This window comes from Pholcus phalangioides, unplaced genomic scaffold (assembly GCF_987345545.1).
Source record: "Pholcus phalangioides strain wild (caught in Gottingen) unplaced genomic scaffold, Ppha-v1.0 ptg000019l_1, whole genome shotgun sequence".
Taxonomy (NCBI): Eukaryota; Metazoa; Arthropoda; class Arachnida; order Araneae; family Pholcidae; genus Pholcus; species Pholcus phalangioides.
In genome coordinates, this window is record NW_028301612.1 from 3,589,773 (window position 1) to 3,661,861 (window position 72,089).

The 72,089-nt window shown below is 35.5% G+C and overlaps 1 long non-coding RNA gene across 1 annotated transcript; it reads left to right on the forward strand.

The window, feature by feature from the left end:
• The first annotated feature begins 9,170 nt into the window (after window positions 1-9,170).
• LOC149071127 (uncharacterized) lies at window positions 9,171-59,254 on the forward strand. Its single transcript, XR_016194693.1, has 3 exons — window positions 9,171-9,247; window positions 44,115-44,264; window positions 59,009-59,254. It is a non-coding gene; the product is annotated as an uncharacterized LOC149071127 (long non-coding RNA).
• The last annotated feature ends 12,835 nt before the right edge of the window (window positions 59,255-72,089 follow it).

Below are 72,089 nucleotides of genomic sequence, written 5' to 3' on the forward strand. Positions count from 1 at the left end.
GACTTGGATGGCTTCTCGATTGACAACAAACCACCGGGCAAATTAAAATGTGTGTTAATAAATGCCAGGAGCTTGGGTAACAAGAAAGATTTTTTAGAAACTATGATAGTTGTGGAGGACTTGGATCTTATAGCCATTACAGAATCTTGGGCAAACGATGGGGATGAATCTTTCTTACACATCTCCGGATACGATACTTTTTTGAGAAATAGATCTGATAGGAAAGGGGGTGGAGTGTTGATATACGTGAAATCATGTTTGAAGGCTAGAGAGTGTAACGTACAGAGAAGTGATATTGAAACCATATGGGTTGAACTTGAGAACAAAAGACGTCATAAGCTTATTGTTGGGGTTTGTTACAATCCACCGAATAGGGATCAAAACTACATCGCCAAAATGCACGATGAAATTTCCTACATGTGTAAGCGAAAGAGGGTTCTCATACTAGGGGATTTCAATTACCCGGGTATTGATTGGGAGAACCTTTCATCTGGAAATCAGTATGAAAGAGACTTTCTTAAGTTGGTGCTCGAAAATTTTTTGTATCAGCATGTATCAGAAGCCACTAGGGGTACTGCTATTTTGGATTTAGTTCTTACTAGTTCTGAGGATCTAGTTGAACATGTTTCGGTGGGGGAAGAGTTTTCTTCCAGTGATCATCGTATCGTCAGATTTCACTGTAACTTTTCCTCGGGTAAGGTTGATAACAAAAGAATGGTTCCTTGTTTTCGGAGAACTAACTTTGATGTTTTGCGAAGAAAGTTAGCGGAAGTTTTCAAAGACCGGTTGGAATCAGTAGGGGTGGTAAGTCAATGGGAAGAATTTAGTACGAAGCTGTCCTCTGTTTTGCACGACGTCATACCCTTTGTTCGAAAAAAGCGTGTTTGTACATCACACCCTCTATGGTTCACGGATAGCGTGCGGAACCTTTATCTTGAAAAGAAAAGAGCATTCAGAGAGTATAAAAGTGGACGAGGTGACCTATCATTGTTTACTGATAAAAGAAGACTGTTGAAGAAAGCGATAAGGGATAGTAAAAAGCAAGTTGAATCTAGGTTGGCAGATAACATTGGCTCTGACCCAAAATCATTTTTTCGATACGTCAACAATGGATGTAAGGGGACAGTTGGCCCCCTCTCGATAGGAGGCTCAAAAGTAGAGAGCAATGTAGGCATGTGTAGTGCTTTCAATGACTTTTTCGCGTCGGTTTTTAATGGAGATAATGATATTCGATATACGGGTGTTGCATGGGGTAATAAAACGCTCAACGATATTCAAGTGGAAGACGTGGAGGTCCTAAATCTTCTAAGAAATGTATGTGCAAGCAAAGCACCAGGACCAGATGATATCTATCCCAGGGTTCTCAGGGAAGGTGCTAATGAATTGTTGGGGCCAGTCGCACAGATATACAGGAGTAGTGTTGCTGAGGGTATCGTCCCGAGAGATTGGAAACTGGCTAACGTTGTTCCGATATTTAAGAAGGGTAGTAGAGAAGTGGTGTCTAATTATCGTCCAGTGAGTTTGACGACCTCCCTCTCGAAAATTTTGGAAATTATCATCAAAAGGCAGTTTGTGAAGTGGATAGACGAGAATAATGTATTGTCGGATAATCAGCATGGGTTCAGGAAGGGGAAGTCATGTGTAACTAACCTCCTTTGCTTCTATGATTACGTGACTAAGGCTTTGGGTAAGAGCAAAAATGTCGACGTTGTTTACCTTGATTTCCAGAAGGCATTCGATCGGGTCCAACATGGCAAACTCTTGAAGCGTTTACACGAGATTGGAATAGGGGGCAACTTGCTGAATTGGATAGAATCGTGGTTAAGAGATAGGTCGCAACGAGTTATGGTGAACGGGGAATTCTCTGGTTGGACAGACGTCACAAGTGGAGTTCCTCAGGGAAGTGTCCTTGGCCCCATACTTTTTTCACTTTTTATCGATAAACTCGATCAGGGTATCGATGGAATTACTAGCAAATTCGCAGATGATGTGAAGCTAATGGGGGTAATCGGGAATGAAAGCGATAGGGAGTTGCTCCAGACCAACTTAAACAAGATTGCAGCATGGGCAAATGAATGGAGCATGACGTTTAGCGTAGATAAGTGCATGGTAGCTCATTTTGGTTCGAACAACCCACGGTTCTCTTACGAGTTGAATGGTGTCACTATCCCGGATGCAACTAGAGTCACCGATTTGGGAATTCTCATTGACGAGCGACTTAAGTTTTCTGAACATTGTTCAGCGGTTGTCAAAAAATCGAATAGAATGCTTGGTCTCATTTTCAAAAAGGTCTCTTCGCGTTCTCCTAAAGTCATTCTTCCTCTTTTTCGAGGCTTAGTTCGTCCTGGACTGGAGTATGCTGTAAGGTTTTGGAGACCATACCTACAGAGGGACATAGACTTGGTTGAAGGGGTGCAGAGAAGAGCTACGCGTGTCCTTATTGGCACACAGGGCTTGAGTTATGAAGAAAGACTTCATTTTTTGAATATGTTTACATTGGATGAACGCAGGTGTCGAGGAGATATGATCGAAGTGTTCAAAATTTTCAATGGGATGGATAGGATGGACCATGAACTTTTAGTACACCGCCAATCGACTGCTTTTACAAGGGGACACCAGTATCGATTGGTGAGGGACAATGCAAGGTTATGGTGTCGCAGGGAATTTTTCTCCAATAGGGTTGTTAATAAATGGAATAGCTTACCCCCGGAGGTAGTAAATTGTAACACAATTGACACGTTTAAAAAGAAATACGATAAACATGTTGGGGTAAATCGAGAAGCTATCCATTCTTAGAATAAGACAACCATAAGTAATCTTTATGGGCATCGTATAATATTTTATCATGTGTATATATTGTTTGTAATTGCATTTTTAATTGGGTTGCTGTATTTTTGAAACATATGACAACCATATTTTTATGGGCATCTTTTTATCAGCCACCTCGTTGGGCATTTTGCCTGTTGTGGCGTTGTATTTGTATTTGTATAAATGCAAAAATTTTTCATTCGAAATTTTTTTTTCGCCAGTGAATGTAAAATTATTGATCCAAAAACATTTTTGCGGATTAATACCGTTTTTGATTTGAAAATGTTTTTTTGCGAGTGCATCAAAAATTTTTGATTGGAAAAATATTTTTGTTTTTGATAATTTTTTTTTTCGAATAAATGACAAAATTTTCTTTATTTCAAAACATTTTTCTTTTTTTGCGAATAAATGCAAAATTTCTGTTTTGCACTTAGAGACAAAATTGTTAACTTGAATTTTTTTTGTTTAATTTTTTCATAATAAAAGTGAAATTTACAATTTGAATTTTGTTTCCTTGCGAAATTAACGTATCTCTAATCATAAGCATCCCAAAAGTGACCGGTTGAGTCCGACACCTCAATCAAACTCTTCATTAAAGAATGCTATCATCTCATGATGAGTTCCATAATACACCTTATGGGTGTTTTTCTTCTGGTAGTGGTCATACATTGTGCTCAAAACATTAAAAAGCTTGAACTCTCCTGAAATAAATTATTATAATTAGTTTTTCATGACCCATATTCCACTAATTGAAGATATTACAGATGTGATCATGCCCTGCGATTTGCAACTGGATACAAAAATATACTTGGTCACATGGGATATGCATGGATTTTGGCTCCCCGTTTGCAATGTTAACCATGCTGTCAAAGGGGAAAAAAACGACGAACTCGACACACTTTCCATTCAGTGCACCTGATTACTTCTAGTTGTCCTGATTAATGTTTTTACCACAGTGATTGGCATCATTAAAAAAATTCGTGAAAATCATTTGGTTTTTTTCTCATCATGATAGAGCATTGTACCACAAAAGCAACCTTAAGGGGCGTTGAATCTACTGAAAACGCTTTTCTTATAAAAACTGTATTAACAAACGTTTGAATAGTTAGTATAGTATTCTCTTCTTTAAATATTATACAAGGATACTTCTATTCAAATACATATGAATATTGTTTAGAGTTATGTATGGTTCATGAGTAGAATAGCCAAATACTTTGTTGAATCCATGGGGCATAATCAATTAATTCCAAATCCAATCAAGCTATATAATGTGGAATTAAATAAATTATCACTAGAGGTCGGCAAATTTCGCAAATAAAAAAAATCATAATTTCTGGAAAAATTCTGAAATTGGGAAGTTAAAAATTTTGCATTCCGTCAAAGAAAGAAAAATCATTATAAAAATACTGTATTCATTTGCAAAAATACTGTTTTACAAGAACAAAAATTTTGCATTCTCTCGCAAAAATATTTTTCGAATCAAAGGTTTTGAATTCGTTTGCAAAAAGTATTTTTCAAACAAAAAAATTTTGAATTCATTCGAAAAAACGAACAAAACGAACGACAAATTATTTTTATAGGTAGGCTTTAAGTGTGAGTCTAGCTATTAAAGTGCTGTGCTTAGTTGAAAGTGCTGGAATTATAGTGGTCAACACAAAGGTACTATCTATTTTTACTTCAAAAAGTGTAAATTGTCAAGATTTTGTTCAAAAGTGGGAAAATTCAATTTTCCGTATTTATTTCATCCAAACGGAAAATTTCGTAAATATAAAAATTACAAATCCCTAATTATCACAAAAATTCCTTTAAAAAGTTAATTTCTTAAAAAAGAAACTTTCTTTTTTATAATTATCACAAAATTTCTTTCGAATAGTTTTACAATTATCCTTATTTGGGCAGTATTTGAAATTTCGATTTTTTTAATAGTTTTATTACCCTGGCAAAACTATTTTGAGGTTCAAGTACATTTCTATGTAACGTATTTCAATTATGTATAATATTAAATACATCCCAGTTAGGGGTATATTTTTCCATTATATAGTTCAACTTATTGAAAATCTGAAAAAAAACAATACATCAAATATATAAAAACCAGAAACACCTCCTCCAAATCACTACTACACATCTATCTCATTAGACCTCATTCGTCTTGTCCCAATATTCTTCACAGGCTTGAAGTATATATTTTTAAAATCTAAAATACACATTGAAATTTAACTGAAATTCATGAAAAGCGAAATTTTTTAAAGTATAAAAATTAGCGGTAATCTTCACGAATGTAAAGGAATTCAATAATTCAAAATCATTCAAACAGAAACTGAAATTTGGCCTTGTTCCATAAGACCGTTGCCCCATTACGATAAGCATAGTGAGATAAATCGAGAGAGCTATCCATACTTAAATAAGACAACCATAATATCTCTTTTTCATGGACAGTGTATATGTTATTACTTCTATTTCGTGATATATGCTCTAATTTTTGGTTGCCGTAGTTTAGTTATATTTGACATCCATACCTTTTTATGTGCATCTTTTTTTACAGCCACCTCGTCAAGAATTTTTCCTGTTGTGGCTTTTGTGTTTGTATTTGTATTAGCCTCCACATTCTCCCTATAGTGCATGGAAAAACTTAGCGAAGATAATAATAAAAGATTGAAGATCTGTATTTACATTTACATCAAAGACAGGAGATAGAGGGAGAGTGGCAACTGCCACGACCTGCAAATTTGAGGTGGGAACAAAAAAAAAATTACCATTTTAAAATAATTTAATTTTACAGCGGGGGGAAGGGAGGGGGGGGCAAAAAAATCATCTTAATCTCCCCCTCCCCCGGTCACAGAAGTCCTAGTTTACATAGAATTATCTTACGGCCATGCTTACATAAATCACGGACTTCCAACGTAGAACTGCTCGCGGAATCCTCGATAAGTAAGGCGATTCTGCGGAACTCAAATTTTCAAATATTTGCCCAAAAACAGTGTGTCCCTCCTGCCGCTGTGGTGGTCGAGTGCATCGCGAGGATCCGGGTTCGAGCCCCACCGGCTCCACAGTGGTGGTCGGCTGAAGTTAGTTTTCTGTGGTTCCCTGGCATCTGATCATGCGGAAACCCCCCACCCAAAAACAAAAAGCTGTCATGGGATCTCAGGGTTCCGTGGAACAACAGCTGGAAACTCATGACATAAACAAAGAATAAATAAATACATATTTTTTAATAAAGAGGAATTACATAAAGAAAATAGATTAAAAAAAAAGGGAAATATTTCATTTCCTTGTATCACGTGACTCATTTACACAAAAATTAATCATAAATTTAAATCTCAATCGACGCAAATTCCAAATTGAGACGTTAAGAGATTCAGTTTTTCATTTATCGAAACAGACAAAGTATCCGAATAAAAGGGACTATTATTTGTCACGGCAAATTACAGTATTACTCCAATTATTTCCACAGTAAAATATGTATCAGCTTCGGAAGCGGCGTTCATGAAAAGCTGATGGGAAGATACTTTCCATCATTAGTCTATGATAATGATGATCTGTAGCATATCGAATACAATAGCAAGTAATGATGAAAAGGTTACAAAGGGTCTAATGGAAGAGATGGAGGAAAAGAAATGGAGTGAATAGATGTGTATGTTTCTATTCAAATTTTCCCCCATTCGAAATTTTATACCGACTAGTACACTTTATCCAAAACATTGGAATGTACTTTTCCGGCCACGTGCAGTGCGTATGGCTCCCACCCTCTCGAATTTTGTCAAGCTCGGAATACAGCTGCGACGACTGAATAACCCATGCGGGGACAAGCGATTTCTCTATTGCTGAACATACGTACTTTGTTGAATGCATACATTTTTCTTGTGAATGTTCGCTGGACGTTGAGAACAACGCGACGGTTGTGTAACGAAAGTCTTTTAGACTAGGAAAAATCTGGAAATGTAGACATTTCTGTTACAAGAAATGTACGATAAACATGTTGAAGGTGAGAAATTTTACACACATACTTTTTTGGCTTGGGCCTAAAATATGGATTTGTGAAATCCATATTTCAAATCCATGTTGAAATCTGGATTTGTGACTCGCCTGCAATGTGTTATCCCCTGTCGTGGTGGCATTCTGTTCGTTATTTGAATATCTTTTCTTTGACTTGTGCACGTCAGAGTCACCCGTCGGCTGATTTTTGAGTTTTTTTTCCCCTGTCTTAAAATTCCTGTGACCTAGCGACGCTAACCCTGCGAACCCTTTTTTATTCCGGTTATTTTTTTCGGTTTTTATGAATTTTTGAAGTTTCTACGGACTTTTTACCGACCCTGTATTTTTTTGTCTGTGGTGGAATGATCATATATGCAGCAGTTTTCTTGGGATCCTGCTTGGATTAGACACAATTTCATGCAATTCTGAGGAGGGGCACACCAAAGATTTCAGCCTAGGAAGGGGGCGGGGGCCTTCCCAGAATGTGGAGACCCATGTAAATAAATATCATTGTTGAAAGAGGCAGTCAAAAATGGGGTGAAGTTTTTTCATTGTTTGGTAGGAAACACAATGGATTACTATCAAACACGAGGAAATGTTGGACGCATAGGTGACGGAACCTGGGAGAAGGCTGATGTCGTTTGAGTCCCTCCCAATAATTTCAGGAAGAGGTCTGCGCACCCCCCCCCCCCCAATAATTAATTAATATACAATGCAATGCAACGCACAACTCCTCCTCCTGCGAAAAGGCTTCAGTTCCGTGTATACGGGACGATTGGAAACTTTCAATTCACCCCCCCCTTCCCAATGTTTTCTTCATTTGGGTAGCCCTGGTAGGAATAGGCATTGGTAGAATATTGAAGTGGGACTAATTGAGGCCACAACTGGAGAGGGGGTGGTGGTGGTAGTGGAGGTGAGCAAATTGAGTGTGCCCCCATCACGGGGGGGGGGGGCAAAATGGATGTTTTTCCTGACTGGCAAAGTAATTAGTTGTGGCCCTGAGACTAGTTGTAGGTGAAATGGTGAACCACAGTGATGCCTTTGAAGCAGTGATTCTCAAACAATTCACTGCAGCGACTCCTTATGGTACCTTGAGATTGGTTAGAGATAACATTGTCAAAAAAAGAGAATTAAATTAAGCACTGAGATTGCCAAAAGTATGTTGTGGCATTTTAAGACGCCAAAGAAAAATCTCAAGATCCAGCCGAAATCCTAATTTCATTATAAAGGGTGTTAGGAACATGAAAAATTTCGGAAACCCTAATCTAAGTTATCTTCTGGTCCACCTTCAAACCAATATCTAATTTTAAGATAAATTCAATGCCGCCCTTGCTAGACGCGGCAGCCCGGTGCGAAATGATTTAGGGGCCACGACATCTCAATAATTTCGGCGATTCCCTATTTCATGTATTCTTGGGGGGGGGGGAAGAGGAGAGTTCGGTATCCAAAAAACTCATACATCGACAATTAGGAAAATTATTGACAGAGATAATTCTAGCGTCCCTGAAAATTCAGAATAAATGAAAGAAATAATTACGTCACACCCCCATGGAAATTCAGAATTCCAGAATGGATAAATTGCGTCCGGTGGCAAGATGCTCGGCTACCACCGTGAAGGTTGCCGTCACGGTCCCGGGTTCAAACGCCCCAGGGAAGATATAAGCAAGATATTTTCCGTAACGAGCTTGAGGTGACCACCGATAGATAGCATCTTCATTTCCAACTCATCTCATTAATGCCAGTAAATTGCAACATAGCGATATGGCCAGACTTGGTGTCTCGTAGAATGGATGAATATTCGTAATTCATATGAAAGCAATAATTCTAGAATTATTTCTTTCTAGATAAAAACGCGATTAATTAATTTAAGAAGATAATATGAGTTCTGTAATTATTTCTTTTTGAGATAAAAATGGGAAAAAATTCCCCAGAACACTATATTGTGGCTCTCATTATCGTCTCAGGTGAAAAAATACAGAATTATTTCTTTCCAGATAAAAATGTAGAAAATTACAGAATTATTTATTTCTAGGCGAAAACGCAGATTTCCAAAATGGATAAAAATTCAGAATTTATTAAAGAAATTATCATTACCGTAAGAATGATGTGGATCAATATCCGTGTATGTGCGCCCCCCCCTCCCCAAGGGTGGCTCTGGATAAATTAATCTATCTGAGAGATGAGCAAGAGACGAGCATTTGCTCATCTCATAATCTCACATTTGAGAGAGCTCAAAATACTATACTCAGCGTAATACCATCAAAATACAAATGCGACCAACAGATGGCGCTGCTTCACCGTCATGACAAGAAGCTCAAGATGAGAGAGAGAGAGGGATGTGAATTTACATTCTCGTGGGAATGTCTCTGTTCAGAGGGAGGGAGGTAAGAGGAAGGGCGGATCGTCAGACATATGCTGCTATGCTATTGGTGGACGCAAAACACGAGCCAACACCAACAATATCAAGGTAAGAAGTACTTTTAGCACAAAAATATCTCTTTCCTTAGTTGAATAATTACTACAGAAAGGCATGTTTTTCTAAATCAACCTGAAACAACATGCAATAAATTTTGAATGTGTTTTTTTAAGCATGAAACATAAATACTCACAGAACGGAAAAAGTGGACGGACAAAGATGACAAGAATTGTGAACTTTTAAGTAAAAAGTAGATGGGAATTAACTTGGTTTTCGCAGCGCCATCTTTCGGTATTTTTGTTATTTATAAACAGAATTTTGGATTTAAAAAAAAACGCACATAGCGCGATTTCATTTCAATATCTTTTCATTACTTCAATACGAACAGGATTGTTTGAGGTTTTGACCATTTCAGCACTAATATGATGTATGTGACCGATTAAATGATGTAAATTCAATAGATACAGTCAAATCTCGTTATAACGAACGCGAAGAGACCGGAGGAATCACTTCGTTAAAACGTAATTTCGTTATAAAGGAATTCCAGGTTACCAAAGCATTGTTCCTATGTAAACTTATTTGGGGAACTAGAAAATTAACGGTACGGTTAGTAAAGAAACGGTATTTGACTGTATTTCGATTTTGTAAATCACGTGGGAAACGGAGTTCACGTTATTGTATGTATCCCGCGCATTATCCGGCATTCCGGGAACGGACCAGACCCCCAACTAAAAAAAAAAGCCGGTTTTCCCTTTGATTTCTACGCAATTCCAGCTAATGCGGGAGAATACGCTAATTCCGATATTAATGTTTGATAAACGCCCTCCAACACATGAAGGGACACTGACAGGGTTTTACTATAGAGGTCCGGGACGAATTATTTAATTATTTTTCAGCTTTTATACATATTTTTGTCAATTTATTTTAAGAAAGGCTGTGAAAAAAATCTTCCTTTGGGAGCCCTGGAAAAGTGCGACCCGGGGTTCGTGTCGATTGATCCACGCTGATAATTTCATCGGAGTCGCGAAAATTCGTTTTTCATACCATTTAGTTAGATTGAAATATATATTCGTACAAGAATCATGTCAATACAATATTGGGACATACAATAGTGTTTATATTTTATCGAAACACAAAACATTCATTAACCAGTCAAGTGGCAATGACGAATATATGGGTCATAATGTTTCCAATCCTTGAGTGGTGATGACGACTATATGGGTCAAACTTTTTCCAATCCTTGAGCGGTGGTGACGAATATATGGGTCATGGAAGACCTGTTCCTTCCCCCTTGACCTATTGTACATTGACTGACACCTTCAACGCCTCCTAATCCTTCAAATGAATGAAGCGCTCAGTTGAACAGTACAATGAATTGGTTATAGACCGGCACAATAAATACCGTCTGTACAGAATAAGGTGTGGCTTTTTTACTGGTATCTTGAAAGTAAGAATGCTAGATTGTTAAAATGGAATTAGGGAGGGGTGGTACAAAGAAAGAGGGAGAGAAACTGTTTATCTTTCTAAGGAGGGGAACTGTTTTTTCCACACTTATATTCACAACATGTGAAGCTGTACGTCAAAATTTTTCTCAAAAATATTTTTTTATTTTATTTTAATTTTTCAGTGAAATCTCGATATAACGATATTCTCGAGACCATGAAAAATATCGTTGTAGAAGGGTTATTGCTATATCGAGAGGCAGCACTTTAATATTAGGCTATAGGCATTGCTAAATAAGACGAAAAAATATCGTTGTAGTAGGATTTATCCATAGCCCCCACAAGGGGTGGGGCAAGGCTCCAGCCGTGGGGCCCGGGACGATTTTCATTATTTTTGTTTTTTAACGCTATAAATCCATCATAAAAGGGCCTGCGAAAGTCTGGTCGGGGGGGGGGCCCGCAAAAGATTCCAGCCTAGGGGCCCTAGTCCAGGATGTGGGGGCCATGGATTTATCGTTGTATCAGAGACATTGTAACGAGATTTCACTGTATATAAACACATAAATAAACGTATGCAATCCACTAAAATCCAACAAAAGGTTTATTGACTGGAAGATGAAATTAAAATTAAATTTTTTTTCCGAATTTATTATTTTTTTTTAGAATTATTCTAAGTTATTATGTATATAGATTTAACTTGAGACTTGCATAATATTTCGTGCTATTTGTTAATACACAATTGCTGTTTTAATTATAAATGTTTTAATTATATTTTACAAATTTTTTAAATACAGTGGAACCCCGCTACAACGATAAGCGATAAATCCTTCAACAATGATATTTTTTCGAGTTTTGTGCGGAAATGTCACTACTCTAATGTTAAATTGATGCCTCTTGATGTAACGATAACCAATATACAACGATATTTCTTTCTTGGTCTGAATAAATAAATATATATAAATGGGCAGGGCCGCAACTAGGGAGCAGGGGGTGTAAGTCGATTGCGCAGAAGACAAACCGTTTATAGGTCGATTGCGCTCACCCCAATATCCAAACAACCCGATTTCCAGACTCGGCGCAATCGACCTGTTGGGGGGAATACAAACGCTCCCATTTTCGGCACAATCGACCGAGCCCTGGACCAGAGGGGGGGGGGGAGCAAATTTCATTATCAAACCTTACCTTCAACATTACAGGGGGGGGGAGCAAAATGCGCACTTGCCCCGGGTGATCAAGCATCTAGTTGCGACCCTGCATAACAGTGGCGAAGCCCGAAATTGGGCAGTTTGCCCAGCCAATGTCCAAATTTTGTGCTTTGACCGGCCCCATGTATCGATTCCTATGATTTAGGGTCATCACCACGTTGGCATAGTGTTTGGTGATAATTGTGACCATTTATAATTATGGCTAGCGACAGCAACTCTAATGATCAAAGAAATCGGTATGTTGATATCTTAGAGATCGACATACCGATCAGAAAGACCGTATCAGAAAGACTTTTTTTCTCTTTTGAAAGCAATAATAGTCTATGTGACTTGCACCCTACCAAGGGAACTAAATTTTATAAAGAAATAGCTCATACGCGGTATACGTCAAAACCAAGACTTTCTTTATTTGAAAACGTATGTGATGTGGCTTTTTTGAAACATTGTGCTGCATGTTTAATTTGTCTTCGAAAGCAAAATCTACTGTATTATCCGACATCTTAATTTCCTCAATTTTCTCTTTTTTATGTGAAATTTGAAAGAAAAAAAATCGTAGAGAGATGTCGGTTTGTCAAAAATAATATTGAAATTGACATGTTTTCTGAGCAGCGTCAAGGCATGAAACGATCCCCCCCCCCCCCAAATACGGAATGTTTCGTTGGCGTATGAAAAGGGGAGAAGGGATTCAAGCTTTGGCCGAGATTACAGCGTTATTTTTCAGTAAAAACTTCACTTTCCCCCTCCTTCAGAAGAAAAAAAATTTGACCCCTCCTCCCCCCCATTCTTGAGAAAATCCTGAGAACGCCTATGTTGTATTTAGTATAATTTTGATACACAAAGCTACTCGATGTATATATAGTAGTTTTCGTAATACATACCATGCATGCAAAAAAGAATGGGATGATTGTGGTCCGGATTTGATAATATAATTCCTTTTGTATAATTCTTTCATTCTCTTTGAATGATTCAAAAAAAGAGACCAAAAATTGTTTGGTGTTTATGCACTTACTAAAATAAAAGACATATTTTGTACATGCTTATTTGGCAAAAATGATTTAAACGCAATACGGTTGACATTTACAATCATATCAAGAAAAATAATAATCGGTACATATTATTTTCTACATAATCACATATTGCATTTTAAGAATGTTCAGATTACTGAAAAATGCGTATCGCTCGTGCAAAATGTGTTATTCGCTTAATCGTATCATTTTCCAAGCTGGAATTCGCGTATATTGAATACATTCGCTGTTTTTTCTAACTTCGTTATAAGCGGGTACAACTGTGTGTATGTATGCGGGTTTTTTTTTTTTTTTTTGAATGTGTTTATAGAATCCTATGATAACACATGTAATTTATGCGAAGCGTAAAAATTCAATTATATGTGACCAACTGAATGTGACATTACATTGAGATAAACCCTGAAAAGCAGTTGTTATCGTTGATTCAATTAAAATTTTGACAAATATTCCATTTCTTTTGTTACCTTTTATTTTTTTTTGGTCTGTATATCATCAAAGAAAGTAAATTTCATCAAAAGAAAAAAAAATTCTGTAAGATACATCGCGTTGCTGAACATGCCACCTATCGAAACGAGGCTCAAATAGGCTTTTAAAACGTTTGCGTTTATAATGTATCTTACATTATTAATGGCATGTATTAAATACATCATAATAATTGATTCCTTCCATATACACATAAAATCGATATATTTTATAATCAGTTAGTTTTTTACGTGAAGTATAAATCATTTCGTGTTGTATAAATAGATTAAATAAAAACGAAGGTATTTTTTTCCAATTCATTGCATATTTCAAATTTACTCATAAGATATAATATCGATATTTGTATAATTAAAATCATGGACTACTGTTATTTTCAACTTTCTAGGAAATTCAAGGTACACCATATATGTATATTTTTGTGCCTTATCACACATAATGTGTGTTGCTTTCATAAATTTCCTATACTGTTCAAAACTGTGCAGCCTTTTCCCTTGCGAAAAAGCTATTCGATTAAACTGAAAAGTATGCATTGGAAAAGTGCATCACACTTCTCGGATAAAATGTGCTAAGACACTTTAGTGATACCACAAAATGATAAGTCGCATGCAACGTCAGCGAAAGAGGAACGAAAAAATTGCAAGGAAGTGCGATTATAAAGTATTGTAACGCCATGAAACTCTACGTAGACTCAGAACGGGCTTAAATATTTTTTTAAATAAAAATGAAAAGAAAAACTTTGTTGCGAAATCCCTGATACCCCGTTATAGTGTTGCTGTGCATTTAGAGAATATAAACGCTTCTTTTCGCTGATAAATTAGTGAGAAAAGTACAATATATATACAGTGAAACATCGATATAACGATAGTCTGCGGACTAAGAAAAAATATCGCTGTAGTGGGATTATCGCTATATCGAGAGGCAGCCGATTAACATTAGAGTACAGACATTTCCAAATAATACTTGAAAAATATCGTTGTATCAAGTGTCATTTTAGCGATGTTCCACAGCAATAGGAAAAATGAACTTCTAAATATGTCTATGACCACGACAGGGAGAAAAAAAAAATGGCCAATACTGTAACAAAAGAACAGGTACTGAAGTTGAGTGTGTATTAGTAAAGAATAGGATCACTTAGGAATAGGTGTAGCCAACCTGTCACTTGGATGGACCCCACCAACCACGCCTTCTCTGTTGTCCTGCATGTTTGTTGGGGGGGATAGCACTACTTGAGATAAAGAAGCTTCGCCACTTTACAAGAATTTTTCCGTATAACCTCACACCGTTTTTCAAATAGAAATCGAAAAACCTTTCACCGCTCAACCGGTTAAATTCCGTATTGCAAAAGAAAGAAACGGGAATAATTTTTATCCTCATTATCGTACGCCAATCAGTATATCCTTATTTAAAAAGTCTCGACGCTGGAAACAACAGGCCTACAACGGTATAAAATTATTCGATGATTTCACTTCACCCATAGTTAGAAAGATTGATAGCAGGTGGCAGCACTACAATTAACAAGCCTTTCACAGAAACAAACTCCACGGCTAGGTTCGTAACACGTACACAGCAGATTCCAACATGTGCCAATTAGTTGGAAGTTTGCGCAGATTAATATGGACGAGGTGTATGTGCGGTTTAGTGGTAGTATTAGTAGTCTGTTTCTATTCATATCAAGAATATTCTGTAATCATGCTTCATGATTTTACGAAAAAAAAAATGGTTGATGGTTCGAATCGTACACATACTTTCAGACTCATTTGTGTCTGGAATCGAAAATATAGATCCGTATGTGCAATTTTTTTCTTTCATTTTCTAAAATGATAATAACGAAATTCTCACACACACATGATTGGGATGTGTACATTACTGAACCCGGGGGTTGTGGTCGGTCTGCCAGAAGGCCAAAACGCTGTGTTGATCGAATACTGTATATCGAAGAAATATGTGAAATTCTCCAAAATATTTCGTGTCATAATCCCTCTTCACGAGTTCTGGTGAAGTCCTATTTCAACTTTTGTTAAAACACCGAATTAGATTTCACTTAAAGAAATTAGATATTAATGTAAGAAATTCAAAAGCAAAAATTCCTGTTGGACAAAGTTTTTCGGTTATTTAGGGACCTCTATCTGATTAGTGGCACCTGAAAGCATCACTTGTAGGAATAAGATGTTCACAAACAGACAAAAATTAACTGACAGTTTAGCATTACTACCAACAGCTTCGCGTGATGCCCTTCGGCGATGGTTCATGCCCCCCTGAGCAGAGCCGCAACTACATGTTTGGTCAGCCGGGGCAAGCACGCAGTTTAGCGCGCCCCTCGTAATATTGAACGAGAGGTTAAAGGGTGAAATTTGCGCCCTCTCTGGGTCCAGTGCCCGGGGCACCTGACCAGCTTGCCCAGACTTGCGGTCCTGCACCTGAGAACACCCACACAGTAGTAGTCATTTAAAATTAATTTTCTGTGGCTTTTCGATGGTGGGGCTGTTGGAAAAACCTCTTAGGCCGAATCACACTATAGAAGTTTTCTAAAAGTTCTTTCATAAAGCTTGAAAAATTCAGCAAATAAGCTTATTAGTTGCATTTGTTCGAATGTAACCCATGAGCTTTATTGGTTAGATTTTTCAAGTTTTATAAAAGATAATTTATTAAAATATCTGTATAGTGTAATCTCGGCTTTGGGCCAGCATTAAATTATAAAAGTTTGATAAAAGACTTTTTATAAATCTTGAAAAAAACAACCGATAAACTTGTTGGTTATATTCGCTTGAATGTAAACGATTGATATGCTTACTGGTTGCATTTTTCAAGTGTTATAAAGGAACTTTTTTATATAACTTTTGTACTGTAATGCCGGTTTTACAATAAAGATCAAGCTACAGACTCACATTACAAAAAAAATGGCAGGTTATTATGCATGATTTCCGAGCATTTTGGTAATTTCGATAATTTTTTTTTTAATTTATCACTTTTATCGGCAGTTAGGTACTCAAACGTCGTTGGTAAATTTGATAAACTTCCCAAAGTAAATCACTTTTACCGACGGTTATGCATTGTACCCAAACGCCGTTGGTAAATTTAAAAAGTAATAAAAAATTATCACTTTCACCGGTGATTATGCATAATACCCAAGCGTCACGTCGTTGGTAAACACTATAAATCGTTCTTTATGATATAGGTCTCTGTATTTTATCATTACATCGGGGGGTGCGATCGTAAAATTTTTCATCATCATATTGGGGGTCCAACTATATTCATCACACATGTACCAGACTCATTTGGAATTTGTTTCATATTTATCGAATTCACCAATTACACAATTACTAATGCGTAATCCCAGATGAAGGCGATACATTTCGAGTATTTACCAAATTTACCAACGACACTTGGGTATTATGCATATTCACCAGTAAAAGTGATAAATTTATCAAACTTACCAAGCATACCAAGTAGGCATAATAACCAATATACCATATTTACCGTAGCATAAAGGTATGTTGTAATTTATTGTAACTCTTCCGTATGTGTTTATGCTACTGCCAAAGCCCGAAATTGGCCTGTTCGAGAAGTGGCCCAAGTCCGATAACAGAAGACATGATACGGGATCATCGTCAAGTTGGTGTGTTTTTTCGTGATAATTATGTCCACGTTGGTTATAGCAACCCGTCAAACCACAGTCACGATGCGGTAATCATTTTTTTCCCTCTCGAAAATGTGACAGAAAAAACCTATATGTTTACATAATTACTTTTATAGTTTTTCATTCTCATCACATGGAGCTAATCCAATACAGCTGCTACGTATACATATACCACACGTTGGCGATTAAAAAAAAAAAGGGTTTGGCTCCTCCCGGGCCGTCTTACATAAGCGCACCGAACTTTGGCCAGGGATCTCCGGCAATTTCACGAAATGTCCGGCCAAAAAGCCCGAATTATTTCCGAAATTCTAACTTTGACCGAAACCCTTGGCCAATTCACGAAGTGGCCGGCCCTGTCGCGGACTGGCCGCACTTCGGGCTTTTTCAGTAACATATATATATGTATATATATGCAGTCAAACCTCATTAGTGCGTCACCCGGTCAACACGCCAATTGTCCTCAGGCAGGAATTGGCATTTAACGAGTCACTCCGTTTACTAAGTCATATTTTTGCTCTCGCAAGACTGACTCATTAACGAGGTTTGACTGTACATTACAATAACATTTCCAAAAACTATTTATTTATATCTTTTTCCACTTGATTCATTCAGATTTGAAAAAAAAAGTGAAAACCTATTCTGAAATAAGAAATTTATTTCCCCGATATTCTTACGACTGGTTTACACACAAAATTACTTTGAGGAAATACAATTAATGAACAAAAAAATAAATGAATGAATAAAAATATTAATGCTCGGCACTCCATTTAATTACAATTGGAAGAGTTTGGATCAATTTACGCGGGATTTGTTTCTTAGTCACAACACATTCATGTTCTAATTACTCTGATGCAAGTTTTAGGATTCAAAACATGATCGTAGGAGAGAAATTCCAGAAACATACAAATCTGGTAAATTTTTTTTTTTCTTTTCTTCTACTTAATTAACCGTTTGATCAAAGTATGCTTCTTTTTTCTTGGAATTATTGTGTTGCTGATAATCGTTACATCCAATTCATGTTAAATAACTTCGTTTTAACAGAAATTTTTGCTAATCCTATCCTTGTAATTCTGCCAATGTTATCCTAACCGGTTTTTTTCTTATGTTGTAAATTTCCAGAGCTTGTATTTCTCATTAATTTATTTCCTAATGAGAGAGCGTATATGATTAATTTATCTTTATCATGATTTTATCGTTCTGGAAACACACGAGAGAGTTTACTCATGGCTCTGTTACGGTAAATACGATAGATACGGTTGTTATTCATAGCAACCGACCGTTTTTAGTAAGTTTGTTGAATTTTCCCTTGGATTTGTTACTTTTTTTTTATCGGCGATTATGGATAATATCCAGTAAACGTGATAAATAGTACTTAAATTAATCACATTTAAGAAAAAGATTGCTACCGCAGGGAGTCCCACACCAAGTGATTAACGCATCAACCTCTCGGAGAGTATAAAAAGTCTTCCGTTCGGAATTGTTAATAAATTGTAGGTCCCCGTGAAATTAGCCCCTCGTGTGCAGAGAATGACCGTGGTGCGACAAAAATGATCACATTTTCCGGTTATTATGCATAATCGAATTTTCACATACTGGTAAATATATCATCATCTTTGCCGTGATGATATTTATTATTTAGAAGAACATACTTGTAAGCCAGAGAGTTTGAACCGGATGTAATGAACTCTGATTTAACGAATTTTTCCAAATATCCACGAAATGACTCCTAATTCTGAAACCGGACCTCAATATAACGAATTCAGATTTAACAAATTTTTTGATCGCATCCCGATGTAATGATACTTTATTTAACAAATTTTACGACCGTATCCCGATGTAACAAACTCTTATTTAACAATTCTTTGATTTAACGGATTTTTACAAAGTTTGTGTATGTATATAATCAAGCCCCAATATAACAAACTACTATTTAACGCATTTTGCAATCGGCCCTCGATATAATTAACCCCCCTATTTGACGTATTATGCAATCTGTCCACGATATAATGAGTTATTATTTAACAAATTTTGCAATTTACCCTCGATACAATCAATTTAACAAATTTCACGATCCTACCCAGAATTTACGTATCATTTTATCATCAAATTGGTGTTACATATAATGTTTTAGCATTTATCAAATTTACCAGTGACGCTTGGACATTATGCATAATATCTTTACGTAAATAAATGTGTGTAGTGGTGCAACAAGAATGCAACGACCTCAGATATAAAGACATGCTTATCGAAATTTTGTTTTCTTGATTGTGATATTTTTTAGAACGAATTTGGATTGCACAGAAACAAACTTCACAGATTCACAACACGTACACGCACATTCCAAGACGCACCAACTTGTTAGAAGTGCTTTAGGACGAGATATGGGTGAGGCGCATGTGTGGTTTAGTAGTAGTAGCAGCAAAAAATTCTATTTCGTTAGTTCAGGGGTTCTCAAACTGAAGCGCTGCGAAGCCGTGGCCCAGACAAAGGTTTTTCGAAGAGATTCTTTGTTAAACTGCTTTGGGGAGTCACAGGTGGAAAAAGTTTGAGAACCCCCTGGGTTAGTTGATATGAATAAAATTCAGAAAGGAAAGATGTTCCCTCCCACGTAAAGTAGTTTACCGCGTAATACTTTTGTGTTTTACACATTTAACACTTTCAAAGGGTAGTAGATAGGTCAAAATACCGATGCTATTGGACACCCTCGAAAAAATAGAATACTGATGAAAAATTTAAAAATATATCGAAGAGGACTTTGAGTGAAATACATCTTTGTAACAGTTTCGAAATCGATCAAAAAATTCTATAACGATAGAGGAATTTATCGTAGTTTAGGATATCGTTGTATCTAGAGGAGTTTTTAAAATTTGACTATAGGCGATTCCAAATACGACTTGAAATAAATATCGTTGTAGAGCGATTTATCGTTGTATCGAGTATCATTGTAGCTAGGTTTCACTCTACGTCATATTACAGTCACACCTCGGCCAACGAAGATTATTCGTTCTGGAAACCCATTCGTTAGCCGAAACATGATTTCCCATAGCTCTCTATTGAAAATTGTTTGATTCGTTCAAAATTTTCTGAAGAACATTTTTTTAAAACACCAAGGAATGCTATAAAAAAAACTGATTGAAGGCTAAAATGAGCATCTTCAAAATTGGATAAATGAGAATATACAGGATGGTGAAAGATACCGAAGATCTCTTTATTTTAAACCAATGTACACAACTAACACCGGCTTGAGTCTACTAAAGATAGAGTTGACACAACCCAACTGAGTTCGTAGGTGCCCCATCCATTTGTGATTCGATCGGCTCATTTCTGTGTCTGATACACGCAGATAGAAAAGATAAGCTCCTAGAATGTCGAGACTGATGCTTAGAGTCTTGCACTGAAAGAAAGCGTGCTCTGAAGACATAGGCTCCCTTGTTTTTCAATGCATTTTCTTAGCTGGGTTTTAATTTCACGTGAAATGATTAGAAAAAAAAAAATCAGAAAGTGAAGTGTAGGTGCACATCCGGAAGAAGATTCCGAGGTAAACAAGAATTAAAATCGGGCTCAAGTAAGTCATCATGTGTGTGTGTGTGTGTTCACATTAGCGCACGCATCCATATAAACGAAAATGTTCGTTATCCGAATGCGTATTCGTTAGACGAGGCAGAAAAATCACGAAAAAATCTTCGTTAGTCGAAAAATTCGTAAACCGAGGTATCACTATGTGTACTCGCTTCGCGTGTCTCAATTTCTGTTTTGTACATTCAACTTATAGGGCTTCTCTAGAAAATGATTTATTAAATTTTTCTCTGAAAATTTTCGTGGGTCACCGGTTGAAAAACCCTGCTTTAGTTAGATGGTGTGATACAGTGAAACCTCATTAAAAAAGTCGTCACTCCGGTCGTCGTTTTTCTTCAGGTCCGTCTAGCTTTCATAGTCGACAATGTTAATAAACCCTCGTTTACTCGTCGCAAATTTCGGTTAACTCGTCACAATGAAAAAGTTTGAGAGAGTGGAACAGAGATTAATTTTACGGTTCCTTTAAAAAAAAAGAGCTTTTAACAGCATTTCCATATGCTTAAAAGTCACCATAAAAGCCTTATGTATTAAAGGAAACAGTTCAAGTAACGAAAGTTAGCTGACGAGTCAGCAAACGTGCTTCCCGCACGTTTGCTGACTAAAATTTTTCATACGTTAGGGGACTGTTCAAGCTAGATCTGATTTCTACTTGAGAACCACTAATTTAGAGCTTCGAATTTAAATAAAATATCTTTGTTGAAAACCCAGACATTTTTCCCAAAAGTTGAGGTCTTTTAACGTGCGCTTTTCTCTACCCATGGCCCCTACAAGCGAAAAGTGGGATTAGTCTAATATTAAAAATTACTAGTATAAATCAAAGTGTACCAGTTTATTTAATTATAAGTTAAGCAATAAAAGCTGAAAAATGGTAAAAATTTCTATATTTTTTCTTTTGCAATCCATAAATTTTATTAATATTTTAATTTTAATTTATATTTTAATAAATGTTACATTACGTTCAATTTATACGATTTTCACAGTATTGCACATTGAAACTGACGGCACTTCGGTTAAGTTGTCATAATTTTTTGATAACATGAGGTGACGACGTATCGAGGTTTTACTGTGTATGTTTATCTCCAAAAATTATAATTTCTCTTACTATACGACTACCAAACGGCTAAAGTTGATTTGATTTGGTTAGAGAAACCACATGCTCTCTCCCTTCATGAAAAATAATTTCAAAATACCGATTCATAAATATCTTCTAATTGCTATTTCACGGGGGGGTTGATTCATTACTCGTAGAAGCATGTGTTCCGAGCTCGAAATTACAAGAGAATCTGTCCCTTAACGATTCATAAAGAACTGAGCTTATGATGATAAGTAGGAGGAGACTCGGCGCTCGATTTTTTTCGATTGGTCGGAAGGATATTCGGCATTTTTTTAGGCCTACCTCACCTATGGCCGTCGTTCGAGTGCGGGGATTAACAAAGAGAGGATTCGGCTAACCCAATCCATCCCCCGTCACCGGTGGCCTATTATCCCGATATTTGATCGGAGACTTGTCAACAATATATTGGAAGAGGAAAGGGCATATGATGTATTGGGGCGAATCCCAGGGTATTGGTTCCCCCTTGACATAATGGCAGAACTGCAAACATTGCCACCTGGTGCTCCCACTGCTTGTGACGTGTGTAGTGAGTTGTGTAATATTCAGGGGCTCGCCTTTTGTGGATTCGGGGGAGACAAAAAACAATTCCCCCTCTCATATCTCTCTCTCTTTTTATATTTTCCTTATCCTCTTGCCCTCGTCGGAACATTTTTCTGCTTATCCCGAACTTATTTCCTGTGAGCCTTTTACATACATTTATATGTGTCGGAGGGAGCGACCGACACGGGATCGTGATACGATCGGAGTAAAAATAATAATGCAAATCCAGATAGATAGAGTCTTTGTCAAGTAATATACACACATGAAGTCATAAATTTCTTATCATTAATCTCGGATTTTTTCCCCCCAGCTACTGCAAGCTCCATAATGAGTGATGCGTAGCCCAGTGAAATCCAAAAACATAATTTTGGAGAGTAATTTCACTCCTCTCCAAAAATTTTAGGGGTAGTTTTGTAGGAAGAGGATTAGTTTTTCTATGAGAAACAGAGAAATAAATATTAACAAGGAGTATTCTCAACGAAACTTGGAGGACTACAATTGAATTTTGATACGTAAATCGCGCATATAGATGCGCATTGGTGAACGTTGACCTAACCTACTCGATATGCAAGATTTGAAACCGAAACAAGATTTTTACCAAAGGCACATTAATATCGGTTTTCTCTGGATGTAAAACAGTGGTTCTCAAACTTTTATCACCCGTGACTTGCTTGCCCAATCCATTCATGATTCATCTGCGGCTTTCTAGAATAGTTTAATAGATATTTCAGTTATAAAAGAACCACTTGAACGCATAAACCGGCAAAGAAATCGATACCTCTAGCTCACGGCGACGCCCCTAATAAAAGTTGGTGACACCCGTAGCAGCCGCGACGCACACTTTGAGAAACATTGAGTGAAAATAAAAAGTTCGAGATATCACCTAATTTGTTTTATGCGTAATTTTTTGGCGAATTCGAAATTCTACCCTCGTTGAATTCAGCCGTTTTGTGGATGCAAAAAACTTCATTTATGTTGGTTTTCGAAAGCTCTGCACCAGAGAGTGGATATACACAAAAGAGCGAGTCAAACAAAAATTTGATGATGGGATCTTTGGTCAATATTGTTTTGATGTGATGAAAATATAAAATAAAATCCGAATACCCTCTCGCATTTGACATCAATATGGATTCCCGAGTGATTCTACGAAATAGTTGTGACATACTTTTAGGAATACAGTCGGCCAAGTCGTGCCAAAGTCAAGATTATTTTGACACGCATGCCATTCTACGAATTTAAACAAGTTTTTACGAGACACGAACGTTCTCTCCGTTCCTGAAAAAATGTTGTTCTCGGCTGTCCTCTTACTTTCGTAAAAGTCCTCAGTTGTCACTCTTTTGAGTTTCAATTTTTTTTTATTTCTGAGGCATAAATTCGATTATCGGAATGCAGATTGTGTGTGTACGTGTATCGGTAGAAGTTTTACTAACTTGTACCGTGTTGGGCATAGACATCGGAACCTGAGGACTCAGAGTGCTTGAGCCCCTCCTCCCCAGTAAACTCTGTAAACAAGCTTAGTTAGCCCATACCCACAAGAATTCATGGGTATACAATGTAATTGTATTATACAAATGCATGCATGTCTCCCCTCGTAGATTATTCTGAATCACGTACACATGGAACATCAGAACTATTCCCAAACATGAAAAAAAACCGAACAGACACGCATTGAATGGAAAGTCACCACATAATTGTTATTTTAAAAGTGCTTACCGTACTAAATATAGGTTTGGCAGCTTACAAGACCATATTCACAAGAAAAAGGATTGTTTAAAAGTAGGAGAGAATTTTACTCCGATTGAAAAATGGAATAGGTTATTTCTTCAATTTTTAAAAAATTGTTCGCGTGCCATTCCTGATACTATGGCGTACGTGAGCTTCGGGTTGTCCACCTCTGTTCTAAACAGAAAAGCAGAATGACTTGTGCAGAACCATTGGAAAGTATTGGGTATGCACATTTAAAAAATTTGTAAAATCATACAACATAATAACGAACATGTGCAAAACAGAAATGCGAAGTAGAACATGTGTGAGAGCCATGATGTTACAAATATATACATGCTAGCCGCAAAAGTTCAAGCTCTATTTTCTTCATTAAAAAAAAATATATATTATTATTATGCACTTCTTAAAATGTAACTTTTGTTCAGCACACTGAAAATGTTAAAGTATACAGATTATAGTAAGAGCTAGAGGAACTCAATGCGGCTTTCATGCCACTTTCATGCCATAACAAAATGCTAATTTTATTAGGATGAAAAAACCCATTACCAGTTGAGACATACCCCTACCAAAAATGAACAGAGCATTCTAAACTAAAAACTTTCATAAATTTTGATGACTCAATTCTTCAAAAAAAAAGAAGAAGAAAAACTCGAAACATATCAAAAAAATATTAAATAGAAAAATGCAGATATTTAACCATAAATATCGTCTCCATCTACAAACATCAATAATATACAGTCCACTTTTTTTCCCTCTCATTTAAATTCGTATATCATATATAAAAACATTCTGTCTCTACTTAACGTCGTTTACGTGAAAGACCATCGAAAATAAATAGAATAAGTAATTCCAATGCAGAAGAAAAAAAAAAATGACATCAGATTTTTTTTCCCCCCGAAATGTGAACAGTAAACAATTCACAAAGAAAAAAGACAAAAAAATAAAATTATATACACATAAATGTACGCATGTATAAAAAGTGGGAAAATCCGCAAAATAAATGACACGTAACTCGAACCAAGAAAAGTTTCCCCCTTTTTTACTTTCCGACAACACCCATTATTTTTTCGACAATTTTCTGACAACCATTTCAAATAGAAGAAAAAAAAAAAAAAATATATATATATATATATATATATAAGAGATATTAAAAGGAGGGAAAAACACAAAATATCTATTCGAAAGGGGGCTAACGACAAAATTATTGTAATAAAAAACGCCAAAAAATAAAATCAAAACCAAAAGGATTGAGTTAGTGGAAAGAAAAGAGAGAAATGTCAACTTTTTTCCTCTCTCATATGCAAACTATCATACGCGTTTACATATACACATATGTATATCATCCATTCCCGACCCCCACCAGTCTTTTTCATCCCCCAACCCCACGGATAAACGGGACTAGTCATCAAGACATTTCAATATGCAAAAAAGCATCATCGTCAAGACTGTTTTTGCATCACAATGAAAGCTTATTTAAAAAATAAAATAAGTAAAACTAAAAAAAATATATATATATATATATATATATATTAAGACACACAGAAAAGGATAAGAAAGCTACGAAAAAAAAAAAAAACAAAATACATAAGACAAAAGAGAGAAAGCTGAATAAAAAAGCCAGAAAAAAAAGAAAATCATGAGAGGTAAGGCTTCTTGTACTTTCCTTCTTATAAATGACAAGGGTAATACTACTTGCTCTAAAAAAGGCAAGGAAACAAAAAAAAAAAAAATTGATTTTTTTTTGTCAAAAATAGGAAAAAAAAAAGAAGATACCTTTAGATTGAAACGGGGGGTAATAATAAAAACAGGGTAACGCTAAAGATAAGGAATATAAGCTTTTGGAAGGAATGTTAAGAAGAGTAAGAAAACAAAAAAATCGAATTCTTGTGTGTAAAAAACGGGTAAGAAAATCAGCGAAGCATGGGCTAACGTGGTGCATCATTAGAGTTCCTCTTGCCCGTTTTTGCTTTCTTATTTTATAAAGAAAAGAATAAGAGAGAGAGAGAAAAAAAATGCTTGGCTTTGCATCCGACAATCTCTTTTATGTAAATACGGCTGTATACAAGCCTGACTTAAGCGAATTCCCTGGGCGCATAGGGAAATGCATTGTTGACGTTTGCTGATAATGCCCAAGACGTAAGGGACGAAGATTATTTCCAGAGCGAGGATTACACGTGCCAAGATTTCATCCTTTTCCAACCTTCCTCACCAACCAAGAATCTTTTCTCTTTTGAATTTTTTTTTTTGTTTAAGGATATGTGTGTGTGTATGTCCCGTTTTTTTTTTTTCTCTTCGTCTCCTTTATCCCGTGGGTAAGAGGCCATTTCATTCTATTTTTTTTTTTCCTCTTCAGCTCTCATCTTCTGTTTTTTCTCCATTTGCCTTTTGAGTATCATAGCTTTCTTTTGTGTGCGTGTTTCTTATTCTTCTGAGCAATGTACATGAATTCCAAAGATTTCAGTCGTGATACTGAAGTGAAATCAATTTACTCCTAGGCGGTTGAAGCGTGTACGGAAACCCCTAAATGTTGTGTCCATTATCTGAGGTTTTTTTTTTCTCCTTTCACGTAGGAAAAAGGAAAAAAAAAAGACTTTAAACTCACATTCTGCAGCGTTGATATATCAAAAGAGTTTGTGTCTTTGAGGACTTTTGGGAAGAGTTTCGGGCAAGTAATGTTGAAGTTATTTCATGAATTCGATAATTCAGTGAGACGTAATCTTTGTGAGAAATCCTGCAAAAAACTTCATATTTACATTTCTAATGTTTGATCCTGCCAGCTAAATATGTTAAAATGATGACGTTGAAATGAAACGTGTTGGATGAGAAACCGAAACATTACTCAAGAAAAGAAAGTTATTTTGGATTTTGTATTAGAGAAACTCAAAGCTGCTTTTGGTAATTCCACTGTGATTTTCCACGGTACAAATTTATCAGATCGAGCTAAAATATTTTTCTGGTTATACTTTTTATACTTTCATTTATAATCTATCTATCTATCTATCCGGAAACCATCGATATCATTCTAGATTTGATAGGGGTACTCGAAGCTGCTACTGTGGGATCATTACTTGAGAACATATTCCATTTATTTCATGCAGTGCGTTTTAAATTGTTTGAAGAAACAATATTTCATAAACAAGCTCGAAAGTCTTGTCATTGTAAAGTTTCTTATAGTTTCATGAATTTCGTACGACTTATTCTGGCAACAGATTCATTTGACAGTCAATTCGGTAAAAGTACAGATAACCCCCTACGAATACAAGTACAAATACAAAGACCACAACAGGCAAATTCCTCAAATTGCCTTGAATAGCTTTAATTTATCTTTCAAATCTCATGGAAGCAATTCAAATATTAAGATAGCGATGGAATTCTCAATTGATGTTTACAGGCTGACCGCAATGTTTATTTGTAGAACGTGTGGTCGAACTGCAGTTCACCCGTAGCAAATATTATATTTTTCCCTATGGATTTACTGCGATATGCGTTATCAACCATCCGAGGTGCATGTGCTAAATAAGCATAAAGAAGATTACCCATATATTTGAATAGAAACTTGAAATTACTCAAACACTATTATTTTTACGCCAGTGGATTGGATACGACATGCCTATCATATGGCACCCCGTCTCTCCCGAACTCTCTTATTTCTCGATATATTTTTGTGGATCCATCTCTTAGTCATTATGTTCTCAATTCTCATTGAAACCTTTTCGGGGGGAGGGGGGGGCTCATTGTCACAATGGGTGCCATTAATGAGTCACTAATGTGTTTTGTTACAGTGTTTGCGCCTCAAATTTTAGTATTCGACCGCACAGTCCATGACGAAAAATGCTTGTTTAAGTATGTGCTACAGCCTCTTAAAGTTTTTCTTATGAATTTAGAATCACCCTGTATCGCACCTAACAAATGGACATTCGAAGAAATTTTTTATTCCCTTCAGGTTTTCCGAATTTTCATCTATTTTTGCTTCTTGTTCTCTATTTAGAACTTGAAGGAGAGAGAAAAAAAAATCGGAATTTCAGCTGGAACCAAACAAAACCAAATTCACGTCAGAGTAAAATTTGACCGTACCGCTTAAATGAGTTCTAATCACTTTGTACAAATGAGGGAATCCTAAAAGATGAGGTGAAGAAAAGAGGGCGATAGAGAAATGAACGCATCTAGTCTCCTGACCGGAAACTATTTATACGAAGAACGAAAGTTCTGAGTAACAAAACACCAAATGTAAAATAAAACTTCTTTTCTGGTCTTGGAGTTAAGAACAGAGGAGAGAAGAAGACTCTCTCTCTCTATCTGTCTCCTAAACGTCTTTCTGGAGGAATTGAAGGAGAAGAAGCAGCACAAACACAAAGAAAATCCAAGGAAGAGATCGCGAGGCAATTTGGGGAATTCGGAATCCCAAACGCCTAGTTTGGTAGTGTTATCCAATACAGAGTGCGAAAGGGAACGGAAGGCGTTCAAGGAAACAATCCCAAGCCTTTTAAATCCCCAACTGGGAGAGGCCACACAAATACACACACACGCACACACACACTACACAAGACGCGCGAAAAGAGTCGGGAATAAGTTTTCTGAGTCGCTAATTAGTGCTCGAGCCTTAACGAACGTATTTGTTTAATTAGATATGTAAATTTGAGATGTGTCGACTGGCACAAAAATGTTTCCCCATCAAGATCAGCTTCGTCTTTCTCAACTCCGTATTTAAAGATTATGCTACGGCTGTGCCCTCACCACCACGCGTACACACACACACACACCTCTACTAAAACATTTACTGGGTTTTAGATCTTCGTACGTACTTGGGAAAATTCCAGCCAAATCTTTAGTATTTTTCCCTTCAACTTCAGTATTTCCCAGCCCGGAAATTCATTAACCATCAGGAAAAACGAAAAATGCTCCTCTCGGCAAAATAAAAGAGTTTTCTTACGGAAAACACGCGTTTGCAGTTTTCTCAAACTTCGAGAGAGAGAGAGAATCCACTTTTTTTTTTTGCTTTCCCGAATCCTTCTTTAAGGATTCACGTCTCAATTTTTACCTGCGACGATCGTTCGCGCATTAGGGAGTAGCGATGATGAATAGACGAATTAATGTATAAATGTCGAATTAATGTTCGGGACTTTGAAAAAGTTTTTATTCTTTAAGAAGTTTTGCTTCGTACCCCCCTCAAGGGAAATCTAACGAAGTTATTGTGCGGAGAAAAATGGAAAATGTCGTTTACTCCATCGACAAATGACCGAATGCTCCGAAAAATTGAATCTAAAGAAATTATTTTGATTATTTATAGAACAAGGGGAAAAATAAATATTTTTGGGGGGTTTCTGAGTGATTTTTAGAAATAAAACTTGAAGAAGTTACCGCGTTGAGGGATTTATTCATATTTATTCGCTACAACCTTGTGGGAAATCATTAATGTACACTGAATTTATTCGAATAAAATTTTTGACTCGAAGTTAACATCAAATTGAAGAATATTCAATTCTGTGTTCAAAAGGGAGAAAAAAGAAGGAATTAAATGTATGTTTTTGAAATTTAACTTACGTCAAACTTTTTTTTCCTCCTTTTCCAATATTTAACTACTGACTGGAAATAAGAAAATATTTATTTTCATCACGAAAGAAATTTTAATACATCTCTTAATATTTAAATATTTAAAGAAATTAAATTAAGGGTGAAGAGAGTCTTTCGTGGAAAACTGGAATTTTTTGGTATAACACAGCAGTTAATCTAATTGTTAATTATACGTCTGTGTAAGGAAAATCTGCAGTCATTGAAAAGTCGCCACTTTTATACCTAACAAGGCCCTAGATTGACGATTGATTGATCGCTTCAAAATCTATACAAAGCTGAGAAAACAATAAGTGAATTGCTTTTTCTATCCAAGATCATGGACCCCGAAACATTTCCAAGAACCCCCGGTTGAGAATTACTGGTTTACAGTACAGGCTAAAAAAATGTGGCCTTCTTTTGAAGAGATACTAGGAAGTCCTTGAATATCGACATTAATGAATATGAAAATTCCAGGGCAGGGGGTTCCTAAACTTTTGTGTTTATCAGAACCTTTGTACAAAGGTCAGGTATCTTTTTTGAAGAACAATATTAAGCACATAATGATGTAAATACAGGCATCCGACAACTTTTAAAACGTTATTTTTGAAGAAAGTATCGATTTTTATTTTTATTTTTTAATTTGTAAGGAAAGACCTATTTCTTGTAATTCCGAAACAGGCTTTTTTCGGTTATATGACGCTTAGAACCAAAAATATGTCCACTTTAAAATTTTGCGCTTTTTTCCATACAAGTAATTCGTCGTAAAAACTTTATACGCGTTTTATGAATAATGCTATTTTTGACATTTTACTTGAGTTTGAAACATGATTTCTATTCATTGTAGCATTACAATTTTTTTGATATTTTGCCATATATTTTGAAGGTTTCATACCAAAATCTAAGGTCTATCACATATATTTGTCCAATTACAGTATTTTATAGACGATATGTAAAATGAAATTTCAAAAAATTCGCACGTACACCATCAGATTTGGATATAACTTATGAGCATACCATATAATCTTTTAAATTTTCGTACCAAACCTCTATCGTTAGTAGGTAAATCTACTATCGAAAAAAAATTATTTACAGATTTATTTTTGCAATTGTGTTTCGAATATTACATGAATTTTTCTTAAAATTTGACCTAAAAGTGACATGGATAGTCCAAAATTGATTGTTTTTTTAAACATTTTGAGACACTTTCTATAAAAAAAATGTTATTAAGGTATTGTGTGCTGGTATTGCCTCCAATATACCATTTTATAGAAAAAGTGACGAGAAAGGTAGTCGGATACTTTAATTACTTCCTCATCCAAGCTCACGAACCCCTCCTGAAACTTCTCCAAGGACCCTGCGGTTAAGAACCACTGTTTTATGGAAATATGTACACGGAGAACGATAACTTTCTCCTCTTTTTGTTAGGAAAATGTTTCATTTGAAAATAGAAAGACGAGAAATTCAGAAAACCAAAGAAAAGCTCTTGAATGAGGAATAAAGAGGACGATGCTATATATACACACGAATAGCCATTTCTCTGAAAAGTAATGTATATGAAAAGAAATATATCTGTATGTATATAAATAAATAGATAGAGGTCCTGCTGTCAGTCGAATGCGTATATATATATATCAGAGTATCGTCTTTTGTCGATTGTCTTCTACAAGATGTCGCCGGGACTTATCTGCGATTTGATGGACAACATTGGACATCGGCTTCAGTCTTCATATTCGATTCAACGTCCATCTGCGTCGCCCTCTTGAAGGCCTTTTTCTGTTCTGTAATGCGTTTCGGAAACACTTTGTTTTCGTCGGTGCCTTTTCTTGTAAAATCCCGTTATTTTACTGCCGTTTTTCGCTTAGCTGTAAATCCGTCAAAATGATGAATAACTTCTCATAAGTTTCGGATTATATTTCGAAAAATACTGAAAAAAAAAAAAAAAATACGGAGAGGAAAAAGAATAAGGAGACGTAAAATTTTTGGAACAAGAGAAGTAAAAAGAAAATTGCGAATAAAATAAAAACGTGAAACTGAATTTTTTCAATTGAATTTATAGTTTCACAAAAGGAAACAAGTGTTTCACTTTTTTTTTTTGCTCTGTATGTACATATTCAATATGTTTTTTTCTTAAAAAGTTGCCGTTCGTTTTTGACGGAAGTTCTAGAACGAATTTCTATACTAAAAAAAACATGTATTGGGTATTTAACGTGTTTTGTTTGAGAAATTCATTAAATGAATTGAAATTTTGATAATTCATGTTAGAAACGATCGATTAGAAAAGCATAATGTTTCTTATGGATAATTTATTAATTTAAATATAATTTTTTATAAACGCAAAAAATTTACTTCAAGCAACCTAGAAATCCATCTCAAGTAATAGTATTCTATATAACTCTTCGGGATTTTTTTAAAGCCCTTTTTTTTAAACAGTGATTTCCTGACAATTTTCTTCAAACAACGTATTTTTTTTTCAAACAATACTTTCTCCAACAATGAACTTCCAACAATACTTTCTCCAACAATGAACTTCCAACAATACTTTCTCCAACAATGAACTTCCAACAATACTTTCTCCAACAATGAACTTCCAACAATACTTTCTCCAACAATGAGCTTCCAACAATACTTCCCCAATGGTTTTCTTCGAACAATACTTTCCAAAAAAATATTTTCAACAATACATTCCTTACAATTATTTTCAACAATACTTTAAAAAAAATTATTTTCAACAATACTTTAAAAACAAATATTTTCAACAATACTTTCCTAACAATTATTTTCAACAATGCTTTCCTAACAATTATTTTCAACAATACTTTTCTTTTAAAAAAAAAATGTTTCTCAAATATTTCTTCAAACAAAAGTTCCCAAAAGTTTTCTTCAAACGAAAAGTGTTCCCAAAAGTTCTCTTCAAACAATACTTTCCCACCAATTCATTTTCAACAATACTTTTCTAACAGTTGCGTTCATACAACAAAAAGTTTCTAAACATTTCTTCAAACAATCTATTTTCTAATAACTCTCTTCAAACAATGTTTTCCCATCAATTTTCTTCAAAAACAAGTTTCCAAATTTTTTTTCTTCAACAATTTTTTTCAAGCATTACTTTTTCAATACTTGTCTTCAAACAATATTTTCCTAAAAGTTTTTTTCAAACGATATTTTTCCAATGATTTTTCTTTGAACAATCGGCTTTCCCAATTTTTACTTTACTTATATTTTAATTATTTACTTTCCCGCACTTATTGCCAATTTTCTTCAAATATAAATACAAATACAACGCCACAACAGGCAAAATGCCCAACGAGGTGGCTGATAAAAAGATGCCCATAAAAATATGGTTGTCATATATTTCGAAAATACAGCAACCCAATTAAAAATGCAATTAACACAAATTACAAACAATATATACACATGATAAAATATTATACAATGCCCATAAAGAATACTTATGGTTGTCTTATTCTAAGAATGGATAGAGCTTCTCGATTTACCACAACATGTTTATCGTATTTCTTTTTAAACGTGTCAATTGTGTTACAATTTACTACCTCCGGGGGTAAGCTATTCCATTTATTAACAACCCTATTGGAGAAAAATTCCCTGCGACACCATAACCTTGCATTGTCCCTCACCAATCGATACTGGTGTCCCCTTCTAAAAGCAGTCGACTGGCGGTGTACTAAAAGTTCATGGTTCATCCTATCCATCCCATTGAAAATTTTGAACACTTCGATCATATCTCCTCGACACCTGCGTTCATCCAATGTAAACATATTCAGAAAATAAAGTCTCTCTTCATAACTCAAGCCCCTTCAGCCAATAAGGACACGCGTAGCTCTTCTCTGCACCCCTTCAACCAATTCTATGTCCCTCTGCAGGTATGGTCTCCAAAACCTTACAGCATACTCCATTCCAGGACGAACTAAGCCTCGAAAAAGCGGAAGAATGACTTTAGGAGAACGCGAAGAGACCTTTTTGAAAATGAGACCAAGCATTCTATTCGCTTTTTTGACAACCGCTGAACAATGTTCAGAAAACTTAAGTCGCTCGTCAATGAGAATTCCCAAATCGGTGACTCTAGTTGAATCCGGGATAGTGACACCATTCAACTCGTAAGAGAACCGTGGGTTGTTCGAACCAAAATGAGCGACCATGCACTTATCTACGCTAAACGTCATGCTCCATTCATTTGCCCATGCTGCAATCTTGTTTAAGTTGGTCTGGAGCAACTCCCTATCGCTTTCATTTCCGATTACCCCCATTAGCTTCACATCATCTGCGAATTTGCTAGTAATTCCATCGATACCCTGATCGAGTTTGTCGATAAAAAGTGAAAAAAGTATGGGGCCAAGGACACTTCCCTGAGGAACTCCACTTGTGACGTCTGTCCAACCAGAGAATTCCCCGTTCACCATAACTCGTTGCGACCTATCTCTTAACCACGATTCTATCCAATTCAGCAAGTTGCCCCCTATTCCAATCTCGTGTAAACGCTTCAAGAGTTTGCCATGTTGGACCCGATCGAATGCCTTCTGGAAATCAAGGTAAACAACGTCGACATTTTTGCTCTTACCCAAAGCCTTAGTCACGTAATCATAGAAGCAAAGGAGGTTAGTTACACATGACTTCCCCTTCCTGAACCCATGCTGATTATCCGACAATACATTATTCTCGTCTATCCACTTCACAAACTGCCTTTTGATGATAATTTCCAAAATTTTCGAGAGGGAGGTCGTCAAACTCACTGGACGATAATTAGACACCACTTCTCTACTACCCTTCTTAAATATCGGAACAACGTTAGCCAGTTTCCAATCTCTCGGGACGATACCCTCAGCAACACTACTCCTGTATATCTGTGCGACTGGCCCCAACAATTCATTAGCACCTTCCCTGAGAACCCTGGGATAGATATCATCTGGTCCTGGTGCTTTGCTTGCACATACATTTCTTAGAAGATTTAGGACCTCCACGTCTTCCACTTGAATATCGTTGAGCGTTTTATTACCCCATGCAACACCCGTATATCGAATATCATTATCTCCATTAAAAACCGACGCGAAAAAGTCATTGAAAGCACTACACATGCCTACATTGCTCTCTACTTTTGAGCCTCCTATCGAGAGGGGGCCAACTGTCCCCTTACATCCATTGTTGACGTATCGAAAAAATGATTTTGGGTCAGAGCCAATGTTATCTGCCAACCTAGATTCAACTTGCTTTTTACTATCCCTTATCGCTTTCTTCAACAGTCTTCTTTTATCAGTAAACAATGATAGGTCACCTCGTCCACTTTTATACTCTCTGAATGCTCTTTTCTTTTCAAGATAAAGGTTCCGCACGCTATCCGTGAACCATAGAGGGTGTGATGTACAAACACGCTTTTTTCGAACAAAGGGTATGACGTCGTGCAAAACAGAGGACAGCTTCGTACTAAATTCTTCCCATTGACTTACCACCCCTACTGATTCCAACCGGTCTTTGAAAACTTCCGCTAACCTTCTTCGCAAAACATCAAAGTTAGTTCTCCGAAAACAAGGAACCAGTCTTTTGTTATCAACCTTACCCGAGGAAAAGTTACAGTGAAATCTGACGATTCAAACACTTCAAACAATACTTATCCACTAAAATTTTTTTTTAAACAGTAGTTTCTTAAAAGTTTTCTTCAAACAATAATTTCCCAACAATTTTCTTCAAACAAAATGACTTTCGCAATAATTTTCTTCAAATAATTATAATTTAATTTTAAATAATAATTTAATTTTCTTCAAATAATTTAATTTTCTTCAAATAATTTAATTTTCTTCAAATAATTTAATTTTCTTCAAATAATTTAATTTTCTTCAAATAATTTAATTTTCTTCAAATAATTTAATTTTCTTCAAATAATTTAATTTTCTTCAAATAATTTAATTTTCTTCAAATAATTTAATTTTCTTCAAATAATTTAATTTTCTTCAAATAATTATAATTTAATTTTAAATAATAATTTAATTTTCTTCAAAAATATTTCTCAACAATTTTCTTATTGGCTTATATTGCCAATGATGGTCCTTCCGGTCACTGGGCTTGTGATAGGTCTGCCGAACACCGAACAATTTTCTCCAAACAATACTTTCTCCCAATTTTCTCCAAACAATACTTTCTCCCAATTTTCTCCAAACAATACTTTCCCACCAATTTTCTTCAAAAAACACTGTTGAAACAATGTTTTTCCCCAAACTGTACACCACACGAATGTACTTCCAATGGAACATCACAAGCATGTACTTCCAATGGAACATCACAAGCATGTACTTCCAATGGAACATCACAAGCATGTACTTCCAATGGCACATCACAAGCATGTACTTCCAATGGAACATCACAAGCATGTACTTCCAATGGAACATCACAAGCATGTACTTCCAACGGTAAATCACAAGAATGTACTTCCAGCCACTCTCACTACACAATGTTCTTCAAAAAATACTTTCCCAACATGTGATTTGTTTTTGTAAATAAATGTACCAGGACAAAGTTTAAAGCATCTTTATTTTTAATGTTGATTATTTCGAGTATTCATCTTCAACCTGTCGCTGGCAAACATCAAGGTGATCAGTGACGCACTCAAAAGCACTCGATTTAATGCCTGATTTCGTGTTCGCAGGAACTCAATCAACATAAAATTCTAAAACATCGCATTCAAGAATTTATATTGTGCTGATTTTAATTCAAACATAAGTTAGAAGTGCCATATTCTAAAGCTGAATACATACATGGTGCTCATATGTAACAGAAAACATAGTGTTAAAAGAGTCATATAGACTAAATACTACCTTCAGTAAGAAATTTTCATAAAATATATTCATTCATAAAAAAATCAGCACATTGCTGAAATGTTATGTATTTTGAGTGTTTTTGAACCATACATTGATGCCATGAATATGGAACACTAGTAAGGATTTCATCAAGAAATAGAAGCCATAAATACCTGCCACAAAACAACTCAATTATTTGGTATTTACTTTATTTATTTTTTTTGCCGAACTTGATAAAATGAGATCGTTTTTCACGAGTAATGACCTACTGAACAAGTACAAGTTCAAGGGATTTTCTCTCTTATATATACAATTTCATGGACTCCCTAGGGTGGTGAAGGGGCGAAGGCGTTTTGTCCTCCCCCTTGGAACTCGCGATAGTTTTCCTATCGCTTTTAGTTTCGTGAAGTCTTCGGTCATTTTGACATTTCGGCACCTCTTTAAGAACAACCGAGAAAAACAGATGGAGGAGGACTTTTCGGTGGAAAGTATAACGTGTGAAAAAAAATATATATAGAGAGAAAGATGGAGTATAAGGAAGAGAGAAAAAAAAATTGGAGGGATAGACTGACACGAGGGACTTTTCTTAACACTTCGGAATGTGATGAAGTCAAGGAAAAGCAAAAGAAAATAAAAATTGGTGACGGGGGGGTGAAGTTTTTTATTTTTTTTCGCTCTTGATCAATATATGGCGCCCTATCAGTACTCGAACCGATAGCTACAACTTATCAAAATCCATTCTTCAAACGTAGAAAACATTAAGGGCGACGTGAGACCATCTGTCCACGCGAGAGATCATGCAGTGGCCGATGGAAAAGAAAAAAAAAAACCCAGCAAGTACTGTACCACTTTCTCACTTTCTATATATATACAAGTATACAACATAATTCATACTTCTATCGAGAATTTTTTCCTTACCTGTCTACAGCCAATTGATTTCTAGGATCGATTTTTTGCTGTCGAAGTATAAAATTTTCGATATCATTCATATATTTCATACGTTATAAAGGCTGGCTGTCAATATTATGGTCATGGGAAAAAGGAGTAAGTATTCTGCTACGAGCGCTGATTATTTACGTTTGATACTGTTCAAATTCAACAAATTATGTTTACACCATAAACTGAGCTTGTCTGTAGAATGTTGCAGTTAATCAGCATCTTTTCTACTATTTACAAGGAGAAAAATTTTAACATCATTGGCAAACATTGAACAATTAGAACACTTGAAATCTTTGAAATCAGGTAAATCATTAGTGCTCAAAATAAAAAGCAAAGGTCCTAAAACGGGGTTTTGAGGAACGCCAAAAATACACGTTTGAGACCAGAAAGTAAAACGTCATTGAAAGCATTGAAATAAGACACCAGTAAACCCTAACCCCCAGGCCCAAAGCTCCCGAAGAGAAGTATCATGATTTATAGTGTCGAAGACCTTAGAAAAGTCAGTGTAAATAACATCAAGTTGCTGATTGTTGTCAATAGTTTTCGCAATGATTTAAGATATATCATCTTGGGAATAAAACCGTATTGACTGTTACATATCCAAGATCTATGACATGGCCTTGTACTATTTCATGTATGATGAAATCGAACTTGCTAACGTGATTGGTCAAAATACAACAAGGCGATATGAATATATTTTTTTTTTTATAATTTTAATCATATCAAAATAATTCAAATTGGTAACAGAAATAAGACTTGTCAAATAGTAAGTCAATAATGAATTGGAAAAAAAAGTGAAGATTTGAAATTGAAATAAATGAAGAGATGTGACAGAGAGAGAGAGGGAGAGAATCGGATCATGTGAAAGAAAAAAAAATACAAAAGAGTGAAATCCCGATGATTGATGTTTCCTTATAAGGTACAAAGAGAAGCTAAAACTAAAATAACGGAGAAATTCTGTAGATGACTCTGGTCATCGTAGTCGACGGACCTGAAACAAAAATGCCTTTTATTTTGTTTTGAGGTGTTTTTTTAGTCACATATTTCCTCTTTTGTTCCGTCATATTTCACATCTTCTATTTTTTTACCGTTCGTGAGCTTATGCTCGCCGTAAAGTTTTAAATAAAAAGAAAAAAAATATATATATAGTTGAATGTGTGGGTGTAGTCTAAAATTCTTTAAATGAAACGTATGAAGATTTTTTTTGTGTGCCATATTTACGTAAACTTTGATCTATGGGCCCCTAAAATATGCGAGGCCGTTGAGGATAGTAGCCATGGCCTCTTAGGCCACGATGCTAGTCACTCTTCCGTTTTATCACACTATAGATTCACTAAACAGTCGCTCCGTGATAAATCTAGCGTGGAATCCCTGCTGCAAGATGCGTGGACCATGCGTGGGGGCGTACTAATGGTTCTAGACGAGGAACCCACGTCCAGGTAGAGTTACCTACTTGATCATTGGGATTTAATCAGAGACAATTACTCAATTTACTGCCAGAAATACCAGTCATGCTCGTCACTCGTAGAAAGACGGGGGGGGGGGGCATGAAAATGAGTGATATAAAGGAAATAACATTACTAAGTCTATTGTTCTCCCTCTTTGATCCTCCCAAACCGCAGTTGTCGCCCTACGGAAAAAACGCAAACATGATTTATCCGTTGTAGGCTCAACCATTGCTCACGCATTATTAGTCTCGTAGGTATTAGCGATTCATATCTGACGGTATTTTGTCACTCAAGAAAGTTCGACCAGCCACCAGTAATGAGCGAATAGACGTTTTCGCGTCAAAACATTCTGGCTACGACCTGATAAATTTGTAAATAGCCCTTGGAGTAACAGAAAGCATTGAAGAAGATACAAACCAATCGTGAGAGAATAAACATACTTGTCCTCATTGTTGAAAAATCCATTGCTTGGAGACTGGATTGGACATCATTGTTGAAAGAAAACATGGAATTACAGTTGGCGGACAGGTAATGCGATGATTTCGGACATTTTTGAGATATAACAGTTTCGACATAGCATATCATCATGTTTTATGCGAAATTTATCGGAGATCGATCAAAATATAGCAGTATATTTATAATTCAATATTTTATTCAAAGGACTAACGTTTCTCGTTATGCGTCTAACCATAGCCCCCGCATCCTGCATCAGGACCTCTTGGCCGGGATCTTTGGAGGTCTTTTTCTATAGCGAATTTATAGGTTGAAAAAGCAATTTCTGGCCCCAGGGCTGAAGCCCTGTCAGCCCCACCCTTGAGGGGACCATGGCCATAAGAGATACTTGCTGTTAATGTTAACATACAAATATTAGGGTAGATGCATTAACTTCATGATTGGGGGGGGGGGAGGGGGAAGTATTTACCAGAAGCACATAAAGAATTTCCAAAAAGAATAAAAAAAAACAAATATATCTCATAAAGAAAAGGCACAGAGATTGAGAAAGAGGCGTTACATGGTGCTAAGATAGCTCTGAGCAAGCATTTGCTAGTCCTTGACCAGTCCTTTCACAAAGATTACATACACCGAGCAGTAGTCACCGTCTACCAAAAGAAAAGGAGAAGAATGTAGGAGTGGAAAAGAGGTTATATGTGTGTGTGATCCGGCAAAAGATGAAGCAAATATACCGAATTCTGCTGTCCTGTTAATACTGCTTTCCAGACATTCTAGATATACACACACTCACTCTATAATGATGTGGTGCGCGCATCCAATGTCTGGATGCTCAGCACAATGACTAACTTCTGCTGGTTGGTCCGTAAATTGTAGGTTTCAAGAAGAACCAGCTCCTTCTCTCTTTCTCTCTCTATCTTTTTCTGTATTATATGATTTTTTGTTCTTTTCTATCTTTTCTCGGTTATTGTCCTTGCTATTACGGATTGTGGGTGGAGTACATGCTATATGGGTTATGTGTACTAATGCATATACAGGTACACATACATATAGCGAATGAACGTATAGAAAAGCCTGCAGCAAAATGATAGGAAAGTTCATTTCTTTCTTTGCTTTTGAAAACTATTCCATCAGCTTTAAAAGCCACTATTGCTCTCAACTCTTCTCTATCTCTCTTTATACATTAATGTTTGTTTTATTTCTTTCCAAGTCCTTACATCTGGACATACTTTACAGTGATGATAAGCATCAAAGTTTCACTGATTACTCATGATGACTAGGTACTTTAAACATTTTCGTAAAACTCTCTTTTAAAGGGGGTTCCTGCTCCACGTTTTCAGAATTTTTTGTACACCATTTTGGACAAGTTGACATATAAGACAAGCTGTGACAAAATATCTGGGAGGAATTTCTTGATCTTAACCTCAGTGTAGTCTTACCTTCTGACCAGATCATGGCCCACCCCTTTGTGTCTTAACGAAGATATATAAACAGGTGGTGGAAGAAGACCTTTGCCTTGTTGGAAAAGTGTAGTCTTACCCATACAGAAAATTTTAGGTAAATGACTATACAGTCAAACCTCGTTACCGCGTCACCTGTCTAACGCGTCACTCCGCTTATCGGGTTCCTTTTTCGAAATCCTAATTGTCTTCTATGGAGTTCTAATGTTTATTACGCTCTTGATAATGCATTACACAACTCCGCTTAAAAAGTCACTTTTGTGAGTGCGTTCTTTCGAAAATTACCGTTCAAGTCGGGCATTATTCGTACAATATATACGATACGGTCAACGTTCACTCTTACTACATCAAACCTAGCATTTCAAGCAGACGCCAAAGAAGCCTCAATTCCTCCGAGTCACCCCGCTTAAGAGGTCGTGTTTTTGGTCTCCCAAGAGTGACTCATTAACGAGGTTTGACTGTATTTAACCCTTAGAGTCCTCCCATCATCCACAAATAATGAGCGTAGTAACCTGCTCAATAATTTTGTGATGATTAAAAATGCTTTTTTGAAGATGAAATTCTTTAAATGATGTATAAATGTCATGCGCATATACAAATTCTAGTTTTTTATTGTTTTTATTTCTTTCATGTTTGCTTGTACTGTAAAGGCGTATGTATATGAGATTGAGTAGTAGTAGATCTTGAGTATCCATCTCCAATTAATTAGAAGATTTTTGGTTCGAACCCAGATTTTGCCGTTTGTATTAATCTTTCTTGATAGTATATTGAATTTGTAACTCTGGGTTTAATTGCCATCTATCTTTCATGAAAGAAAAGAAAAGAAAAAAAAAAAAAAAACGCACCGGCGGTGAGAGAAGCATTTTTCCGACTATGCCAGCAGCCCCGAAATAGTTAAAAATATTTCAATACACATTTTGATCAAATTTTACATAGGTGAAATACATGTGAATTCAACGAAAACCGGTGATTTCAGTTCGGAAGTGAGTTTGATGGGAGTTTTAGTAGGCAAGACCAAAATCTATTGTCCTCAATGTTAACAGCAGTTGTCATATTCGGGAATCACCAGCTTCGCCCACCAATACCATTTAGTAGCGTGACCTCTAACCCCCCCCCCCCCTAGATATTTCTTGGTTTCTATTACAAAAAACAATATGAAGATCGAAAGTAGCTTCGAAATCAGTAACTAACCTAAAATAACTGATCATATCTCTCAGCCTTTTGGTGTGTTACTCTTCCATCCTAATATATCATGTCGGGGTAAATAGATATGGGAACTATAAGTATACTTTATGAACCTGGCGTAGTTAAGTACAAAAAAAAAAAAAGGAATCACATGGACTAAAACAAGCTTGAATCATGATAAGAATGCCCTGTTCATCAAAACAAAAAAGTGTTTTTAGCCAAGCTGTTTGAGAAAGCGACCCAGAGGAAGAACTGAGTTTTTTACGTCGATAGATATATCAAGATCTTTAAAAGTAAAAAAATTGAAGAACTGTTATCAAGGATCCATTGGAACATCAAAGAACTACCCTGGGAAATTCTTGGGCCTACACAGGACGTTGCAGAAATTGAAGAAATAGTGAAGATACCGAAATAATCGCAATATTCAAACGAATACGCAACATCACACTCGATTATTTCACCCCGAAATATGGTCTTAATTTTGGTGTGGTCTAACTTGTTTGTGCTTTTCAATGAGCCTCATACAGCCGTATCAAAAGCATTGAAATCAAATCATTCCGATACTTTCAATGTAATATACAGTAGGCTCATAGAGTATACTGTAGAGATTATAGCGGGTACATGATGTCTTTATTACTAAAAAAAATAAGCTATAGTTGAGTTCGTTCGTATGCAAATACAGTCACTGTTTTAAAAAATAAATAAAACTTGTGACTATTTATTCATTTATTTTATCTTTTTTGGTGAAAAATGACTAAAAATCAGTTGCAAACGTTTTTCGATATGCACAATTAGAAATTATGCACAAAAATTACATTATGCACAAAAATTACATTATGCAATTAAATACCTTTCCATTGAAAAAAATGTATTTTTTAATTTATTGGATAAAAGTTATAGCAGCTTTATATAAAATTATTCTTCGATTTAAAAAATTCAATTTTTCCAACTCAAAAAAAAAATCGATCATTCAAACCTAATACCCCCGTTTCACATAAGCAGTATATAAGCTATATAGTGATTCCACTACGAAGTTATCACATTTTCCGGTGTTTAAGCATAGTCGTCAATTCGGAAGAATCCAGAAATTATTTCATTTCAGAATATTATCAGAATTTTAATTAGAATTATCAATTCTTTTTGATAAACTGCGTCATTTATACTTTCGAAATGAAAAAAAAGAACATTTTTCTCCGAGTTTGACATAAAAGATTTTTGTGCATCAAGTATAATAGGTGCAATGAACAATTGGTACTTGGCATGTTATCCGAAGTGGAGACACCCCATATCACCCATCATTAAGGTATTATCACCTGAGGATGAAACGACACCATTTGGAAGGATGAAACGGGAAAAGACGAATCGGACATCACACCAATGTTCAGCACCCCCTGAGCTCACTAGATCGGAGTACACGGATGGGGAATTAATGTAACAGAAACTAATAACTCAAGTAGTAACTTCAAGTAGGCCTATATCAAATATAATTCTTCATATATGCAAATGCTGAAATTTAATTTTCAAAGCGAACAAAGAGGAAAAATATATATTTTCCTTAGATCTCAACCAACTAATACCAAGCGGCTATCAAACAGAAATAACAAGATAATACATATCACAACAGACTATTAAATTTCCCGTCTCAACATACGTACATCCTCTTCGAAGTGAAATAAAATCCTTAAGAGAAAGAAGGAAAAAGAGAGAGCACAGAGAAGAAAAACCTAAGTTTGACCTGAAAGTATTAGTAGTGATAGGCCTTAACTACAGCTACAACTGATGGTTAAACACACAAAAGAAAAAGAAATGAAACAACCGAATAAGAAAAGGAAAAAAAGTCACCTTGATTTCCATCATTAGGGAAACCACACCCTTATCGAGATGGGCAGGATCTATCCCAAAGAAAAGATATCGTGAATAGAACTCAAAGATATATGGTGGATGATGGAAACCTACCAGTAACAACAACAGCATCAAAATGAGAAAAAGTACATTACGAAAAAAAAAAAAAACGCAAAAAGAAATCAACATGGAGATAGAAAAGAAATAACCTGAAAAAATAACAAAAAACTGCATTTTTTCAGCTTTAACAGCGTCCGAGAAGCTGTTATTATAATAATTTAGTGGATGCTCGGAGGAGCATGAAATCGTAGCAAACAGGTGTTAATACCAAGAATGACCAGATTTCTTGTCGTTGGTCCGAATACCCCTGTGTGGGTGTTTGCCTATGTTCTGGATACACAAGGAGATAGAAAAAAAAAAAACCACCTCTCTGTGTATACATAGGTATATTTTACTGGATATTTTTTTTTATTATTATTTCTGTTTCCTTCTAGAAAATGATAGTGTAGGAGAGAAAAATCAAGATAGACTATAGAAAGAGTAAAAAAAAAAAAGACTTTAAAGGCAAGAGGTGATGACAGTGGTAGCGGTTAAAAGAAGAAGCACAACAGACATAAGAAAACTGAAAAACGCTTGAACAGGATGTAAGGAAATTACATTAGTTTACATTAGTTTTTGTTCTTTGTTTCTTATGTTCAGTATTTTTATTTATCTTATTTCTTCTTTTTTTCAAAAATGATGTGCAATTTCTTTTGAATGACTGACTCATTGGATAGGAATTTTTGAGACCTTGGAAGTAAAGACTGCTTAAATTCTTATTCGTTTAAGGGGTTTGGTGCAAGCGAATTTTCTAAAAAAAAACATATTTTTTGGATTTTTCAGTTTTTATGTACTACAAAATTTTCTGCGTCTAATTGCGTTCGAGTTTTTGCACTGAAAATATTTGCAACATATTTTGATATAAACTGCTGGCAGGAATTATATATGATGATGCTTCCCATTGAAAGGCTCTTTTCTCAAAACTGGGATTTTCGTCAGATAGGAAAATTTTTTCTGAACACCACTTATTCAAATGTCTATTACTAAACCAGGCATGAACCTCGTCCATATTCCTCTGTGTAACTTCTAACGAATTGGTACATGTGGTATGTGTGTATGTGCGTGTAGTGAACCTTCCATGAAGTTTGTTTCCTTGTAATGTTTGTTATGTATAGTGCTGCCATATGCCGTACATTTTTCTAAATATGCATGAAGTGTAAGTATTGAATAGTGTACCGTTGTAGGCCTGTTGCTCTCTGCGGCGAGACTTTTTATCGGGGAGATCGTCTCACATTTGTGCATCGAAGTTGGGAACCGCAGAAAAGCAACGTCAACGGACCACCACTATGGCGACGGTGGTGTTCAAATGTCTTGAAACTATGTGTGTCTCTCGATACTAAGGTGTAACATACTTTAACGAGAATATTTTTTATTAAAATGATTTAAAGAAATTTTATGGCGCAAAGTTGGGGCAAATTTCAGTGAATTTTGAAAAAGCTGCACGTTGTTGAAGTCAAAAATTGAGAGAAATGTGTTAAATTGTATAAAAATATCTATAAAATTTGAGGAAAAAAAATTGAGTGCCTAAAAGAAACAGAAAAATTTCCTTAAAGGAAGGAGATTTTTGTCCCGAAGGAAGCATGGGAAGCCAAGCTCGTGAACCAACCCCCTTAATAAAAGATGGATGGGGGGAAAAGATGCATCGGTTTCTTAAATATGATGATATTTCCGTTTGAATTAGCAGTTTTCAGAATTTGTAGATATTAAGTATCCGTTTAAGAAATTTTTTACTTTAGTTACTGTTATAATTGAGGAATTGAGTCAATTTTGAATGAAATGGAAATTTTGGATATAAACATTTTTAAATATATGGAAATGAATTACACCTAGAAAATAAAGGTATGGTGAGATTATATTTATTATTATAGTAAAATCTCATTCGATTACGATAAAGCAATAGAAAATCCCATTAAACCGGAAAAAACTCAACTTGTATAAATATAGAGTGTGTGTTTCAAAAAGAATCATCCGATTAAAAAAAAAAATAATAACTATTCAGATTTTAATCCATTTTAATCGAATAATGTATAGGTAGAAAGAGGGAAATCTCGAGCTTCACGCAGTTGCCGTCAGGTAGCGCTAACGCGTTTCATTCAGCCGCCACTTTAGTGTTTGTCAAGATGATGACTGCACAACAGAAATCGTTTTGTGTTCTAAGCTTCGCGAAGTGTGAGTCCGTAACAACTGTTCATCGTGCTTTTCGACAGATTTCTTGATTAACAAACTGCTTAAAAACTTCTTATTTCTAGTGACGAAATTAATTTAATAACTAACTAATTAATTCAATTAATAATGGAGCGGCCTATACACCGAAGTTGTACCATTGATGCTGCCTCCGACGCTATAGCTGACCATTATGTTAGCCCGCGTTGAGAAAGAATTTAGCCATCCGTGGTATAAACAATACCGAGACAAGGATTGCCCGTGTAAAGAGAAATCCCCTGGCCGTCCCCGCATGTCAGACGAAAATGTGGAGCGCATCCGAGAGAGTTTCGCACGTAGTCCACAGAAATCCACTCGCAGTGGATGTAAACATGCTCGCAAAAGTTTGGACGAATTTGAATACCGTATAGACATATGCCGTGCATCCCAAGGTGAACATATTGAGCACCTTCAATTTGGGTTGTAAAAGAACTTTATGACCAGCCATGTAATATAAAATTAATCCTGAGTGTCTATGTTCAATATTTTTCGTCATATGCGCATTCCAAATCGAGTGATTCTTTTTGAAACATCCTGTATTTTGAATATTTGAAATTGAAGACAAATTGAAAATATATTCACTCATCCTCTATAAAATTATTCTTGTACTTTTTTGTCTCGAGAAATATCCATTGAAATTAAGGCAGGTCCAATTAATCGATTAATCGGGTAGGTTAATCGATCAATTGTTAATGGCAGTTCAAAATGTTATTTGAGTTTGAATTTGACTCGATCAGTTCAATTACAATTTTTATTAAAAGTTTGTGAATCAATTTGATTTTTTTGAAAAAAAAAACTGATTAGATATCTTATAAATTATGTGTATGAATTTATCTCCTATGAATTTTGGATATGTGAGCATATTTAAAAATATTTGAATCAATATTTTGATCAAATTAGATGCAACGAAAACTGATGATTTCAGTTTTAAATTGAGTTCGATGGGAATTATGGACGGCAAGACCAAAATTTATTGTGTCCACTATAAACAGTACATTTTTCTTATTCTTCGAAGCATCAGCTCATCTCCTCACAAGTACCATTCGATGAGTTTCTAGGAATACAATCAAAACAGTATAATCGAAAGTAGTTTCGAAATCAGTGAATAATAACGATAAATAACCGATTTCTTTGAAAAAAAGACAAGATCCAGGTGAAGAAATTAGAGGTTTCGGATAGTTACGAATTGCAGCATATTAAATTGATTGAAGCGGGCAGTCTAAATTTCCGAACCCATACCTACATTTGGTTACAGCTACCGAATAGATGAGTGAAATCAATATAATATATTTTTATAGCATCTATTAATATAAAATTAAATGGTCATAAAAATATTCGATTAAAATTCGATTAATCGGTCGACACTTTTTTGATTAACCAGTTGAAAATTTCAATCGATTCTCAGCCCTAATTGAAATTCAAAGAGAACCCAATTTTCACTAAAATTTTTATCACAGTGATCTTTGTAATGCATGCAGAGTTGGTAGAGTTCTCATTGTATTCATAGTTCCAGAACTATGAATAACCGACTACCAGAATAAACATTCTATCAATCAGTGTTGATGTTTATATGCTGTTATGGGGACTTCGACAGTTTTGGTCATTCTTCAGGCTCTGACACAAGTGTTGAAAGTTAACCCATCATTCAAGTCATGTCCTGTTTAATGTGTATGAAAAAATTTAGTAAGAATTGATTGAAGATTGTAAATTTCCCACACACAAGCGCACAAATCAGAGGTGTTTGCAGGAGGGACATGCCCGCCCCTCCTCCCTCCAAAACGAGAAAAACATTTTTAAATATCTCTGTCAAATTATTAAAATATCGGAAGGAAATACCTTGTTTTCCCATCTCGATCAATTTCCGTTAACTTAAAAGGCTTTTTGAGTGACCCCCGCACAGAGAGAAAATACATTTCATGCATTCGTACGAGTATATGGGTAAAGGTTTTTCAATGTTGTTTAATAACCTACAGTTCATGATTTATTCAGTGTGGAAACTCATTTCGTGATTTTTATTCATTGTGTTTTTCAATCTATATACAATCGCCATCTGTGTGATGGATTCAATTGTTGGAGGGTAGTGGAGAAAGGTGGAAACACTCTCGCGTGAACTAGTTAGTAGACGGTGCTGCCACGTAAAATTGAAATCGTATGGCATTTATCACGTTGCATGGAAACAGCATATATCCGTGATATCTGTAATTTATGTGAACCTTTCGAATAACTTTCCATGAGTTTAAGCTTCCGCAAGTGGCATCTGGTAAGTCTGCGGTGATATGGTGATATTGTCTAAGATTAAAACAGAAAAAATAGTTTCTCTCTTCAGTTGTTGTCTATTGCGGTGATCAAAGAAAATCATCATGGTGAGTAGGAGGATTGATAAAGGAGGGAACGTAATAAAATGTTATACAGTTGATGATCATCTCTTTTTTACTGAGAAATGAGCTTTTCTTTTTTTCATGGTGTGGATTAAAGTGCGCGGAGACCGCAGAAATGCGTCAAATGAAAAAGGAGGCGCCCCAAGAAAAAATAAAGAAGTGACCTCTGTTATGGTGGATTGTCTTCCGTCAATGACTTTTATACCAAAAACCTTGTTCCTTTTCTCTCTTTTTAATGTTTTTTTTTCCTTTCCCTTCCTACATGCTTTCTTTGAAAACATTTTCCGTGGTTACGTTTGTTTTGAAATTGAACTTTTCCTTTTGATTGCGTGCATTTATATGGACGTTTCGGACCAATACTTGACAAATGTTACTAGGTGATAACGCGAACAAGGAATTTATCGTCAAAGGAATTCAATTGGGAATGAAATCCCAATGTGTTTGAGCATCATGTTGTTAAGCTTTGAAATAAACGACAAAGGTTATTGATCTGAAGGTACCAATAAACTGGAATTGAGGGCCGGACTTGGGCAGGTGCGAAGGTTGCGATCCCATCAGGCCGCGAAACTGAATTTTTAAGACATCGATTACCGTATTGCTTTTTGAATGTAAGAGCTCAGCAAAGCCATAGCTTTAAATTCTATCGATTCATAGACCTGCCAACTAAAAAAATTGTCTTCTGCCTTTGCGTCTCATTAATAGAACTAGCCTTTGTTTTCGTCAAAATACAAGGCTGAGACTTACAGCGAGCTCAGCTCCTGATAACTTTTTAAAACAATTTTATGTTTATTTAGTAGAAAAGATGGATTACTTAAGAACATCATAAATCCCATGGGCATAGAGATTCTCTAGAGGCCCTACAGCCAGAGTTAAGTTGCAATCACTTGAACACGAAATTTTGAAATCGACCAAACACTTCGACGATTTACGATTTCACCATCACGAAAGCGTGAAAAGGATCGGTTAGAACTAATCCCATCGATAGTACCAGCAAAATACTTTCTGGATGTCGAGAAAAAAGCTGTTATAAAAGGAACCAAATTATCGACGCTCATTTGACAACCACGGTTCTGGTCAATGGCGAAGAAAATCCAACCAGAAATGCTCGAGCGCATACGTGTGTGTGTAGTATCACTCCCCATCTCGTTGTGCCACTGAAAAAGCACTTCTATCTCTATATACTTACTACTTATTACGAGTAAATTAGATCACGCGAAGAAACCGAAAATGTTTGTTAGGGCATATTGCTGTGTGAGGGCCAATTTAATGGCACTTCTCGCAGCGAAACGAACGATATCGACACAGACGCAAAGCACACCAGAGGCATCACTTTTAATAACTGCCACATTAGATGCTCTGGAGGATATATAAATAAAAAAAAAAAAAATACAGGCAAGAGAGGAGGAATGAGAGAGAGGGAGAGAGAGAGAGAGGCGTGGGAGGAAAAGATGCGCCTCCGGGGACAAAATTATCACGAAAATTACCGTGTATTAAGATGAAGTCGAGGGAGGAAAAGTTTGTGGAAAAGGCAGAGGGTGCCGCTAAATTACAGAGCTCCAATGTCGTCGTCGACGGGAAAACACACACGCAGTACACATTATTAGAGAGAGAGAAATGCTGCTGCCACAGCTACGCATTCCAAGGGTTCTTGACGGGTATCAGCGGGGGCGGGTAATTTGAAACGGACCCTCAATTCTCTGGGACACTCTATTTACCCAAGGAAAACCAGAGGAGAATTTGTGTTTTTACTTCTTCTTCTTCTTTTTGATACTCTCTCCTCTCTCTCTTCTCCACCTCAACATCTGAAGAGACAGAGACAGAGTAAATACAAACTAAATATTAGAGTGTCATTTCCTTCAACCGCCCTTATACGTATGTACGAGTCCCTTTTTGTGGTTTACGCCGAAGGTACTTCTGAGCAAAGAGTAAGAAAATATTTTTCTTGAATTAGGGGTATTTAGTTTTGGACTTATTTTTCGCTGAAAAGCATATATTAGAAGAATTTCCTCTTTTTTTATTTAAAAAAAAAAGGTTCTTGGAATGTTTTTTCAATGAAGTAAATAAGAAAGCAAGGCTGTGTATCTGGTAAACAAGGGCCCGAATTCAGGTTCTAAGATTTTCCTTACAGTTTCCATTGAATCCAATTATTGAAGAAAAAAATTCTCACGTCAATCTTCTGCATTCGTCGTCGGGGAGCGGACTTCTGGAATCAATGCTATAAATTACTGAATGGTCGAAAGATGAAGAATATTCGGGCTTATAATTACCCCTACGGTGACCGCTGATTTCGATCGCAAACAATGTTGGTCACATGGATTTCTTTTACTGAACGTGACCTCAGAAAGCCTGATGACTCCAAATAATCCTGAAAAACCTGTCGGACAAAGCGATTTAGAAGGAAGTAAATCACATCCCTTCTTGCGCTAATTTTAACCAGTGGTTTAAGGTGGAAGCGAGATAAAGCGTGAGAAAATGACCCGAAGTTCTACTGTATTTTAATGGTGCATTATGCATTTATGATGAAATGGGAACATCAAAGCGACCAAAATTTTGGGCTACACCCTTTTTCTTGCATTTCGCACACATGTATCGGGTAAGAAGAATGAAAAGCATGTAGAGCGTATTCTGTATGTGGGAGATAAAAAGTGATTAGCACCATCATATGCTGAGGGACTTGATAAAGTAAATTTTTATAAAAATGTACAAATACAAAGGCCAGAACAGTCAAATGCCTAACAATGTGGCTGAAAAAAAGATGCCCATAAAAATATGGGTGGCAAATGTAACAAAAATACAACAGCCCGAAATAAGAGCAATTATCACAAAAAATTAATGCACATTGAAATGAAACTAATGAAAACTAATGATTATGAGATTGAATAGGGTACACTGCCCATATAAAAACTTATGGTTGTAATCTATGTTATCTAAGTATGAATAGCTTCTCGAGTCATTACATTTTAAGCATCGTATTTTTTTTTTTTCAAACGTATCAATTGTGGTAGAGACCTTGTCAGCACTGAAACTTATGCTTCATTCATTTGCCTAAGCTGCGATCATATTCTGGTTCGTCTGGAGCAACTCCCGATTACTCGCATTAGCTTCACGATATCTGAGAATTTGCTAACTATCCCATTGATACCTTGATCGAGTTTATCGATATAAGAAGTGGAAAAAAATTCTGAAGACCCAAGACACTTCCTTGAGGGACTCCACATGTGACACCTAAATTTATTACATTGAAGTGCTGTTTAAGTACAATATTTTATTTTTATGATTCATCAGTATCCGAAAAACATTGTTTAGAAACCAATTTATTACATCTGATAAATTTTCTTTCAACTTTGGAAGAAAGGTTAAATTCCTATTTATATCATACTTATTATGCTGTTCTGCTGTCAGGGCATTATAGACTTATTGTTGGACGTTGTCCTTCTGTCTGTCTTTCTGAACCTGCATCTTCAAGTCAGTTTCGAGTGATTGGAAAAATAAATACATGTTCCATTGGGATTAAAACTTTTTGAGTTGGAATTAGAAATTTTTTTCATCAGGTTCTTTCACTCGATGGTATAATTGGGATTAAGCTAAAGCTAAGGCAGGGAGTTTCTAACCTTTTCGGCCGCAACCCAAAGTCAACATCAAGATCAGCTTTTCAACCAAAGGGATGATTTGACAATTTATTCTTCAAAATTAGTAAAACCTGTGACGTAATAAGTACATTTATGACAAACTGTAAGTGGATTTGTATGATTCATCTCGGAAGTCCCAGTGAATCTAGCTTGGGTCATGATCTATAGCTCGAGAGCCTCTGACTGTTAGTAGATTTGCACGACCCATTTCGGAAGCCCCACGAATCAAGTTTGGGTCGTAACCCATACCTCAGAAGTCCCTTTGGTGTAAGTGGATTTGTGCGACCCATCTCGAAAGGACCTGCTAATCAAGAATCTCCGGTTCGCTAATTCAGATCACCTCGTCCTGAAAAAAATTCGAGCACCTTCTCTCTCTGTCTTTCTAGACCTGCATCTTCAACTTGTTGCTCGCGTGCTCGCGACCTCAGAGATGAAATATAGAAAAGTGCTCTTTTGCCATTTTTGCCATTACTTGCGAGAAGTATTCATGGACTCCCAGTTGAAGAAATGCTTAATATCCACGTTATTGGAGGAACTACAATAGTATATTCAATGGTCTACTGTACAGCGAGATTTCATGCTGTTCCGACTATTTCATATACTTGTTCCTGTTTTTATTTCAACGAAGGTTATTGGAATTTGAATTAAACTCGTGAATATTAATAGTTTTCATTGCTTATAAATCATATTATGATATTTATGGTTAAATTTTAATTCACAGTGATTTCTATTAGTCCTTCATTTCCTAAGAATTTTTAATTTTTCAGCAATTTTAGCAAAAATTGTTCATTTTTGCTGACTAATGGAAAACATTTTTGGTGACTTAAGACCCGTATTTTGCGATGTTTAAGACCCGTATTTTACTTAATGAAATATCATGACATGTTTTTTCCCCGAGAAATTCATATTTATTTACGGCGATTTGATTTAGCTTTTTATTTCAGCAATTTTTGCAATAATTAGCAAATTTGTCGTAAATTGTATTTTTTTTTGCTTGAGATTAGAAATACCCCGTATTTAGGGTCACAATTTCAATTTCCCGAATTTTCCTCTATGAAATATGGTGACACCAGGAATGAAGCCACAATTTTAATTTGAACCCATAAGGATGCTACTAGTAGTAACTACACCAATCGAACAATTTTGCAATTCCTATTCTGAAAATGAATTGTCAAGTCTACCAGCTGACTTGTCAATTCATTGAGGACCAACTCCTGGTGCGCGGACCATAGCTTTAGAAACGTTGGTCTACTACAATTTAACAATGATCTGACAACGATTCAATTGGTTTCAAAACCCCTGAAACCCTCTGATTTTTTATCTAGTAGGCAGATGTACTTCCAAATTTAACCTTTTATCATAATTTGATGGATTTTGTAAAAAGATTTGATGGATTTTGTAAAAAGATTTGATGGATATTTTTTTTTCTATCGTGATATATGCTTTTATATTGAGTTGCTGTATTTTGGTTGTATTCGACATGCATATTTTTTACGGGCATCCTTTTTCGGCTACCTCGTTGGGCAATTTGCCAGTTGTGGACTTTGTGTTTGTATTTGTATTCCCAACCGATAGGAATTGAGAGAACCAATTAATAAATGACAATTTCAAATCTCCAAAAACAATATAACTTATAGCAAATCACTTCTTTAGTCCAATTTTTCACATTTTTTTTTTCAGGTACCCTATTAGGCAAAGAACTAAAGCATATTATCGATTCGACACATCTTGCTGATGGCAAGTACCTGAGCGCGTAACATGTCAGATATTCTTTTTCCTTTCATAGTTTTACTATCGTAACATTTTTGATATATTACACAGAAAGCGAGGAAAAAGAAAGAAAAAAACATAGGAGGAAAAAAAAAACAAAAATTCTTACAAAAATATTTACACACCATCTGTGTGACGCTAATTTCTGAAAGGCATCTGACGTCAATTTCAATCAATCAAATATTTAATAGCTAAGAAAAATTACATTTTTTTTTTTGAGAAAATTTTTTTTTTTCGTATATTTTCTTCGATCATGGCATCTGCTTTGAGAGGAAATTAAGGAGAGAAAGAGCAGAAAAAGAAAAGCAAGGGAGAAGGAAAAAAAATTCTCGAAAGGAAAAGAAGCTTGTGCTTTGCTTAAAACCCTTAATTAACAAAAAAGTGAAAATGAAACCCCCGCTGTACGCTTTTTTTTGCCCTCCACTAAAGTAATTTTTTTCTGCTCTCACTCTATACTTTCCGTTTTCAAGAAAAGTTCATTAACGTTTTCCCCCACTTACATTAAGGCAGTAATAAGAGTGTCGAGCACAGAAGCAAAAAAAAAGAGCCCATTTTAAGCGACTTAGCCTGTGGAGGTGATTAAAAAAATATCTCAAGGAAAAAAAAAAGAAAAAAGAATTAGGAAAGTGTATAGCGAAAAAAACAGCGATTAAGACGACCAGCATCCATTCGGCAATAGCTTTAGGTATTATATGTGTACACATACACACACATATGCGGAAGTATGTGCACGCGTGGCTTTTAAGAACGCTATGCCCCAGCCGTTGCTAACCTGAACCAATTAAGTTCTTTGAAGAAATTGTTAATCATCTGAGAAGTTCCACAAGGCTATTTCCTACCATCCCCCGACACCGCCCGCGTATACGAAAGGCTTTCCTCTCTGGGCTTCTTGAAGGATAGCGACCAATTTGTATTGGTAATTAACGTTTAGAGAAAACAATTTCGGAAGAGATTACAACTTGGCGCCCTAGTCATCCTATTTATAAAGCTCCCGCTTTCTCTCTCTGACCCCCCTGGTTCCTTCGCCTTTTAGACTCTCTAATTTTTTTTTTCAACACTTGAGAATCGAAATTAAATGGTGAAATGTAAAAAAAAAAGAGTGGAATGGTTTAATGAAAAATTAAAGAGAGAGAGAGAGAGAAAAAAAAAATTAGAATGAGTTTTTTGTGTTAAGTGGGTCTTGTCGTATCCGTTGGAATTGGTGAGGTGCGATTTCCGTTGGCTTCCTTGTAGGTTACGAAAAAAGACGTGACAAAAAATTCTTGGGGGACTGCTTTTTAACATTTTTTAACAAGTCACGAACACCGTTTCTGTCCAATGTCCAGTATTAGAAGAACACTCATACGAAAACTCTAAATGTATACCTAAATTTAAGACCAGCGTACAGTGCCGTCTTAACGCATGACACAGGTGGCCTCACGTGCAGAATGAGCGAGTGGCCTCCTCGTGGTAATGAGATGTGGTTAAAATTTTCGAAATTAATCATCTAAATTGGTAGGAAGCCATGTCCAGCCAGTTGGGGGTGGGGACCCTCAGAAAAATCACTTTGCTTGGGAGTCCAAGACACTTATCTTTTTTAAGCGGCAGAGCGAAAATCACTAAATCCCCCGTAAAAAGTTAATTTTTTTCTTTTAATTTAAGATTTTCTTCCGATTTTAAGCAGTCGAAAATTTAGAGCATAGTGCTTCAAAATTTAGGGTTGAGTGCTCCATTGAAAAATCAACTTTACAAAATATATGGGCTTATCAATGCTCAAATAAGAGGCTTTTCACGAGGCGAGATATCTCGCCTTCTTCAGAAGATTCTTCTTCTGAGAAGATTCCTCCAGAATATCTTCTGAAAAAAATTATTGTGCTGGTTTGAGAGGCACTGTGTATAATTGATGAAAAAGTAATCTTGTAAACAGAATGCAAGCTATGAAAATTTGGAATATGGTTAGTGGTTTTAAGTATATAAACACGGGTGCTCCTCAAGAATGAGTTCTTAATTTGTTTAGCCCCCCATATTGTTTTTAATTTCTGTTAATGATTTAAAGTATCATTAACTAAATGGGCATTTAATCAGTTACGCTGATGACACTGTCACAACCATAGCAGCACAAAATTATGAGTTCTGCTCTGCGGAAGCAGATCGTGTAAAATAAATATCTGGCAAAATAGTAATAAACTAGTCTTGAATCTTAATAAAACTACAGATAGTAACTTTCCATTTTATAATGACAACAGCAGAGAACAATTGCAATTACAGTGTCACCAATCAGTCTGTTCTTTTCATCATTGTAGGCCCAAGATTTCTGAGGTCGATGAAAGGAAATACCTGGAAATAACGGTAAATAGAAATCTCAAATGGAAATATCACGCTATTAAAATCAGTAATAAACTAAAATACAGTATATCAATATTAGATTTCACTATCTGAAAAATGTAATTTCAAGTGATTTCCTCCACACGCTTTATTTTGCATGGGATTTTCTCTATTTTACAATAGGGTATATGAATCTGGGGCGGTAACTACAGATCTAATTTGGAACTTATAACGAATAATGTAAGGAAAACCATTAATATAATATCCAGTCAATATTCTAATTCTTTAAATATGGATTACAATGCTGATTATAGATTTGACTATACATAAACTTCATTTATATCGAGTTCTACTGCTTCTACAAAACACCCACCATGGTTCACTTTGTGACACGCTTTCATAAAAACAAGACAATATGGAATTCAATATGATATCATAAATCCTAAAAAGACACTCATTTTTTATTTATTTTACATTTACTTCACAAATGCAAACATTTAATACACAAATTTAGACATTTTAAAAAATACATACACACATATTACAAACAAACACTTTGTAGCCTCAAGAGACTGAAAAGTCCTGCCAGCAGGCCTAAAAGAATAAACTATAGAATTTTTTTTTTGCAACAGCATTATTATATTTATTACATAGATATGTGTTCAAATGTATTTTCGTTTTTATGTTTATATCTGAATAAAGTTCACAATTAAGCTGCTTACCGTGAAGCTTAATTTAATATAATTATCGTACATTATTTCTATTTTTTATTGTAATACTCTTTACTTGTTCTCAGTTCAATATTGTTTTTGCATACTCTTTCAATACATTCATCTAAGTGGTTTTGTAATGTACGCGTCCAGCGAAGTCAAAAATCCCATGTTTTATGTTTTTATTTATCATTAAATTGATTTTCAGTGTCAAAGTGTTTAATATCTTAGGGGTAATGACGGAAAAGCTCTTTTTACATAATGTTTTATTTGGTTTTGACAGTTCATAAACTCGATTATATCTATTTGAAGTTCTATTTTGATTTTTCGTTAAGTATTTTTAATTTAATTGTGAAAGTTTGATAACTCTTTACAAAAAGTTTTGTCTCAAAGTTTAGAGTACGGAATTTTGTTTTGGAACTATCGGTTAATATTTGAGATCTTATTGTGTTATATATATTATATAATTTCCGAATATTCTCGTAATATGCTCCTCCCCAGACATGATATCATAATTTACAATGGAATATTTACATGCATAGAATAAATCTTTTAAAAAATGTTCATCAATGAAGTTTTTCATTTTGTAAATAATCACTGCATATTTTGCAATCTTTTTTTATTAAAATATCACAGTGTGTGCTCTATTTAAGATCATTATGGATTGTGAAAGCCAAATAATTGTACTTCCGAACAATATCTATTTCTTGGCTTGGCAATGGCATTGATTGTTCTCCAGGCACTGACAATGATTATGTATGTGTTATAATTTATGTTTCTTGTCTTCATATGAATAAATTTTGTTTTTTGAGTGTTAAGTTTTGACTTATGTTTAATTAACCAAATATTAATATTTGTTAGATCATCTACTTTTCTAATTAAATTCGCTGTATAAGTATCTTCTACATAAAGCACTCTATCATCGGCAAATGTTATAATTTTTCCATTTAATCTGAAGTTACATAAATCATTTATATATGTGTATTAAAAATAGGACTCAAAACAGAACCCTGAGGTACCCCTCTCGTTTACTACTTGAACTTTTTCACTTCTTTTTGAATAACAATTGCTCGCTTCCTGTTGCAATAGTATGATTTAAACCAGCTGTTCTCAAACGGTGCTCCGCGGAGCCCTAGGGGCTCCTTGGGCACTCCCCAGGGGTTCGCGGCAGCTCGAGAAAAGTAAAAAAAACCCAGTAAAAATTTGAAAAAATATATAAATATTTTAAATAACACAAATAAATCAATAATTTTGATGAATAAATAAAAAAATAGGCCTACGGGGCTCCGCCATAGAAATTGCAGATCAGAAAGTGCTCCGCGAGTCAAAAAAGGTTGAGAACCGCTGATTTAAACCATTCAAGCATGATTCCTCTCACTCCTATTTCAAATAATTTATTTGCTAAAATGTCCAAATCCACAAACTCGAACGCTCTTTTCAAATATAGGAACAGTTATGGAACATTTATTATATTGTTGAATCCATTGTTTAAATAGTTAGTTGGATCAAATATCACAATTTCTGTATTTTTATTTTTTGGAAATCCATATTGGTTAGTTGAGAAAATGTTTTGGCTATTTAGGAAATTAAGAAGCTGGTTTTTTATACATTTTTCAATTATTTTTGAGAAGACTGGAAGTATTGATATTGGTCTGTAATTTTTGAAATCATTACTATCTCCTGCTTTATATACGGGATGGACTAGCGATTATTTCAAATCAAGGTAGAAGATTCCATTCAATACAGAATGATCGACTAAATTTTTCATTGTACTTAAGTGGTATTTTGCAATTATTTAAATAATTTTAGGGGTCAATACATCATAACCACTTGCTTTATTTTCCTTTAAATCCCTTATAACATGTTTTAACTGTTCTTGATCTATATCAGTATAACACATGGAATTGATTGAATTGCTAGTAGTATTATTTTGTTCCAAACAATGGGTACAAAAATTGTTAATTAGTATTTAAATTCCTCGTAATAAAGTCATTATTGAATTTAATGGCCAAATCCATTGGATTTTGGAAGTTTGGAAGTACGTTATGTTCAATAGTTTTGTTTAAAATATTTTTATTTCTGCATTTCCATTGCATGTGTTTATCTTTTCCAATTTCTTTAAAATTGTTTTTAATATACTCTTGTTTAATTTTTCTAATATATTTTTAAATTTTTGTTTCATATTCCTAGTATTCCAATTTTTACGAGACTATTCGAGGATTATTTCTGTATTTTTGTAGAGTTTTTCTTCATAATTTATTCTTTTTTAATATCACGTTTTTCTTATCTTTTTTAGGCTTTTGTTTTACTGTCCTGGACCATAAATTTAAATTCAACGTTGAAATATCCATAAATCGCTTATATTTATTTTGAGCATCATCATCTTCAATGATATTCTTGAGATACAGTTTCGCTTTTCAAATTTGTCAAAATTTATGATTTTATATAGTTACTTTCCTCATTTATGCTACTCGTTTTTTTCTGCAGAAAGTCTATGTATCCCAATACAGGATAGTGATCTGTAATTTGGGTCTTAAGAACAGTAAATTCATGAGCACTGTTTTGTTTATAACTATAAAAACATGATCAATGCAATAAATGCATGTTTGTGTTATGTCTGTTTGTCTAGTAATTTTTTCATGTAAAGGGACTAATCCAATTGTTGTTAATACATCAAGATATTGTGATGTTATGCTACTTCTCTATTGAACAAATCAATGTTAATATCACCGACAATAAATAAATTTGTGTTCACCTTTTTTAAATGTAATTCAAGTTCTTCATTTTAAATTGAGTATTAGTATATGAATGAGATCGATTCAAGAGCAAAACATCTAAGTTATATTCTGGGAAATTTATTCTGGGAAGCAATTTTAAAAGTGTTTCTCATTCAGAAGCAATTTTTATATTTAGCAACAAGATCTTATAACACATGAAGTAATGATATAAAATTCGAAAGAAACATAAACCTCTTTAAAAAATTGCTTATAGATTACATTACCTCCTTATTGATTTAAATGTTAAAATTTTTGACAAACTTCTAAAGAAACACCATTGTATGCTAAGTGTTTAAGTTTATTTTGTCTCTCCTATGCTTCACTTCTATGTAGAAAAAAAAGGAAAAAGAAAAGAGAAAGAAACACCATTGGAGGATAAAAATAATAATCATACCTTAACTATTGTTTGATCAACTTGCATCATTTATGTATATTTAAAATGCTGACTATTATATTTTAATAGCATGTGATTGCGAACGCTGAAAGTTTTCGTGGTTTGATCCTGGACAGATCATTATAGATCTCTTGGGTCTATTATGAATATTTTCTCTCCCTCCCCATCCCATTGTGTTCGTTTCTCCCTATTCAGGATTTATCTTTTCCCCCCTTTTGTGTGCTGTGTATCAATAAATTGATTTAATTTATTTTATAATTCGACAGGTCACTAATTTACTATATGTAAGATTAATTTATCATTCGAACCTATGTGAATATCATTAATATTAGTTGAATACAAAATGTTATAATTTCGGTTGATCAAAATCAATATTTTTACGTCTTGCTGCGGACCACCTGTCTAAGCCTCACAATCTCTGATCAGTGGACCATAAGTTGAGGAACAATGATCTGAATCATATCAGTTTCATGTTATTGAGGAATAATTTTTATGTTCTGCATTGTAAGAAACTAATGCTCAAGAAATAATGCTATCATAAAAATCCATTACACTGTTGGATGCTTTTCCTTCAAAGTGGCCCCACCAGTTTAAATTTCTTATAAAATTGCTTGCATTCCGTAGTTAAAGCTGTAGAAGCTTATTTTATTTTACGTTAACTTTAATCATAGACACCCAGTACACACACGCAGCCTGGTATAAAATATCGATACAAAATATTATTTTAATCATTCCTTATCATAGATAAAGTTTAAATATATAAACAGAAAAATTAGTCGAACTTAAACAATTTAATTATTAATTATCCGGATTATCATTAGAGTTCCGCGGTCGGCAAACACTGCCTTGGAATAAATCTGAATAGAAATTAAACATAAAGGAATTATTTTTCCTCTTTCCGAGAATCGCTAATATTTCATCCGATGGAAAATTCGTTTGTAAGATATATCTCTTTAGTCATTATAACTTTCAATTCTCTCTCCCTTTCTCTCGCTTTGCCCCTTAAAAATTCCGAAAAGCCCCCCTAATTTAATTGCATCGAAGAGAGGCCAATGGAATAATATAATGTCTCCCCAATTTTGCTCGGTCCCGTGTTTAAATTCCCTAATTAAAGCCGTCACTGGTATTTCACATTTTAACCTTTTTACTCCTATCAGCACTTCGGGGCTAGTTTAAGTCGAATTATAAAACGAAGAAGAAAATGGCGGCATTTCTTAGACTAAGAAGAAGCTCTTTTTGGGGGGGAGGTTTTCCTTATTCTTCTTGTTCAGTAAGAAATAGAAGAAAAAAAAGAATAAGAAATTGAACTAAAAATCTTAAAATAGGAGCAAAAAAAGAGAACCTGCAGCAGTCTTCTCTCTCTCTCTTTTACTAGGAATCGAATTGAAGAGATGTCTCCAATTATCTCTGGAATTCCTTAATGCGACAGTTTCAACTTCCAGTTCAGTCGATCCCATTAAGGGGCTTCCAGAAGAATCTCTTGCTCTCTCTCTGTCTCTCTCTGTCTAAGCCTTTTCCCCTCCCATCCTTTTAGTTCAGGCTTATATACAGTGATGCCAGTTGGAAAATCTTCCTCCTCTTAATTCTGTGCCTTTAGGTTTTAAAAGCACGGGCTAAAACAATGCGGGGCTCGGATTAAATCTCGAATGACTCAATAATGTGGCTCTGACATTTCGATCTCCCCTCGGGCAATGGAAAATTTAAAAGGGACCATTACCAAATCATTGTGCTACCGAATTCGACGACGAATACCCAAAAGAAAGAAGAAAAAAAAATAATACAAACAACGAGAAATTGAGATGAAATCGCAAATTAAACCTTGGAAAAAGGGTTTTTTTTTTTAGTTCCACTTTAGTTTTGTCTCTCTCTGATGGCTGGAAACCGCCGATGGTACCCGGAGAAATAAACGAACTAGAGGTTGAACGTATTGGATTTGGATTAATATACTTTTACGAGGTCTTTTGGAAAATAAATAAAATAAAATAAACCCAATATAAATGATCAGACAGAGTTGGATAGAATCGTTTACGAGTTCTCTAAGGTAGATAGATGCATGATAGGCAACATCCTAAATCACCAAATTTTAGACTTGAGAGTATGAGGAAAGAAACAGTCACAAAGCTGCATCTACCGTATATTGAATATGCAGATGATGGAAAGAATAGCGACATTCAGTTCTTCCAAAAATAATAGCGATGCAACCATTACAACAATGGTTTTTAGCATTTTTTCTGTCCCTCACACCCAGTGCAAGTCAATTTACCTTTCCGCAACCCGTTGAATAATGTGTTGTCTATTTGTTAGAAATTTATCCTTTGCAATTAATTCAGGGCTGGCCTGATTAATCGATTAATCGGGCCGGTTAATCGATCAAGTAACCCATTTTTGACCGCTCTTCCAATTCTTGATCAAATTGCGGAATTTCTTTATATATGTTAACTAGTTACTTAGATAACATGTTTGAGAAGTTTAAAAAAATTGGTATTAAATTTAACACGTTTTTCTTTCTAATTAATGTAAATTTCCAATTAATTAAATTTTTGATTAATATTTAGAATATTAACCTCCCATTCAATTAAAATAGTTGGTATTATGATTTTTTTGGAAAATATCATGTATTACGTGGCGTAAGAAATTTAAGGGGGAAAAAAATGTTTTCCTATTTTTAAAACATTTACTTCTGCTTATAGTCATGGGGGGAAATTTTTTTCCAGATCGAAAATAGGGATAAAATTTCCAAAAATTTTATTTTTGAAAATTCATTAAAAATTTAATTTCTTTATAAACAAAATTAAAAATAATACTATGACTCTCTCTCTCTCAGTAGACTTTTTAATTTCCAAAAATGTTAATTTTCATACAAAACTTTGTATCAAAATTAATTGAAAAAAAAATTTAAGCAAAGTGTTGCGCAATTGCAACGTCAGTGAAATTGAGTTAATCGCAGTTAAAACTTATAGTTGAGTTAACCGACTCGATCAGTTTGATTAAAATTTTTATTAAAAGTTCGTGAATTAACTGGATTGTTTTTAAAAATTAAAAATGTTCCTCTGTATAACATTTTGGATATAACCATATTTACAAATATTTGTGAATTAATACTTTTTGATCAAATTTTTCGACATGTCAGTTCAATGAAGACTAATGATTTCAGTTTCAAATTGAGTTTGATGGGAGTTTTAAAAGACCAAAATCTGTCTCCACTGTGAACATTAGTTTTTCGTATTCTAGGAAGCATCAGCTCCTCTTCACACGAGTGATATTTTGAAGGAGGTTCTAGGAAAACAAGCAACAGTATGATCGAAAGTAGTTTTAAAATCAGCGAGTTACCTAAAATAACAGATTTGCAAAAAAAACAAAAAAACCAAAAAAAAACAAGATCCAAGCGAAGAATTACACGGTTTTGACAAAATATGTTCGGTAGAGTATGTTAGATTTGCTTCAAGAATCCTCAGCTTCTTAATCTATTCATATATTTGTTTATATTTGCCGAATAAGTGTGTGAAATGAATTACATATATTTTTATACCATCTATTCATATTATATGGTCACAAAAAATATTCGATTAATTCATTAAAAAGTTTTGATTAGCCATTTAAAAATTTAAATCGATTCTCAGCCCTAAATTAATTACATTAGTTTTCCACTAGTTAATGGCTTAAACAATTCTAATCGTGGAAGATAATTGCAAAACTAATTTATAGAATAAAAAAAATTGCTCACTATTTAATCTTCTATATGTTTTCCATGTCAATTTCTCATTCAAGACAAAGTAAGAGAGACTTCTCAATGCCCTAATTATTAATTGAATAAAAGTAAAAATATTTTTCTTCCGCAGCCCTCAACGCAGCAAAATCGAAATAATTCTACATGTCGATTTTTAGTGATTAATTTATAATGTTTTTTTTTTATTGAAATAGTTTGAATAGACCTTCTTTTTTCTTAGACCCCACCCGAATATTACCTCTTGCATTCAAGTGATTCATGGTTTTTGTCTTCATTTGCACAAGTGATGCGATAGGCAGTGGTAGGTGGTAGTGAATGGTTGGAAGTGTTTGCAAAGCCGCTTTCCCTGAGTTTTGGAAATGGCTTCAACTAAGTTCGTTCACACAAAAATTGTTCAATTCGGAATTTTGAAATTTCATTGGAGCACATGCTCTGACTCGAATTTCAATGAAATCATCATGCACTGAATTACCATCATTCATATTATTAAGATCGAAAAGAAAAATAGATCTAGTATCATTAACAGAGAAAGAAACGCTGCAGAAGCATCTGAAAATTTAATACAGTTGAATCCTGTTATAACGAACTGCAAGAGACCGTAGAAATCACTTCGTTATAAAGGAATTCCGGGTTATTTAAAAATGTCCCTACGTAAACTTATCTGGGGGATTCGAAAATTGTTCGTTAAAACGAGATTTTCACTATAACGGTATTCGTTAAACAGGGATTCGACCGTATACAAGTTGATTATAAGTTCTCGTAATTTGAGTGATTTTCCTCAAAAACTGCTTATCCGAATACAGCCAAATTTTTAGGATATCTTAATGAGATCATGAGAGAGATTTAATCAAAAGAGATAGAAATAATCAGCATGTTACAATTTTTTTCCTCCTCCATCTCGCATCCCGAAAAATGCTTTCCTGAATCACTGGTTAAGGATCACTGTTTCAACATGCATAAGTGCACAGGAACTTCATCAACTTGAAGGGACTCAAGTAACACATTCGAGAATGAAATCATCATGCACTGATTTACCATCATTCATAGAATTAAGATCGAAAAGAAGAATTAGTGCCTTGTGATTAGTGAATGACTGAAGGTTTCTTTGTTCTCTATGTACATTTCCCTTTCAATATTGGAAGTAAAAGAGACTTTTCAATACCCTAATTATTAATTTAATAAAAGTAAAAAAATTTTTTCGCATCTCCGAAAATATTTCTTGCACAGGATGCATCATAATACATATGATATGACTGATCCGAATGCATTGGCCAATGGTAATTTCTTCTGGCATCCAAAGTTGATCTTCACTTGGCGATCTAGCCTCCTAAAATGATGAATACTTTACCATCCACCAACTCCGGTCATATCGCCGTACAGAAATGTACTACCGATGGAGTCGGGTCGGAAATGATGTCGAAATTCCCCCAAGATCAAACCCGCGGATATGATGGCAACCTTCTTGCTGTTAGACGATCTCTCTCTCTCTCATCTCACCACCTGATTAATGATATCTTTATATGAAATTTCGAAAATTTTATTTTATACGAGACATATTAAACTCTTTTCTAGTCACTGTTGATGCCCAGCATCAGAAGAACCGATCCAACCTAACGGCAGAAATCACTTTTTTGTGATACGTCAAGGTTGGGTTTGGTTTTCGAACCATCAGATAGAGAGCACCTATATCGAAACTCCGTCATATTCTTAAATAAAAGGTCTATGGACCTCGTGCGGGGAGGGGGGATTTTCTGCTAGTTTGGAGGAGAAAACAATCAGAAACTTCAACTTGAAATCAGGAACGAGCACTGATCCCTATTGGGATCTCAAGTGAGCATCACACTGCTTACTAGTAAAAGTTTGAAGATTGCCTATCCACAAAATTATCAGCAAATTGACAATAATTGTCTGAGGCTTTAGTGGTAGGCATTCAATGATTTACAAGCAGTTTCTGGGCTATTATTAGGCCATGGTCTAAAGCATTTTCTCTCTGACGTTGCGTCTACGCCTGTGGCAGACATCTCATGAGGCTAAACGGACGTAAGTTTCTGCGACAAGCGAGAAAGGCTTCGACAGAAACCTACGTCCGTTTAAGCTCAGAAGATGTCTGCCACAGGTGTGGTGGACGAAACGTCAGGAAGAAAATGTCCTTATACCATGTCCTAATAGCCTGGAAACCGCTTGTAAATCAATGACAATTGTTGTTTCCCCCCCGAACGAAGTTATTGACCCTTTTCCAGCTTAGCAAAAGTCACTAATCATCCCCCCTGTAAAATGTCATGTCCTTTTTTTTATGTTTTACATTTTTATTATTTTCATTATTTTTGTAATTATTTCATCACTGTTATTATTATTTATATCGCATTCATTATTATTTTTTATTATTTCATAATTTTGTAATTACCAAACAAGATTATTGTGAATTTAACAATTTCAAAGTAATTCGACAGCTTTTTTTTTGATGAAACTGAGATATTATAGATTTCAATTGGTTAAATACATTGAAACCTCGCTGTAACGATCTCCTGCCACCAAGAAAAAATACCGCTGTAGAGGGATCTTATCGTTAAATTATCGTTAAAGGGGGATTATGTTATCACCAGGTTCCACCTAAATTTTAATAAAAAAATATTTGTAACCCAGCATCACTCTTAGGGAGCCTATCTACAGTCTACTTTATGGATTCCTTCCTATAAGTAAAATTCCAACTTTGGCAGTAGCACACTTATACAAATACAAGGCCCCAGCAGGCAAAATGCCCAACGAAGTGGCTGAGAAAAAGATGCCCACAACAAATAGGGATGTCATATATTTGTGAAATACAACAACTCAATTGAAAAAATGCAATTAAGAAAACTAAAAACTGTATATACAATGATAAAATACTATACAATAGCCCATAAAAATATTTATGGTTGTCTTATCTACGTAAATAGATAGCTTCTCGATTTACCCCAACATGTTCATCGTGTTTATTTGTCAGTTGTGTCAGAATTTACTACCCTCGGGGGTATATTCAAATAATATACAAATAATACAAACTGATAAAATCAATGACTCAGGAGATGAGCCATAAATAAATAAATAGGAGAAATCGAGATTTTGATTTAGAGCAGTGATCATATAGATACATGCCCCGCTTTTTGACGTTTCAGCGCAAAGACAAGAAGCGGTAAATGAGATCTAGGAAAACTCCCCCTCCCCCATCTTTTCTTTAGCTCTAAGCCAATTCTGAGCTCACATTCCCTGACACTTCAAACTCGAATTCGAGAGAGAGAGAGAGAGAGAGGAAAATAGAATCAGTTGCCAGCGATCAGTTCGGTTCTCCGATAATTAAATGATTAGGGTTACCTCCTACTTACTCCTACCTTTTTCTCCTATTACCCTCGTTAAATGGGCACCGTCGGGCGCCGAAAATCCCGACGTCGGTGCGCCCTTTTAATAATTCACTCGATCTTTGAGAGTGAGCGAGAGAGAGAGAGAGAGAGAATGATCGGGGGCGTATACTTACGATGCCTTTATTGCACTAATTGCGTTTGAAGTCCTACTGCCTCGATCCATTAACTTCGATGGAGGTTTTAGTTTGCCTGCCTACCTACCTACCAGGGTATTTAGGAGGGTAAAAGTAAAAGAATATCGAATATAAAAGCGGGTGGTGTGTGGATGGGAACCGACTCTCTCTCCCCCCCCCCTCTGGAAAGGGCAGCAGTAGCAGCAGAAAAGCTTCAAAGAGTACAGACCATCATCCACTCTGCAACACATTCTCCCCTTACCTTCCATCTACTAGTCTTTTCGGGTGAAAGTTTGGTTTTCTGATACCGACGTAAGTTAGGCAGGGTTGGGGGAAAGTTGACGTTACGTCGATAACAGCTACCAGTGTTGCCATCTGGGCTTGGGGAAGTACTTAGTAATGATGATAGATTAATTCCACTTCCATTTTTGGAGTGATAAGTGCATCGAGACAACTGGAGTATGGGTGGAAAAGATGGCGGTGATGTGGATGGTGGTGATCCTTCGCATGCAGCCCACCCATATATTGCTTTTCCTCTTCCTCCAATTTTCAAACTTTCTGTCCCTCTCACCCCCGTTTACGCCTAAGGACGAAAAGATTCTAAATTAAAGACAAAAAAGTCTGTTTGGGAAGTCATCAGTTGAAGTTGACAATTAAAAGTCACTTAGTAAAGCACTTCTTAACGTCCCTCTACCCTCGTCCACCGTCGACAAATTGGGAACTCTGGAGGTGGGGGGTGGGGAGGGGGAAAAAGCTCATTTATATTTATAAATTTCGGGAACCACCCCCCAGTATGAATTAATTATGACAAGTTCACGACTAATCAAATTAATCGAAGTTATGAATACTTCTCAAAAGAATAGATGCACATCTTATAATACGCTAATTGACATATTTTAAAACAATTCCAGAGTTTTACGCATAATTTTTATTGGAATGGAAGCTGTCGTATGCAACTGACTCGGTGAAGAGAATCATGATGTGTCCGCAGTAAAATCTATGAATTATAACAGTGTCTCTCAACCTAGTGTTCTTGAGAGCTACGGGTGCAAAATCAAGGCAGTCTGCTAACGCGGTCACAACAAACTACGAAAAAAAATATATATATTCAGATATGAAGAAATGAAGTTTTTTTTAAGTGAAATGTGGTGGATAAAAGTGTGACTACTTTCAGAATGAAGCAGAATTGCCAATAGAACGCATGGGCCCACCCGGACAAAGCCCGGAGCCTTGAGTGTGTAGAAAGCCTCATTATAATGCGATCTCGTGCTGTGTTTTCTGAGAATAAGTATGTAAATCGGTATACAGGTACTCTCAGCCATATGGGGTGGGCGGGGGAAGCCTTGATGTGTCCATCTTAACGCATGGATGCATCCACACATGGCCCTGAGTTTTATGCAAATAAGGGCTACCTTTACATGATGAGAGGGGGAATCTACCTTGAGGTGTCAAAGTAAGTAAATATCTATGCTCTTGCTTCCAGTCAAATACCCCCCCCCCCCAGAAAAAAACGTAATTTTGCCCGAGGGCTCATGGTAGAGAGACGGCACTGTCATGACCCCCATAAGGTTGGGATATATAGGGCTCCCGAGAAAAGTTCTAGCCTAGGAGATTTGCTGTAGGACGTGGAGGGTCATGAACTTCCACAAGAACCCCCACTGAATCGGGAGGGGGATTTCCAAACCTATGAAATTTTCTATTACTATGACTTTGTCAAGGGTTAAAGTACCGTACTTAGATAAAAGATCTGGAACGTGCCAGCAAAATTACTAATTTTCGCTTCAAAATTTGAAATCAAGACTTCTCGGAAAAGTGGTAAAAATCAAATTTTCGCGTTAATTTCATCAAAAATGGCAAATTTCGCCTTTATTGCATCTATTTCGTACATACGAATATTACGCATCCCTACTCATGAGAGATTCTAACATTTTAAATGCCGTTCAAAGAACTGAATTAGAACTGAACTAGTCTGTAATTACTGAGATCATTCCTTGTCAGATTTGCAAAGACTAAAAGCTGATGCTTCAACTACATAACTTTACCCTTTAAGCGGTTTTTAAAATTTTCCCTGATCCGCATTGTAACGGTCACAGTGGACATCACTAAACCTTGTAGAAATTGACACTTATTTTCAAGAAGAATATTAATTTTTCGATTGCATGAGCTGATAAATGCTTTCCCTCAAACACAAAATGATAATAGAAAAAGAAGCAAGGAAGGGAAAAAAGTTATCGTTTCAGTTATTTATGTTGTTGTATAACAATAACCATATAACCACCTCAAAGGGAAAAGAAAAACGTCCTATCTCTCTCTCGTTCTGTTGTCAGACTTCGAACAAAAGCTGACTCCACCCACTGACAGTTAGCTGACCAGACGGGGAATGTTATCAGAAGATTACAACGGTAAACAGATTGTTTACAACGGTATCTAGGCTCACCAATGCCGAAATCAGAGGGTTTTAAGAACCCGAGATATTTCGAGATTGCCAAAATAAAGCGGATCAAGTTAGACGAGATATCTCGGGACTGCCACTGCAAGGGCTAAGTTCTGCGAAGGTTATAATTCGAGAAGGAACAAATACGTACTTCATGATTTTAAATGTCAATAAAACTGTTTTTTTCTTCAAGTTTCGGTTTCCTATATATCCACTGTAACAGCATTGATTCAGTGAGGTACTCAGATCAAGTTTCTTCTACTCACGTGGCAGGAAATTCATTAATGATCTCCTTCATGGATCTCACCGAAAACGCAGAATTCTTTGTACTCGAAAATAAGACTCGCCTCCTTTTCGGAGACAGAATGCGAGAGAGAGAGAGAGGAATCAGACAAATCGACCAACGCCAAAGAATGTGTATATACAATAATGAACACAGTCCACAGAATAACTAAAGCACGAAAAAGAAGGCACGATGAAGGAAAGTGTTAGAACAAGGTTAAGGTGGGGAAGACAAAAATAATAAGTAAAAAAAAAAAAGAAAAAAAGATGGAATCGAAGAACTAATCCATAGGAAGGCGATAGCCAACGATCGAGTGTCTGACGTCCAGTTCCAGCAAGATCGGTGTCAAGTGAACATGTCTGCCTGTGTCCGACATCGGCTGGACATCGGCAGTAACAGCGAAAAGCTCTCTCTCTCACTCTTCTACCAGCCAAAAAAAAAAAATAGCAAGCGCCCCCCTTATTTTCTTTTTTCCCCCTTATATATCCAAAAAGGCTTTCTTAAAGCCTATCTTAACGCAAACAATTGATCTGTTCTCCTTTTTTGCCATCGAATGCCTCTCTCTTCCATCAGTTTTCTTTTGTTCTTTATCCTTAGCCCCCTCCCCCTCCACCCAATACTAGTCAGTGAGTGTGCGATGGTGCTTACTCTTCGTTAGTCATTCTAAGACATCAGAGGATGGATTAGTTCCTTCAGTTTGGGAGAGAATGGGGGGGTACCTTCCTTTTATTTATCTTGTGGGCTTCGTCGGCTTGATTGGTTTTGTTCTTCGAGACGGTAGACAAGGGTTTGGTGGAAAAGTCGAGATGGACAAAAGCTGGAGATTTTTCCCCGTCCTCTGAAGGAAGGCGAAAGAAAATAAGTAAGGAAAAAAAAAAAGGGGGAAAAACCACCATTCCGTTAAATCGAGGTAATTTCTGATAACGTCAAAGGACTTAAATTCTCTAATTACCGTGAGGAAGATTCTCGTCGATGTATAACCACGAATCAAAATATTTACATGTGTCAAAAGCGAAAGCATTCAGCTGTTATTTGAAATACATTTTTCTCTTTTAGTATAAAAATCGATTTTTTTTTCTAGATTAGCGTTTCTCTATATTTCTATAACCAAAGAACAGTAAAATAATCAAAGGACTTAAATTCTCTAATTACCGTGAGGAAGATTCTTGTCGATTTATACCATGAATCAGTATACAGTACACTAAGAGATTCTTAACCTTTTTCAGCCGTGACCAAAATCAAGAATTATATCAGCTTTGCGGTCCATGGGATTGTTTGTTTTCTGAGATCAGTGAAAAAGTGATGCATACGTGTATTTATAATAGGACTGTGAGTGGATTTGTATAACTCATCTACGGAGCCCGCTTTGGGTCGTGAAGCTCAAGAATCCCTGGATGTAAGTGGAATTATACGGTCCATTTCTGAAGCTCCTTGCAAATCAGGTTTGGGTAGAGATCCAAGAATCCGAGCTCAAGAAACCCTGGATGTAATGTAATTTGTAATACCTGGATTTAAGTAGATTAGCACGACCCTTCTCGAAGCCCCTATGATCCAAATTTGGATCACGACCAGTAGGCCAAGAACCCCTGTAGTAGGCTCCCGCTAATAAGACACATATCAGACTTGAATGTGTCGAATTACAGAAATCGTCTGATTATTGAACGTCAATTGAAAGCCCATTTAAAGAATGTAATGCTTCTGTGTAAAGATAGTTATGCATTGACATGCTTTCCTTTTCTCTATGCTCTAAATAAACCTGCCTAAAAACGCCGGATAACTGGACGGGCCGGATTATCGAGAGTCCACTGTACACGTGTTTAAAGGCATAAGCATTCAGCTGTTTATATGAAACAATTTTTTTTTTCATATAAAAATAAATTTTTCTCTATAGATTAGCGTTTCTCAATATCTTTACAATCAAGGTACAATAAAATGATTGGAACGATTCCATGGACATCTCACTTACAGCGTGAGTACACACGAGCACATTCACGTATGCAGAACCTCATATGGTGTGGGGGTGGGGATGAGGCTTAGCGGGCTATAGCAAATTTGAGGAATTATTGGTCAAGAAATTAGGAGAATGGCAGCAATATTTGAATAGCCCACAGATGGTCAGATGGTAAAAAACCATAAATGCGCCTCTGCCTGGCACTAAAAGGACCACTCCGGTCATTTTGATCGTTTTTGATCTTCTTACTCGATTTTTCATGATGAACCGGATCGTTCAGAATGTCGCAATTTCTCGACT